Below are 72,089 nucleotides of genomic sequence, written 5' to 3' on the forward strand. Positions count from 1 at the left end.
TAACACGTGTCTTCTTTGGGTAGAAGTACATTAATTCTCGTTTTAGTTCAGAACTTTCCAACCAACATATGTTTCACTTGTTGCTTTAACATAATATCAGATTATACATATTTCCATTTCATAGTTAGATTTGTTTTTCTGCCATACGTGAAATACAGGTACATGTGTTCTTCTTGTATAGAGATACTACTGTTTAAAATAACTACAGTTCCAACGTTAAAGAATTTTACACGAATTCCTATATCACTTTAAATGCAGAGCAATTGATATGTGTTACTACATTAATAAACACTGTTAAAATATAACATGTATTACTGGATATCCACTTTCATTTGGAAAAAAGAAAGTAAAGTAAACAGAAAGTTGTTGGAGACAATTCATAATCGAATAATTTGTAAGTAGTTGTAATAAAATAACTGTTAGCAATGTGGAATAACAGTTTATGGGTTACCCAACACTCAAAATCAGTTTGATTCAGATCGAATGCGCTTAGTGAAGTCAGTGTTCGGTAGTGGGTAAGTATTTTATTTCAAACGAAAAATGCATAATCAATCTTAATTCGTATAAAAGTCGTCGAATTCAAAACGACATTAGTAAACAGAATGGTGTAGCACAAAACACGTGACAGCACATACTGTATTTGGAATTTTAACTAATTTGAGCAGTAGCGTCTCTATACACAAACTATTCGAACATCTGAATATCATACCAAGCAAAATAAACAAGTCCAACTATTAAATGGAAATATATATATATAACCTGTTATTATGTTAAAGCAACAGGTGGTGCACCGAATCATAGAACGTGTCTTCCTTGGAAAGTTCTGAATTAAATCGAGGATTAAAGTACTTCTATCCCAGGTAGCATGTGTTCTATACATCAAACTTTATATAGAAGTCTGGAACAGAACGCAAAACCAAGTCTGAATACTGTCATAAAATTATGTATCATACAGAAATGTTAAAATATTGCCGAAAATGTAAATCATTATCAAAAAGTCTTTCCTTACGACTCCATCAGATTCATTTTAATAACATCATAAATAATTTGGTTTCACTAGAGTACTGAATGACCATCCATAGATTAATTTTTGTATTTTATTTCAAACAAGAATACATATTCAATAAGAATTTGTATAAAACACTTAGAATTATAAATTATATAGATAAAATGAATGGTGAGAGCAATTCTGTGGTTGTAATTGTAAGTACTCGAGCCCATTCTTTTCATACCTGACAGAAATCGAAATATTTGTTATTAGTTGTTATTTTGAAACAATAAATGGCACATTGGCTCATGAAACATACATTTGGTCGGGAAGTTACGGATTTATAAAATGATTAAAGTTCTTCTAACCTAGGTACCCATGTGGGTTATACACCAAACTTTATACCAAAGGTGTAGAACAGAACACAAACATTACTACGTTGCAGGAACTATAAAGTATTATCGAAAACATTTGATCACGAAGCACATGTGTAGAGCATTTTTATCTACACATAATATATCCAATGGCATATTTAGAAAGCAACAGCATATTTGTATAAAATTACACTACACATCTATTTGTTATAAATTACTCAAAAAATTAAAGGAACAAGTACGTTTTCTTATATAATTTATCTCTGTGTTCCAACTAGGATAATGTTTTTATTTTTGGAGTAATTTTCTTCATTTCAGTTCCATCTGTATCTATTTTAAATGTGTGATGAACGATAAAGATGAAGTAAAATTTTTAAAAATGACCAACATCACCAAAACTAATATCCCATATTAAACAATACTTTAAACAGTTTACATGCGTTTATTCAAGAATTGTTAGAAATATTCAATATCCACTGTGATTTCCACGGACTGTAACACACTCCTGACAATAATTTGGCATACTTGGAATCAGTCTATCGATGTTATCTTGGGGTATGGCAGCCCACTCGTCTACACAGGGTAGAAGTACATTAATTCTCGTTTTAGTTCAGAACTTTCCAACCAACGCATACTTCACTTGTTGCTTTAACATAATATCAGGTTATACATATTTCCATTTCATAGTTAGATTTGTTTTTTCTGCCATACGTGAAATACAGGTACATGTGTTCTTCTTGTAGAGAGATACTATTGTGTGAGATAACTACAGTTCCAATGTCCTTCGTGCAGACGATTGCGAACTATTTTGGTCGACACATAGGTTCCAGTGGAATTCTTAAGGTCATTTCGCAGTGACCGAACCGTAGCTAACCTGTCCCTGAGAACGGTAGTCACGATGTAGCAGTTCTCTCTGGCTGTTGTGCAACGATGACAGCCTTGACTTTGTCTCCTGCCATAAGAGTTCATCTCCTGGTAACGTTGCCAAAGTCGATTGATGTCGCTTGGTGACACATCGACGCGCTGTGTTACCCTCCTTTGGGTCTAGCCATCCTCCACAATCTGGACCGCCCTGTCCACCCCGTTCTCTGTCAGTTGTAACTTGACTACTTGGGTACACAAGATGAAGGTACACACTGGAGAAACGATCCACAAAAGATCCATGTTGATGTTTGTTTCGACAATTAATGAGGAATGCATAGTTTCAAGTAACAACCTTATATAGGGTACTTGAGTTGTATTGTACTTGAGTTTCGTTTGAGTTGCTTCAAAAATCACTCGTAAGCTCAAAACATACACTTGTAGACGATCGGATAAGTTTTTCATACATAAATTTAGTTATGACAAAAATATATTGAAATATTTACTCGTTCCTTAATTTTTTGAGCAGTTTATTTCAGCATTGTTTCACCTCTCACAATTTCATTGATTTCTTCTTAGACGTCTGTTACTTTTATCAGTGTTAATATCAGGCCTATAAGCAATATATTATATTAATGATATAATTCAACTTTAAATCATTGCAGTTTATAAAACTTTTACCAAACTATTTATGGTTTTTATATGATAACCTACAGTTTGGTTGTGTAAGCACTTAGTTAAGGCACTAAGTATTTAGACATTAGTTAAACATTGTGGTCCAACCATTTAAAAATCAGTAGTTAAAATAATATTTATTCTGAACTAGGATGAACAATGAGAACATTGTAAGAAACTGGATAATGAAATAAGATTGTTAAATTACGTGTATTAGTAATTAATTTTTAAACTGGTACTCTACGGAGAAAACTCCGTCACACCAAACATGTTGGCCCTCTCCGCTGTTGGAGCGTTATTACGTGACAGTCAATCCCACCATTTATTGCTAAAAGAGTAACCCAAGAGTTGGCGGTGAGTAGTAATGACTAGCAGCCTTCTCATCTAGCTTTACACTGCCAAATTAGGGACAGCTAGTGCAGATATCCTTTGTGAAGCTTTGCATGAAATTCAAAAACCAACAAGAAAAACTTATAATAAATATACACAATCACAATTACTCGTCTGTGCTCTTGTTTAGATGTTATGTATTAAGCTACACAATGGGTTATCCACGCTCTGCCTACTAACGGTATTGAAACCAGATTTCTAGTTTTGTACGTTTGTAGTTATACTGCTGTGCCACTTGAAGGCACACCTCTGTGCTCGCTGCCATCCGCAAATAGTAAAACGAAGCACATGTGCATAATACTTCCAAGATCAAACGTTCAACTCAGTCAATTAGCGTCCGATTGCACGACAGACAAAAACAAATCCATGCCATCTTTTTGTCATTCTAGTAAGGATGAAGAATAAATGCAATATTATAATTTTAATTTGTTATTGTGAAATATACGAGTATTTCATACACACATATATGTATATGGTACAGGAGTAAGCACTTCTGAAAAGCCTTCAAAACAAAAATTTTATTGGATGATCAATATGGTTTCACTAAGAGACTGATCAGCCATAAAACTGAGATCCCTTTATTTGAATAACACTATTCAAGTTATTTATATCTAGATTATAATTATAATTCAAGTTATGATTACTTGTGTGGTTTATCTTACATCTCTTCTAATTAAAATCTACCTGTCATTTATTTGCTCAATTCAACAAATGATCTGAGTCCTTTATTAAAGCAACAACATCCTCTTCACAGCCAGCAACACCCAAGATTTTTATACCATTAACAAATTTAAGGAATTTATTGACAATTCCTTCATCTCTGTCATTAATGTAAATCAAAAAGAGCAAATGCACTAAGATACCCTGAGATACCCCACGTGTGGCATTAATCCAGTTTGACTAACTCTATTTATAAGCACCATCTGCTTTTTTTTTTCCATACTCTGTTCTCTCCCGTCTTTAGAGATACCTTTTACGTGCCTTTTATGTGGCACATTGTCAAATACCTCCTGAAAATCCAGACACATTAAAACTACACCTTTAACGTGAATTACACAAGTATTAACCTTTTCCCATATTTATGTTTTTATCATTATTTATGTTCTAGGTATTGTGAACACATTCTTAAACATAAAAATCAGAATATAATGAGAAAAGGTAGCTCTAAGTTATAAGGAATAGGTTTGTTCATATACAACCATATGTGTAGTATACACCTTGGTTTTACCTATAATATAGACCTAAAACCTAATATAATTACCCAGTTATCTCACCTATTTTCCTCTTAAAAGTCACAAATGCACTGTCAAGCCTAACCTTTGAAAGAAGTGAGGTTTGATAAGTTATATTTGTGTGTAGTTCTCTGTATTTAATTACCTGACTTATGTAATGGTTATAGTTAAGGGTAGAATAAATGGAGAGAATCTGCTTTGTTTTCTCGTCAAAGTGCTCAGCCTCGTTCTCCCAACGACCTTAAGACACCACTTAAATAAAACATTTCCTGAGAAAGCCAACAGCTAGCACAATGCTACCTTAGAAAAGTATACAAACAAGTAAAGAAGAACATTAAAATATTCTTAAGTAGGGGTAGGGATGAATGGAGCAAAAAGAACAGAATTCAGAAAAAGATGCTGATATTATACTGTGTGTAAGTCCTTCCCTCATCCTGGACATTCTCCACATTATGCTTACAGAAGGGTGTGTGTATGTTTTCTTATAGCAAAGCCATATCGGGCTGTCTATTGTTTCAGATTTAGAAGGAGAAAAATAACTCAAATAACTACTTTAATCAACTATGTATTTTCCATCATTTTTAATAAGAGTATGCCAACATCTCAAAAGATTTTCAAAACCATGCTTATAAAATTCAGGTGGTTTTGAGACAAAAAGGACGCACAGAAGTAAACAGTTTTTCATTCAGATGATGCTCCAAGCTTCTGAAAAAAAATGGTAATTTGAAGAAAGAATAAGATGAGAATAAGAGGAATGAGGAAGTTTCTTCCAGCTTTTCAATTTTTCTGGAAGTGATTCTAGCGATATGAAGTCGTGCATTGTCATGGTGGGAAAGAACTCCTCTCACGTTCACGAAAGCAAGTATCTTTTTTTTACTTAAGTGTTCAGTCGACCCAGTTACAGCGCAGCTAGCCCTTTAGTAGCTTTGCGCGAAATTCAAAACAAACAAACAAAGCAAACGATTCAGTTGCTGACAGTATCTCTTAACAGTGATTGTCTGGTTTGGTTGTAATAGCTGAAAGTGTATTAGACTACCTTTATTCCACCAGGTACTAAGCAAAAACGTAAGGCGCATATTCGCTTTTGGCTGTAGTGGTTCTGCACTGTCGACGGCGCTTAACATTTTGATAGAGTACACATTTCTCATCTCCAGTCACTAAGCGGTTCAAAACGAAGCTTGAAGTTAATGAGAGTAAAGAGATGTACAAATGTCTACTCGTTCTTACAGATTATCAGTGACATTTCATGTGTTATCCATTTTCCTAACTTTAAAACCATAACAAGTTGTTGCAAATGTCGATGGACAAAAGTAAATGAATTGAGTTTATGAGCTAATTATTCGATACTTACAGCACAGTCCTTCTCAAGAGCTGCTAGAAGCAGGTCATTATTAAACTCATCAGGACGCCTAGTGCGAGCACCATATGTCAAACAACAATCTCTAATTCTAAACTTATTGATCAATTTTTCACTCTTTCTCACATTCAGAATGTTATTGCGATACACCTCTTGAATTCTTGTCTTAGCTTCGGTAGCATTTTTCCCTTTTCTGAACTTGTAAAACATTACATGCTATATGTGGTCCTCTGAAACCTCAATGATAAATGTGGCTTCTAAAATAAATAAAACAGAAACTAATAAAGAAATGAACTGGTTTACACTTAAAGCTATCAAGTCATCCCATATAACTTATATGACATTTAGCCAAGAAATATGCATTTCAACTTATCCTATCTCAAAAAACATTACTTATGGGATGACTTGATATAAAGTTAAAAGCTGGGGTTCGATTCCACCCAGTAGGCACAACAGATAGCTCATTGTGGCTTTGCTGTAAAATAACTAAACTGACAATTTTACTAAATGTGGCCATCTAGTGTGTAATGTTTTCTCTTTCTCTTTGTTTTTGTTATTACTCTCTGGAAACCCTAAGATTTTAAAAACATTTTATTTGTTAAGTTTATATAGCGTAGAACTCGAAAGGTATACATAAGTTTATAATTATTTTGAAATATTTAGTGGAAAGAGAAACTTTAAGAATAAGCGTTTAAAGGTTTCTAGTTACTTTAGTCTTAAATAAAAGCCAATGTCATTGTTTAAACTGACATCATTAATATGGTTTTCAATAGGCATATATTAAAGTAGATTTCTATATTTTATTTTTAAACATCTTGAGCTTAGGTTGTGCATATTATATTACTATTAAATTGTCTTTCTCTACTTGAATCTGAGCATAATTTGTAAAGTAATAATTCTAGTTTTGTTGAGGTATGTTTAACCTGGATAACGTACAACTGAAGATTTTAATAAACATTTAAATAAACCTATAATTTTCAAATGTTCTTATTTTAACTTTTTATCATTTAAAATTAATGGCTGTTTTTTCATTGAAATGTTTTTTCTGGTTTGAAAATAACATAGGAGACTTTTTATTTAAAAAGAAAGAGTAGGTTTTCTTTATTTAAATAATAAAATGATAGAAACCACAACAGGTATTTAAATAAAAGATCTTTTTGATCCGCCACAACTTAACCATATTTAATAAACCACTACACGTACAATAGTTTTGTTGTTTCATGAATGCTTTATTTTCCAGATAAAGGTATTCGAGAGTTAACTAAATAAATACTTAAATGGAGCAAACCAGTACAGATTCAGATTATCATATTATAGGTAATATATAGGTGCTGATTCTCAAGTACTGTTAAGTGATCCGTTGAGTGTGTAAGTATCAATTTTATTGAATAATTAAATATTAATATAAATTCACTTAAATAGAGCAAATAACATTTCATTAAATACATCAGTCAAGTTAATTAATACCATAAGTCGTAGAAAATAACAATATTGACCAGTGTTATAAAATATGAATAATACTGTGCTATCATTCATTTCATAACTTTTAGCTGAATAATTATGAAGTTAGTCCGTTTTTTTGTATCAAGTAAAAGTTACATATATTTTAATATCTGTTTCATTATATTACTTTATTTCAGATTCTATACATGTTGTAGTAAATATTTCTTCAATGATGTCATATATCATTCACTGTACAATGTATTGTTATAAATACCGGTTGCCTTTGGTGTTCAACAAACGTATGTCGTTTATTGTCTTTCAACGTATCAATTAATACCAATACTTACAATTACGTTTTAATTGTGATGTCATTTTTTACTGAAACCGAAACTTGTGATACATAAATAGTTAGTACAGAGTTTAATCGTTATGCAACACGTGACGTTATTTAAAACTACAACCATCTCAAATATTATTACAAATTATGATGTTTATACACTTTGAAATTCACATGATGTTCATGTTCGGTTATAGTTGTTTAATTTATTGCTTATTAACTTACATCTTCGCACACAGTTGTTAATCAATTCACTGAGTGCAGAATCTGGATCCACTTTAACTTCTCACTGATACATTGCTGGACCCCTGCATACTCAGATAAATGAGGTTTTTAGGTTATGTAAGACATTACAAGATGGAAGTTTGTGAAAACATAAAACATATTTTATTGTTTTGTTTTAGTATATCACATATAAATGTGTCCTGTGTGACTATAAAGTTATTCCTTTCATACATTTCTCTATAACTCCCAAACCGTAAATTACGAGTTACTAAAATACACTTACAGAGTTTTAAAACTTTTCCTCCTGAGTTTTATATCTGTTTATATTTTCATAATTAAGTTGAATAAAATTTCTACTTCGTAAGCAAAAACTATTGAATTAAGTTTTCGTTACCAAATATTAAAAAGCAAACAAAATTTCCACCTCTGTGAAGCACCAAAACCTCATTTGTTTGAACTGTCAACTATTATACACAAACAACAGCTTATAAACTAAAAATAAGTAATATTCTTAAAATAAAGACAGAGTGCGAAAAACATGATAAAAACAAATAAAATATAATAAATACAGCATTGCAACAGATATGTTAATTATCTTTATATATAACAATATAATGAAATATGCACCAATACTTTGTTGTAATTACAGAACAAAACTTTATTGCTAAGTTCCTTCTCCTAGTTTAGAGTTTGTTAAATATCAGTTCGAAGTTGGGGATGTTTTGTTTTTGTGCGCTAGAAAGTTGCATAAATAATTTTCCTGATTGTAAAATACAGAAAAACGCTTAAGATATTCTTCTATCGTACGTGAATGTTGTCGTTTTAATGCACTTGTTGTTAGTGTTGATTGTTTCGTTTAGCCACATAATGTTATTATATTCTAGCCTTCTAAGTACACAACTTCAGGGCCTGGCGTAGCAAGGTGGTTAAGGCACTTAACTCATCATCTGATAGTCGTAGATTCAACTCCCAGTTACACCAAACATGCACACCCTTTTAGCTGTGGAGGCGTTACAATGCGACGGTCAATCCCTAAAAGTTGGCAGTGGGTGCTGATAACTAGCTTTAGTCCTACACTGCAATATTATTGACGGCTAGCGCAGATAGCTCTAATGAAGGTTTACGCGAAATTCAAACCAAACCATAACTTTACTCCTTTTCCAGCAGGGGACACTGATTTTTAGGATTATTTTTAATACGTCATATTAACCTTCAATATAAACTAAATATTATTTACAATTTGGGTATCTTTATTTACACACTTATTGTTAAAAACTGAGTATTAAACACTGTAACCTTTCTGATACAAAGAAAAAAACGGAAATTATAAGTAGCTAAAGTAAAATTAAATTAAAATAACATCGTTCTAGATCTATAATTTATCTCTATGTTAGCACATTCACGTTAGCAACACATTGTTTATCAAATTACAATGAATTATGGAAACACTATTAATCATAATACAACTAACACCAACCCAGTCTAACTTGTCTTTAAAAACTGAGTCCATGCATTCTTTCAGTTTGTTCACCTTTCGAGGCTTATCCACTTTCGACTCTACACAAGAGAAAAACATGTTTGATTTAACTAAAGACGATATGTTTAATATGATACGAACCAGCTTTTCCGGAAAAAGTTTATTAAATGGAAAGAACGAGTTACCACATTTTACCTTATAACAGATTATAAGTCATAGATGTGTACAGCTTCAGTTGTCAAATTATTTCCCAAGTTAATGATTACCCAGATGAATGATGACTGTTGAAGTTTTGAAAACTAACTCTTGATACTAATAATAAAACTACAGTTTTTGCTGTTTTTTAAGTACAGAAATGTAAGTGTATGAAAAATATATGATTGAATGATATTTTACTCTAGTTTTTATTGCGTTGTGTTTCTTCTACTGAAATACAGGTATCAAAATAGAATATTTATTCTAGTAATACAATTGTTTAATATTTTATACACCATTTAACATGAAAATGAACTTACGACACATCTTTTGTCAAGCTATGTTAATAACGTCTGCTTTCATCAACAACACACTCACGAGTACAACCAGAGCTATAAACAGAACTTTCATGTCGAGAATATTGCTGTCTTAATGAAGATTTCGGCCTAACAAGACTATTTTTATATCATTCACCGAACTGCTTTTAGCCAATAGTTTAACTTAAATTTTAATTGCTAAAACATTAACAGGGCTTTCCTAGAATATATACTAATCCTTGCGTTACTTGTTTTGGATTGGAGAAACTGTGTTTAGTTTCATTTAGTGAGGAATGATTACAGCTAGTGTTTACAGTAACCCTCTTCGATACAATAAGATCGCGTGACTCATATCCGTTCGTGTACAGTTTCATTTTTTGTGGAATTTTCACGCTATACACACTACAGCTTGGAATAGTTTTTGTAGATACATCAACTGGAGTAAAATATAGTACAGGTTAATAGTACGTATATTCCAAAAAATTTCGGAAGTGTATCTTCTGAGGTGTTTATAACAGTCTTTATGTGCTTTACTTTTGATATTTTTTGTGTATTCTCTTATTTTCATTAGTAAATATTCTTGAAAAGACTAATGTGTTTGATATTAGTTTCTATACATAAGTAATTTATGCCATATTGTAATATCATTTGTATCGTAGTTGGTTTAAAATTTTCGATCCAACACCAATATGTCTCAAATATTACTGCATCTTTGAGAAGTTGAGCAAGATGTCGCCCCAAGTGGGTAGTTTTCAAAAGGTGCAGATCTTAGCGTACAAGATTAAAACAGTCACACAGTTGAATATGGTCTTAACTTCCAGCTCTGGGAACATTATGGAAGTAAGAATCAATTCTTAGTCAGATGAAAATAGCAAGATAAAACCCGAAGCTGCCGAATGGCAGCAACACCTCTGGCTAGTAATTTAAAATTAATGTTAAGTAAAATTGAATATTATGGTTTTAAAACTTCGCTATTTAGCCTGTGTATTATGTAAGATACCTTTTAGGATATAAAGCTGCATATTCTCAGTGAACATTAGATGTTAGTTGTCCAAAAAAATTCAGTATAGAGAAGAAAGTTTGAAATGTCTTGTAGAAAATGTATTTCAACTAAATAAAATACATATTGTATACAAATATCAAACGTAATTTTTAATATCTTAAAATGTTATGATAACTTCCCTGTTTGTATCACTATAAAACACAAAGTGATTTTTAAACAATTTAACGAATTTAATTGTAGAAGAGAAACTTCCAATCTAAATGGCTGAAACTTTGAAAAGACACTCGTTATTCGCTTATATATACTGAAGTAAATCTCAGTACTGGTGTTGAGAGTATTAAATAGATACGAGCATACAGCTAATGTATATTTCTCTCACTTGACACTTATTACTTTTTACAGTGCTAGAGACAGCTCTATTATCCTATCTTGTCTGTATGACTCCCATACTCTGTGAATAACACAACGCAGATTATTGCATATATCTTATATTTAGATATTATACAAGAAAAGTAAATTATAAATAATAGTGGAACAGTCGTAATATTTCACTATTGCTTTATAGCGTTTATAATTTTAAAAAGAAAAATATGGACAATATTTTCCCAGTAAGCTATAGAATTAATCTAGACCAGGCCTCGACAAATCCCGGGCGTCAATTGCCATGGGTTTTTTAGATCTTGACGCCTTGTAAAATAATTTTCTCTCATATAGAACTGTGATAAATAGAACCCGAATCTAAAATTGTTCTGCACTTTTGGAAGACCGGAACTATTTCAGCATTCTTTGAGTCTTAAATCGAACTTTGTTTCCATGATTTTCATGGTGGATTCAGTATTTGTTCATAATTTTTAGAAACGAAGTACTGCGAATGAACGACGCGTTACTAATTTCGTGTGAGTTTGTTTCGATTCTTTTTCTCAATTGAGCCAATCAATGCGCGTGTTTAAACTCATAAGGGACCAGACAGTGGCGTATTTAGGTAGAAGCTAGAGGTGTCTTAGCCTCAGGGCTCGTAGCCTTAATGTGAACCCATTGATAATTTTATCCTGTGTAAAAACTTATTAATTCTTGGGCCCACACAACCTTAAATCCGCCACTGGTACCAGAGACAGTTATTTTAGACAATACTATGAAGTGGTTGTTGATATCATGGTCGTTAGCATGCACTCATTGCTGTAGAAATATATAAACCTACAAAAATCGTGGATAACATAAACAACGGATAATCGAGGCACTAGTGTATCTCACTAATTAGCCCATTGTTTATATAAATAATAATTTTCAATGTATTTAAGTTTCTTGTCTTAAATTATAATCAATCTTACTACAAGTTAATCACATTATCATTAAAAAATTATAAAAGACATTACAATCATAGTCGCCAAGTGTCTGTCGGTCAGTCAGTTGGTCGTGTTCGATTTCTCAGTATTTTGTGAGTTACACGAATTCAATTTCACTTTTTCTCCTATAATACTTCTTCTTCTGATAGCCTGATTCCGTTTTTGTTGCATTTAATTGATAAGAGAAGCGGAAAGAGCTCCTAAATTCTGAAACTTTTTTCTGTTGAAGATACAGAATTGCATTTGCACCCCATCAACGTCTGTGAAAAATATGCAAAAATGTTGTGCAAATCTATGCTTGGGAATTGTAACGACAAATGTCTTGTTAAAACAGACTGAGGATACCAGTTAACCGTAAGGAAGAGGACAATGTGTACCTGAGTGACACCCAACACAACCTAAACATGCATATGTTGTTAAATGACACCAGCCGTGAAGTATAGAATAACAGACTACAACTGAAGTTAAGTGAAATTGTTAAATGTGTATTTTGTGTTCACTGTTTTCAATAACTAATCAAATAAAGTTAACCAAATATTTTGTATTCGTGTCATTATAGATAATAACTTATGTCAAATTTGATTTTCAATGTACGGATATTAACGACTTTCATTAAGAAGGATTAAATAAATTAAAGATACGAACACTGTGTGTGTGTTTTTATAGCAAAGTCACATCAGCCTATCTGCTGGGTCCAGCGAGAGGAATTGAACATCTGATTTTAGCATTGTAAGTCCGTACACTTACCGCTGTAGTATTGGGGAGCAAAGATACGAACTATGCAGACTTTATATGTCAATTTTACAGAAGCCATTTCTGGAAGAGTAGTATGATTATGCCTACACATTGGTGATTCTGACCTTATCATTTGTCCCATGTGTAACTTGTGTTTCCCAAATTGGAAATGCAATATTTACATAAAAAACAACATATGCTGCCTTAATTTTCAGATTGTAGGAACATTAAAAATATTTTTTATTCCTACTTCAAATTAAAAACTTGAATTTGTGAAATTCACACTCATAAAACGTCTTTCAAAATATCAGTTGAATTCATGTCAGTATTGAAAAGTACTTAAAATTATCTTTTTTATTCATAAACTTATTTATTTACTATTTTCTTTCTGTATAATAGTTAACATACGACACTTCAGTGATACTGGTTTAAGGTGAAACATGTATTTTTTTGCCATAAATAAAAAAAAGGATTGTTATTTTGTCATCTTTAACGAAAAACGTTTGTAGTTGTTCAAGTAAAGTCGATAGTTGGAAAGAAAAACATAATGAACAAATACTTAGAATCAGTCAGTGACTGTACCTTATAAAGTCAATCATACGTGACAGCTATCGGAAGTTTTATACAATTACTAAGGTTTATAAATCAACTTTCGTTTTGCCATATTGTGCCCAATATTGAAAATGTGTTGCATTTTTATTTAATGTGTAAAATCTAATTTCTAAAATGTGTTAAATCCTTATCGAATAAGACATGGTTACACAAAACTTTTCTGTTAAACGATTTTTAATGTGGTTAATTCCTCCATCAAAGCTAATTCCAGTTTACTAAATAGATTGAAAGTAAATGACGTATTTTGAAGCATCATCTAAGTACATCTTATCAGATTGAAGTGTGGTGATCTACATGATAAGTCAATTTATTTGATATTCTATTCTTACAGGAAGATGTTACCCAGTGAAACATGATGTGGCAATGTATTATTTTCTATTGAAATAAAGTTCTAGCTAATTACACCCATATATTAGAATACTAATGGTTCTAAGATTACAACTCACCACTCACCACTTCAGTTCAGCTCTAGCTGTCTATGTGAAGACACGGACCAATCTGATTTTATCAAAAATGGCATCGAGAAGCTGCAAGCATCCTCCAGACGCATTCTGCTATGTATGTGGCCAATTTATCAAGACAAGAGCGAAAACGTACTCTGTGACAGCATCTGTCTTAATATATGATGAGTATGGTTGGGAGATTATCTTCAAAATGGTGGCATTTCTGATGGGTATCTAAGGAGGTTTTACCAAGTTTACCCGTTCTCTTTCCCTTTGGGACAGCAGGGACACCACAGAGCACTACAACAGGAACCACTGCACATAAAATTAGGTCTTATGAAACAATTTGTCACAGCTCTTGATAAGGAGTCTGCAGCCTTCAAGTACCTTCGAGACTTCTTCCCTAAGTTGTCTGGAGCAAATGTCAAAGCTGATGTCTTCGTTGGACCACAAATAAAGAAGATCCTGGAGTGCACAGAATTCTTCAAGAAGCTCGGTAAGAAGGGAAAAAAAGCTTAAGGCTACTTTGTAGCAATGGTTCTGGGCTTCTGGTACAATCACAAGGACGAAAATTATGTGGAACTAGTTGAGGCTCTGGTGAAGAAATATGGCAAAATGGGTTGCACGATGTCCCTGAAAGTTCAAGAAAAATTTTAATACCAAGTCAGAAGAATGTATACTATGTGTTTTTTTCATTCCATTTTTTACTCTTATTTTTAATCTAGACTAAAATGCAATTCACATCTAAATGGAGTAAAAATGAGTCTGGGCAATTATCCTCATTCAAGTTGTTTGAGTAAGTAACTGATTGGATGGTTAAGGTGCACGACTTGCAAACCTTCGTCACTGAATAATCAATCATGAAGTAAATATATAATGTGATGGTAATCCTTGGTAAAAGAGTAGCCCAAAAGTTGGGAGTAGGTGATGTTTACTAACTTCCTTCCCTCTAGTCTATCACTGATAAGTTAGGGACATCCCTCATATAGCTTTGTGTAAAATTCAAAACACACCAACTAATTATTTATTGATGCTAGGATGATGTGGGCTTGAGCATTGAATAATTAAAACATTACCTTAAATAATACATAATTATTAACATTATAAAATACAAAGAGTAGCTTACCTTATTCTAATTGATATTTGTGGTATTTTCAGGCAAAAAGTAATAAACACAATGATCTTGAAAAAATCTGAACTCAACATATAAACATGATGTGGTTATTCAGCCAAGAAAAACACCACATGACAATCAGTCTCACGGTATTGGCCAGGTTCATGCTTTCTCTGTACAAATTTCAACATTAAAAGATACAGTCCAGATGCCATGTTACCACAATATCCTATAAGTGAGAATGGACATTATCTGTTGTAGACAACTAAGGAAATGGAGCAACCCGAGAAAGGCAATCTATCGCATTCTTTTTTGGACAATGGGTTTTGTTAAAACTGCATAGAAACAAAAAAAAAACAAAGATGCTTAAAAATTCATTTATCAATAAAACACCCATGTTACTTAACACAAAAGCATTTTACTGACTGGTTACATCTTACAACACTTTTTTACAATATTTAGAAAAAATCTGCTTGTCTAGTTACATGTATAATTTAAATTATTAATGTACAATTGGCATGCTTAACTCACCAATTCATTGGCATTCTGAAGGAATTCTTCTTTAAATATACTTACACTATCAGCTGTGAAGACAATTATTTAGTATTGACGAGTCTATCATTTCAAACAAGTAATGTAGAAAGTGTGTGTACTTTTTCTGATAACAAAACCGCATCTGGCTATCTGCTGTGTCCATCAAGGGAAATCAAACCCCTGATTTTAGCATTGTAAATCCAAAGACTTACTATTGTCCCACTAGAGGACAATGCAGAAAGCACTCAATTGTTATGGCACAAAATTCAATAAACAAACAATTGTTGTTTAACATGAAAGATGAAGTATTATTTAATACAATAGTGAACAATAATACATTTTCTAGAAAGTTATAAGCTGCTTTTTTTCACATTCTGATTCAGAATCAGGTGCACATTACTTATTCTGAAAACGTGCAGGTTCTACATACTATATGTTTAAAAAAGCTATTAAGTTAATAGTTTTCAGCTTGTATTTGTTCCTCTTTCATTTTTAATGTTGGTAATACTTGCGACGCCTTGTGGAGAAAATTGCTTAAAATGACTTTCTATCAGTTGAAAGCAACGTTTTCAGTTATTGTATCGGTAATATCAGATAGATAACTGACCCACCTATCCATAACAAGAACAACTGGCCATATTGTGCTTATATCTTGATGGATAAATATAAAGTTTCTCTGAACCTAAATCTGATAGGTTACCTTCAACTAAAAGCATCTAAAAAAATAGCAGCCAATCATAAAGTAAGGAGGTGTATCCACATGCACTGTATTGCTTTATGTATCAATAAATAAAAATTTATATTATGCAAAGTGTCCAAGCTGTTTAATCCTTAGTCTAAACTTAATCATTATGTTTTAACAATGGTTTCCAAAACCATATTGTTACTGAATTCCCATTATAACAAACACATCTAAAACATATCCCAAGCATACTTACTCACCTAAGCCTAATAGATGTACAGGGTGGCCCGTAAGTTCCTACCCATCCATATATCTTATGTATCCAGTGTATCTGTGTGCTGTCCCTCATTCTCGCTGCATAATATTATGCGACGCCATGTTTGTGAGACATTTTCAAGTGTAAATGGGCCTAAATCGGCCATATTTCTCTGAAGAAAAAGAAAAAAATTATAATACACGCATAATTGAATATAACATGATAACATATGGATGGGTAGGCATATGGATCACAATCTCAAGGTTGTGATTTCGTATCCCCGTCACGCCAAACATGTCCACCCTTTCAGCCGTGGGGGCGTTATAACGTGACCATTAATCCCACTATTCGTTGGTAAAAGAGTAGCCCAAGAGTTGGCGGTGGGTGGTGATGATTAACTGCCTTCCCTACTAAATTAGGGACGGCTAGCACAGATAGCCCTCGAGTAGCTTTGTGCGAAATTCCAAAACAAACAATTACCAACGAATAGTGGGATTGACCGTCATATTATAACGCCCCCACGGCTGAAAGGGCAAGTATGTTTGGTGCGACTGGAATTCGAACCCATGACTCTCGGATTATGAGTCAAACGCCTAAACACACTTGGCCATGGCGGCCCCATAAGTATACAATCTTTTTCATTTTTTATGAGACAAAAATACGACTTTAACATTACCAATTCAATTGTGAATAAAGGAAGCGCTTCAAATCAACCGAATTTATTTAAAATCATATTTATTCATTTTAATAATGATGCTTAAATTCCATATTTTTACATGTTTTATTATTCGTATTTAAGGGTTTATCATAATAAAAGAAATACATGAGAATAATGACTTGTTGTGTTAGTTGTAATTTATACTTGTAACAGTTTTTGTTAAACATTTCCGATATCAATGTTGAATAACAGTGGAACAATTTTGAAAATACTTTGCTAGAGAATATGACTGGTAACATGTTCAGTTAAACCTTAGATAAAAAAAGTAATACTAATTCGACATATTTTAATAAGAATATAATAGATCAAGTGTAGGCATGAATCTAGAAAAAAAAAATGAAAACGTAGCCAATTATTTCACCTTCTTACAACAAATCTTGCTTCATTGAGAATTAAAGTTAAATAGATATAACCGTAAAAGTGGTTTTATCTGACAGAGTGGACTTGACGCGATTATTTTAGGACGTTCATTGTAAGTACCAAAAAATAAACATATGTTCAAATTATTTCAGAAATTTTGTTTCATTATCAGTAGATCTAGTAGGTTCTGTAAATGTGTAAAAACTGTACACTTTTTGCTATCTAGTGGGCAATATTGAAAAAATGTTTGTTTTTCATTAATTTATAAATAAATTGTACAAACTGTGGTTTGTTTACATGTCAAATAAGGTATAATTATGTTAAAATTTTGTGTCAGGTGAGCTTCAATAGAATAATTCAGACTACCAAGTAAAATAAGTTACTTGCCAACAAGAATGTAATTTATAAAATTTGATAACACTTGATTTAATCAGATGTTTATTTTAATAGATGTCAACCGTAAAAATTCTACCCAGAATTCTAAAAATCATTTATAATTAGTTCGAAGCTCATACAATTTCCCCTATATAAATTATTGTAAAAACAAATTTAGGTAATCTAAGAACCTTATTAAAAGCGTATGCCACACAAGATAAACGTAATTTCATTATTCTGTATCAAAAATGTTGTTCATTATTCTGCATCAACAACTTTTTTTTTACAAAACATCATTGATACTTTTACATAAATGAATCATCTGCGTTGAATTGAGGTAAAATTTTGTTATGCTTATCGTCTTGAGAACCACTGGACATACGTTTTTCTAGGCCAATCTTTACGTGAGAGCCTTACCGATTATTCTAGAACGCTTCAAAAACACACAAATAGTATATAAATGGTTCACAGGCTGCATGACATGTCAGTTGGTTAGTATTTGTTCAAGTGTGCACTTTTACGTTATTTTTATGTTTTCAATATCATTTATTCATCACTATGGCAACCGACTTTTTGTAAGTAACTCAAACGTATTCTGTTATATTTGTGTTCAAGTTGCTATAAAGTTGATTTACGTAGAATGTGTTTTTTTTTCACAATTTTTAAAAAGTTCTTATGTGATAGAAAATAAATATCAGTTTTAAAAAGTTGAATAGCATAATTATGAAAACTTCGCTGTCAAACTCAAAATAACTTTTATGAAGCTTAAACTTGCAGACCTTTATTATTGTTGTACTGTAGTGATTTAATTGCCTACTTACAGTTAATGTAAAGTGATGTGTAGTACTAGAACTATACATATAAATAAAATACACATCACAACCTTTATTAATATGCATCTAAACAATAATATGTAAACCACATTTACAAGATGTAAGAAATATCTGATACATGTTTGATGCTTGAATCCAACTGAATGAAGTATCTACATGTTGAAAGGTTAAACTTAATAACAGACAGATGTATGAAATTATATATTAAATATGGTTTAGACATACATTAAGTAAAATTTTATTGCTTCTGGAATGGGTAGGAATGAGTACCACCACTCCATAATACCAAATACAACCGAGGTCTATTCAGTTTACAGTGGAAACAGACATGTTGCATTCCACTATGACTGACTCTTTGTGTGGTCCACTCAATGGATATGTTGTCGACTGTCAAACTTATTGCTATTGTTTTAAACTAAATGCTTTAATCATGGCAGATCAGTATGCAGAATGTTTGAAATTGGGTTTTAATTTCTGAGAACAAAGGCCTGCACAATCAGCATGGAACCCATACTAATGCTATATGGGACTAGGGGTGTGCCCCCAAAAACTTAAAAACAAAAGCTCCTGTGAGGTTAAATATGGAAACAAGTTTGCACGAAATACAGCTTAAACAATTGTATGGCTGTGCCTCTATAATCCACAAGTTATTATTGAGAGTAAATAATTAAAGAGCATGCAGTAACAATTTTTTAAAGTGAAATTCTCACATACTTTACTATAGTAACTAGCACAAAAGAAGAATGTATCTTGTCATTTTTGTTCTGAGGTAACTGAACCGCCTGTGTGGGTTTTGATGAAAAAGGACAGTTATTTTAAGCTCTGGATACAACTGTGATAACCATCATTTGTATATGTTTCACTTGTTGTATTATTTGGAAACAAATGGACTATGTTGCTGTTTGTTTATTGTTCATATTTATCATCAATAACTCACAGACACCTGTTGTAAAGACTCTGGCCTACAAAACCTCACAACAGCAATACCACATTGGGCTTTCATTTACAAAGTGTCAACAGAAGCCATTGTATGCAACTATTTCAGGCCAAAAAATGCTAATGCTTTTTCAGAATAATGTACACATTGTAGAAGATGTGGAGGCCCTGCCATGTATGTGTTTGAATGGGATTAATATCATCAAACCATTCACAATGAAGACATGCATGTATGACTGAATATAAAGAATAACAAAAGTATCTTACTTAAGTTCTAAAATTAATTTTTCTACTATGGACATCTTTTAAATATATAATGATCTGTTATCAGCTTAACAAGAGTAATTCTTTCAACTTTCTTGTTACATTAACTTCATTTTAAGGAATTATAGTTAAGAGAAAAATAATATTTTTAACACTCCAAACATTAGGGTTTCACATTTTGATAAAAATTGTTTAAAAATAAATACATTTCATAAAAACATGAATATTCTTTCATTTTAAAATAACTTCAGTATTTCTATATATATGATATATATTCCCAGCTTTATATGCATCAAAAGTGTGTACTGACATTATCTTTTGTAACTATGTTAACATACAATGTCTTGGATTTAAAGAACATAGTTTTACTAATAGTATTGTTAAAATACTATTTAACTTGTTTTTACTAACATCTTTTACTTCACTATAATATGCTCCACCAGGTTTAAAAATTTTAAAATGTTTGTTAAACAGTTTCCAAGTCTTCATACATTCTACAGATACGAGAGACACCGTAGATTTAAGCATGCATTTACCAAAATTAATTATTCTAATTCCTTTTCATTCATTCATTTCCTTAATTCTCTGATATCCTCTCTTTTTCTTTTGCTTATGTTTTCTTTTATAAATTCAATCAAATTTCAAAATATGATTTAAGTGGGTTACTTTCTAATGTAAACATACCATCTATACTTTTTCTTGTCAAATGATATCAACTAAAATTTACCCTGTAACCTAAACTTCTTTTACCTAATGTTTTTTGCTGATTTCATTTTTTTTCTCATCGTTTTTCTTACGTTATTTTTAGTCTAGACTTACATCCATTTCACATCTACATGGACTAAGAATGAGTCTGGGTAATTATCCTTTTATAATGCATTTTAGTAAGTAATTAATTGGATGTTTAAGGTGCTCTACTCACAAACCCTCGTCACATTCAGTCATGAAGAAAGTATATAATATGGTGGTCAATCCTACTGTTTTTTTGGTAAAAAAGAAGCCCAAGAGTTAGCAATTTGCTATTTTCCTTCCCTCTGGTTTATCACTGTTGGGATCAGGACAACCCTCAAGTGGCTTTGTGCAAAATTTAAGAAAAACAACTCATCAATTGCAGATACTAGGATAATGTGAGCTTTGGTACGAGGTGTAATCCATACCATTATTCATACAAACATATTTATATTTGGATGAGTAATGTTTCAATTTTCCTTCATTAGGTTGAAAAAGTATATAGTATAAAACATTTAAGGACACAGTTTCAATTATTATAATAATTTGAAAGAACTGTAATAATCATAACCTTTTCTTTGTATCATAAAGTGTTGTTTTTAAGTATTTTATACATGATGCATTAAATAGTTTCACTTTTTAAACCATTTCTATCTGAAAACATCAGAAATTAAGAATTTCTTCTTGGTATACAGCAGGCATTGTGGTTATGATGTCAAAAAGACAGCATTTATGCAGGTATATTAATATTCAGACCAATGTTTTTATTAAATAATAGTAATTTTATAGAAAAATTAAAGTATTAATTTATATAACACATAACTATCAACATCATAAAACACAGAAAGTAATTTACCTTATTCTACATGTAATTGATAATTATGTGGTATTTTCAGGTAAAAACTGATATCTCATAACTACCTCCTAATAACAACAAATTTGTTCTCAAGAAATAAGGGCTGTAAGATTGAAACTAGCACAAATGCGAGGAGAAATGAAAACAATCTTAGTTGTTAAAGAAAAAAAAGAAAATGCTGTATATATACACAAAATGACAGTCACTTAAACAACACACAATGATTTTGAAGAAAGTCTGAATTCAACATGTAAACTTACTGTGTTTGTCCAGTCAACAAAAACATATCTCATGACCATCATTGTGTCACACTGCTGATTAGTTTTTATGCTTACTCTATGACAATTTGGCCACGTTACTTGAATACCGTTTCAAGTTGAATGGACATTACCTATTATAGACAATAATTAAGGAAATAGAGCAACTATAAAAACACAACCTGAACCACGTCTTTTTGGACCACGAGTTTATGTTAAAACTACATACAAATAAAATGAGCAAAGATGTTTAAACACTCCTTTATCAATGGAGCACGTAGTAAATATGATCATATGTACACATGTTACATTTACACAAAACCCTTTTACTAACTATTTACATCTTACATCAGTTCTTATTCTGTCTAACTACGTGTTTAATTAACAGTAACTGTGTGGATCTAGCATGTTCATATATACTTAAATAATTAATATATATTATTTCAGAAGACACTATAGTATATTTCGGAACATGCAAAGCTGTGAACTCAAAATATTATTCAACTTCGCTTTCAAGCGATGACCAAATACAGTTAAAAGTAAATCAACTGGTTGTGACTGCTGGTCGCATATGTTCAATTAAAGCCTTCTGTTTACAAATACCAATACCTAGGACCAGTATGTAATCCTTTTTTTTAGGTAAAAATACGAATTTAAAAATACCAATTTAATTGTAAAAGAAAGAAAAGGAAACACTTCAAATTGACTGAACTGATTTTAAAACATATTTCTTCATTTTAATAATGATATTTAAAATCGATATTTTCACATTTTTGTTACATATTTTGTAGACAGTGTCAACAAATGTACTTTGTTGAACAAAATATAGATGTATCCAACAGAAAGACGTTGGAAATATTACAATTACTTTTTATTTAATATTCACATTTTAGGGCTTTTCGTAATAAAAACAAATACATGAGAATAATGACTTGTCATGTTAGTTGTAATTTACAGTTATAGCAGTTATAGTCAAAATTTTCAAATATAAATATTAAGTCATAGCGAAACGATGTTGAAAATATTTTTCCAAAGCATAGGGCTGTTGAAATATTCAGTTAGAACCTTAGATAAAAAAGTGATGTCATTCAACATCTTTTAATAAAAATATCATAGTTCAAGTGAAGGTTAGAATTTGAAAAAAAAATATGTAAAAAACAAATAGCCTTCTTCTGGAAGAATGTTTGTTTGTTTCTAAATTTCGCACAAAGCTGCTCTAGGGCTATCTGTGCTAGCCGTCCTAATTTAGCAGTGTAAGACTAGAGGGAAGGCAGCTGGTCATCACCACCCACCGCAAACTCTTGGGCTACTCTTTTGCGAACAAATAGTGGGATTGACCATCATATTATAACGCCCCCACGGCTGAAAGGGCGAGCATGTTTGGCGCTACGGAGATGCGAACCCACGACCCTCAGATTACGAGTCGCATGCCTTAACGCGCTTGGGCATGCCGGGACGTGTGGATAAATGTACGTTAGCTTTTATGACACTTACTGTTTAGAGATATAAATCGTGACGAAATGTGCCACACAATGGATTTTATATAAAAAAATACTGACAGTTGTTTCGGTTTAGATTCTTCATTCCCTGAGGAAACAGAGATAACCGGGGGTGCTCAGAAAGATACTTTCTCTTCACCCTACACTTGATTTAAGAATGAGATTGAGCCACTGGAGAATGAAAAAAAGGGGAAAAAAGTATCATTATATGAAGTAAAACGAGATCATCCTGAGAGTTATGATATTAGAATCGAGATAGTGAACAGGCAAAAACAAAAACAAAACCGACACCGAGCACTCGCTATGCGTGGATATCGCAAAATCAACGACCGATATATAACTTAGGGTCCTTCAGGGCGGTTGGGATCTATAAATACGATACCACAATTTTGATGTGGAGGAAACGGAAGAACCCCGAGAAAACCCACCTTCACTGGCTGGTGCCAATTATCGAGCTGAGTAGTTCTTAATCTAGAGATCGTGACCCCTGGGGTCCTTGAAGTTTCTCGGGTGGTCATAGGAGTTTTGGGAATTATTGGAAAAATCACGGAGCAGTTTGCAGTTTTTGTCGCAAGTGCCTGTAACTGCCCACCAATGTGAAACACGCTGAAGTGCGGCAGTTGAACCGCGTCGAGATGCTTGTTTCTGAAACGAAATTTTATTTTCTTTGCAGTGTAATTGAACGGCTGTGGGGAATGTAGAGGCGACCTTCTTCGGTCATCGTCAGGTTCACAAAGAAAGAGAGGGTGACTGACCGGTAGATGACCACATGTTTGAAAACGGTTGTGTAATTGAATGTGGGAATGTAGAGGGCGTGCTTAGATGTTGGATATATTTATTAATATAGGTATAAAAGTACCTTCAATTATGTGGTCAGCTACTGGTCAGTAACCCTTTCTTTCTTTGTGAACTTTACGATGACAAAAGAAGGTCGAAACGTTCTTTACTAGTGTTTTCTCTATCCATATACCAGCCGTTTTGAGATATATAACTGAAATAATAGGCGTTTATCTGCTAAGACATTTATAAAATATTTAAGTGTTTTAGTTTTAATATTTTTGTGTATTCTCTTGTTTTTATCTGTGTTATGTATTCGTGGAAAGACTATCATGTTTTATATTATTTTCTATACATAATTATTTTGTATCATATTGTAATGTCATATATCTATTATATTAGCTTTAAACTTACTTTCAACACCAAAATGTTTCAAAAATTATTGTGTCTATAATTAGCCAGTTGTCGCTCAATGGCTACGATGTAAATATGCAGTTCGAGGAATCCAATATTAGAGCAGTCATACCATTATATACGTTTTGCACTTTCGTCTGTGGAAATATTAAGAAGTGAAAGTTAATTTCTCACTCCAGAGGGTCGGCAACCTACGGCGCACAGTCCCCTAACGAAATATCACATCCACCCTGCCCGCAATAGTCCTGAAAAAATAATTCAAATTTGTAATTCTATTTCATCATGATTTCGAGCGACAAACAGCATCAAGCCTCACAATAACCGGTAGTTGTGTCCTTTACGACACGAATAGTACTTAAATAAAGTAAACATTATTCATAGTTCACTATGTTTTATTATTATTACCTTCATTCATTAGCTATAGAGATTAATATGGCCCACCATCCGCTCACAGACATGGCCTCTGGCCCCTGTGCAGGAAAAGGTTTCCGACCCCTGTCCTACTCGGATCAAACAGCAAGATAAAGCCCGAAACTACTGAATAGCAGTTCCGTCTTTGGTTAGTAAATTAAAATTAATGTTAAATAAAGTTGAATATAGAGGTTTTAAAACTTTGCTGTTTGGCCTGTGTATCATATAAGATACCATTTAGGTTTAAAATGTCATATTCTTAGTGAACTGTTCACGTTAGTTGTTCCAACAAATGGATAAAAGTTGGATGTTTAAAGTGTCTAGAAAAAAAGGACGTATTTCAAGTAATTAAAATCAGTATTGTCTATAAATGTAAAACATATTTTTAATATCTTAAAATGTTGTAATAACTTCCTTCTTCTTATCACTTTAAAACATAAAATTATTCTTGGAACAATTTAACGAATTTAACAATAGAAAACGAAACATCCAATATAAATAGCTGAAACTTTGTAAAGATAATCGTTATTCACTTATAAATATAGAAGTAAATCTCTGTACTGGTGTTGTAAGTATTAAACAGATATGTGTATACAGGTAGTCTGTGTAATAGGTCATTATTATTCTCACTTAATACGTATTGGCAAACAACTTTAGAATTTAATGACTCACCAACTTGATAATATCTTGTGAATACAAGTGTTTCAAGGTGGCTAAGAAAGGTATGAAAACTTCTGGCAAAAACGTGTGTGTTTTCTTACTGCAAAGCCACATCGGGCTCTCTGTTGAGCCCACAGAGGGGAATCAAACCCCTGATTTTAGCGTTGTAAATCCATAGACTTACCGCTGTACTAGCGGGGGGCTGGCAAAAAAGATCTTGTTCGTGCTCAAAATGCACATATCTTACTTCTTGAAATTAATAATAAACAATATTTGCCCATTCTTAAATAAGACACGACATTGTTGCCAGATCTAATTTGCATTAAGAAAGTTTATTATATTGGTTTATAGTTTGAGTAAATCCATATTATTCTATGGTGGTACCCATAAAAGTTCCACATTAAACACAACTGACATGGAACAGCTGGAGCAGAGCATGTTGAAAAGTAAATCACAATGATATATTCTTAAAAATCCTTTAGCACTAAAACTAAGTAGAAAAATGTATGTTTGTATTCACACTTTTCCTCCCTTCTCTGTTTCAGGTTTGTCCTCAAGTCTACAATTAAATTTAACTTTAACACCAATTAACTTTAAACTTCTAACTGGATCAACAACGCATTAACTTAACACGCAGTATTTACAGTTTATATGAGCCATATGTATACAGTAAAATCAAGCTTGAATTTTGCGAAAGTTTGTGCTGATGATCCAACAAAAAATATCTTGAATATTGATGAATAAAACTTCGGTATTCATACTTTATGTGATTTTAATAAACGTCTAAAACGTAGCTTCATAATGTTTCCATTAAGGACACAAAGTGGAATGCATGGTTGTAAAGTGTACTTGAGTTCCGCTTCACAAGTTTGAACATTCCTTCATGTTTATGTATAACAGCCCCCCTCCTAGTGGCATACTGTACAGCTTTGTGCTTTTTCGCAAAGAAACAAAAATAATGTTTAATAAAAAACATCAGAATACAAAGTTAATTCGCTTTCTTTTCTGTATTTTCGACCTGTACACATAAAATGGCAATATAAAGGGAAGACAACAACTTGTCAGGGATTATGAGAATTGTGTATGTCATTTACATTTAGGCTACAGCTGAAGACAAATTTCACAACTGCGTAGCTAACTTACCCACTATTGGTATCTTGTGAGTAATAACTCACTGTGTAACTGAGAACCGAGCACATACTCAACAGGTTTTTTGGTGGTTACGTGAACGCAGGAAAAAGCAAAGTATAGTTTATTTCTGTTATTTCTGTAGTTCCATAGAAGTTCGAGATGTCATGAACTAGAAACACTTTATTTGTATGATATTTGAAAAGTGACAGTGAGAAGTATCGTTTAATTTTGTTTTATTCCTGATATAATCCAGACCATAGCGTAACACGTACCCTAACAAGTGTTCAGTTAGATAAACCAATGCTATTCCGCTTTGTTTGTGCCAGACACAATGTTAATGTCTTGAATGTTTCTTTATTTTTTTATTATAAACTTATATCTCCTTTTTTATAAAGGCAGACGTCACTTTCATCACAAATATGGAAAAAGCTTTCGATTAAAATAAGAAAAGTGAGATGACTTCGAAGTCAAAATTCCACTCAGGCTCTAAATGTTACCTTGATCCATAGAAATCATGATGAAAGATGTTCTAATTTCAATAACTCTTTCTTTTACTGGTTTGGGAGAATTATTATGAGTTTATTTCTGTAATTGTGTAGACGTTTCCTGAACCAGAATCACTTACCTAACTTCATTGATATTTAAAGTGTTTAAAAAAAGAGTGAAATGTTGTTTAGTTTTTCTCCAGTTGTACCTGGACTTTGGCACACTTCGCATTAGATAGGTGAATGCTTACCTGCACTTTTGTGCTAAATTTAATGTTAGGTAAAATGAGAAAACTGAAATTACATTGAAATTAAAATACTACCCAGGTTCAGAAGAGCTTCCTTATCCCCTGAAACCATGATGAGACATGTTAATGTTTCAGTAATCTCCTTCTGGGAGAATTATCTATGAAATAAGAATGAACCACTTGTACTTTATGCGAAGATATTGTCGTATTTATTCGTTGTTTTAATGGTTAAAAAGTAAAAATTCTCCGGTAACTGATGTCTGTCTATAAAGTGTTCTGATAGAACAAAGGTGTTTTGTACAATGAAATCTAACAAGTCTCTCTATTTCCTAAATATATTTCTCTTGATATATATTGCAAGATATAATATATTTGTCCAGTCATCACTGACAGTCACTCTTTCAACATTCTTTGATGGTTTATATGACTGATGAATTAAATCTTTCTTGGAAATTTGTCCTAGTTTCACTATTCTATACTCGTATGATATGCAGGATACCATATATTTCCCGCTATATTTTATTAATATAAAAAAAATGTTAAACTTTTATTTAGTTTCCTTTGTTTCTTTCTAAACCATGAAAACTGCTTCAGCTTTGTAAATTGAGGATAATAGGTTAATCATAGCAATGTCCTTCACTTTGGCCGAATAGATTATATCATGATTTTACAGTTTTTGTTTGTTATAAGAGAACAAGCAGTCAGGTGCTTGTTATTTATGAGCTTAACTAATGCTCCCTGTTTGCAAAAGAGCGACGGCTTTACACAGAATGCGAGTTATAGTCGGTTTAAGATATGAATCGATTAATATACTATCATCTCCAGGAATAATAATTGTTAATTAATTAAATGTTCCAGTTAGAAGGCGATTGTACAGTGAGCATGCAAGTACGTACATTTTTTTGCTTTGTATTTTAAATGTTAGTTCTAAATTTCATGAAACACATCCAGTATATTTTATTTTTATATTCCATTTAGTTATTGAGTTTGATTTAAATATATTTTGTAATTGTTCTGCTAGAATTTACAGTTATAAAGTGGGCATAGGTACGAATGCGCGAGTTTCGAGGCTGATCTTGGTCTCATACCAACACCTTCTTATATGTATCACCGTCAAATAATGTATAAGCTTCTTTGGTGTCTAAAATTCACGTGTCATGATATTCGTGTTAAACAACTCTCACTTCATTATCGTACTTTTGATAGAAAAGTTAGTTATGGTCTTATCGAATTGAGTGCGAGTTCAAGAGAACTATGTAAAAACTAGCATAATATACTCCATCACTAAGACTCGGTAGTTTTTGTTAGTGTCATCATTTCTAAATTAAAACATTCAAAAACGTTGCCAATAATGATTATACGTATCTCTGTAAGACATTTTCGGACTAACTGTACAACCATCTTTATGAATCTCAGGAACTCAATGCAAAACAAAAAGCAGGAAGACTTAATTTTGTGTTATTAAATACGTGTTGCAGTTTTTCATTCTCTAATTTTAGTAAAGATCTATACCTAAATCTATAATTTATGTTTTATTACTTAAAATTTCGTTATTTTTTAAATCTAGTCTGTGTTATTTTATTGTTTTCTTAGAACACAGCTACATGGACCTCAGTTTTGGAAATCTGTAAACTTACTGCTGACCTACTGGAGAAATTTTTATTTTAAGGTAACACTATTTACTTTATTAGGTTTTTATTTTGACTTCATTTTTATTTATACTTAATTTTTTGTCTTCTGAAATTGCGCATTACTATTAGCAAGTTTTAATCCTAGTTATGATCGTCAGAAGATGTTAAAGTGCCACATATTTGTTTTCTTATGCCGTTAATAGGTTCATTGTGCACCAGACTGTTTATTTAGACAATTGCTTTAGCAACTATTCAATGTTGAATAGATAATCCTCATATTTAAGGCTCTTTATTGAAATAGCAAATTTTAAAACAGAACTTGTAATTTAAAACATAAGTAGAAGATTTAAAAATGGATTTATCCAGATAAAGCATGTCGGTGATCGATAATGTTTAAATATTTTACTGACATTTCGATACAACATTTTCTAATATCATGGCTTAGCATAAGTGACATCGTTAGATTGCTGTGTTTGTTTGTTTTTAAATTTCGCGCAAAGCCACTCGAGGCCCCTCTGCTTTAGCTATCCCTCATTTAACTGTGGTGAACTAGTAGAAGGAAGGCAACTTGATAGTCAATACCACTCACTGTTAGTTCTTGGGCTATTTTTAACTCAACGACTAATGAGATCGATCGTAATATTATAATGCTCCCATGGCTAAAAGGGCGAGCATGCTCGATGAATAGGATTTGAACCCGTTAACCACAAATTGCGAGTCGAATACTCAGAATAAATAATAGCTATTGGAAGAAACTATTTACATTCCTTCAACCTGTTCTGTTTCTAATTTAGCGCAAAGCTACACGAAGGCTATCTCAGCTAGTCGTCCCTAATTTTGCAGTGTAAGACTAGAGGGAAAACAGTTAGTCATCACCACCTACCACCAACTTTTGGGCTATTTTACCAACAAATAGTGGGATTGATCGTCACATTATCATGTCCTCACGGCTGAAAGGGCAAGCATGTTTGGTGAAACGGAGATTTGGACTCGCGACCCTTAGATTACGAGTCGAACACCTTTACCCACCTGGCTTCTTCAGCTTAAGTCGCAGACACATTCCATACCAAGTCTATAGAACGGAATACGTTGTTAAATTTATATGCAAAAACGGCTCGTTTGGGTTGAGAAAATATTTTACATAGAAGAGCGAACAACGTTTCGACCTTCTTCGGTCATCGCATCACTGATGGAATACGTTCTTAATAACTCTTGAATGTTTTTGGCTAGATACTTATACAGTTAAAGTGTAGGTTAGAAAAGGTTAGCATGTAGAAGTGAAAAGGAAATTACAGTTTTTTATATAAATTACTGTGAATAAGTTATATTTGCATCAACTGTTTCTTTGTGAAATATTACACGAATTGTTACGATCGCTTTACTGGCCCGGTATGGACAGGCGTATTGAAGCGTTCGACTCCTAATCCGAGGGTCGCGGGTTCGAATTCCGGTCGCACCACACATGCTCGCCCTTTCATCCTTGGGGGCGTTATAATGTGACGGTCAATTTTTGTGGTGTATCAGTTTCAAGAAAAAAGTAGTATAATTAAATTTTAAAAACCTTATTTTAGTCTCCACGTTTCTACTATTATCTTATTGTTGTCTGAAATCTTTATAATAAATATTATTTAAGCTCCTGATTTTCAAGTGTTTGGACTAGGTTGATTTATACCACTCGAAGCTGTTACAACATGAAGTGTGGCAGTGTAATATTAGTAACCTATATTTAATTATGCTTTTAATATACTGCTTGCAGGAGTTGATGTTCACACACTTGTTAAACATAATGAGGTGAAACATTTTTGAAATGGAACAAAAATTGAGAAATATATAAGTTACTGGAGATATCGTGTTCAAATAACGAACAAATGTTCTACCCAGGTGTTTCATAACAAAATGATTTCGATAATACTTATCATTTTTAATGTATTAATTTTTCTACCACGATACAAAATTTCGGTTTATATTCAGACGAAGTTTTGCATTCTTTTTAAGAGTTTCCGTGTAATGTGTGATATATCAAACACAAATCTACCTAAAGTAGACGTTCTTTAATTTTCTCTTTAGATTCAGTGTTGTAAGATTCAGTGTACTACTTATTGCTTCAACATAACAGCAAGTAAAAGAAGAACAGATACTCGTGTTCTTCGTGTATAGAAATACTACTGTTTAAAATAACTACAATTCCAATGCCAAAGAAGTTTACGTGAATTCCTATATCACTTTAAATGCAGAGCATTTTATGTACATTGCTACATTAATAAACACTGTTAAAAATATAACATTTGTTACTGGATATATTTTCATTTGAAAAAATACAAAGTAAACTAAACGGAAAGTTTCTGGAGCCCATTCATAATCAAAAAATTTATAAACAGTTACGATAAAATAACTGTTAGCTGAATGGAACAACAGTTCATGGCTTACCCAGTACTGAAAATCAGTTTGGTCCAGATTGGGTGTGTTTAATGAAGTCAAACCTTGGTAGTGGGTATACATTTTGTTTCAAACGAAATATGCATATTGAATGTTAATTCGTGTAAAAGTCGTCGAATTAAAAACGACATTGGTAAAGACAATGGTGTAAGTACAAAACATGTGACTGCACATTCTGTCTTTGGAATTTTAGCTAATTTGAGCAATAGCGTATATATACACGAAGTACTCCACCACCTGCATTCTATACCTAGCAAAATAAACAAATCCAACTATAAAATAGAAACATCTGTAAGCTGTTATTATGTTAAAGCAACAAATGGTACACTGTATCATGGAACGTTTGTTCTTTGGAAAGTTCTTGATTAAAATGAGGATTAAAGTACTTCTATCCAAGGTAGGCACGTGTTCAAAACATTAGGCCTGGCATGGCTAGGTATTTAAGGCAATCGATTCGTAATCCGAGATTCGCGGGTTCGAATCCCCGTCACACCAAACAGGCTCTCCCTTTAAGCCGTGGAGCATTATAATGTGACGGTCAATCCCACTATTCGTTGGTAAAGAGTAGCCCAAGATCTGACGGTGGGTGGTGATGACTAGCTGCCTTCTCTCTAGTTTCACACTGCTAAATTAGAAAAGGCTGGTGATTACAGCCTTCGTGTAGCTTTGCGCGAAGTTCAGAAAACAATCTATACATTCAGAAACTCTGTAACAGAACACAAAACTTAGTGTGATTAGTAACCTGAAATTATGTATCGTAACAGAAAAGTTAAAATGTTGCCAAAAGTGTAAAGCATTAGAGAAATGTCATTCCATTCTACAACTAGTTTTATTTTAATAACACTATAAATTATTTGGTTTTACTGGATTATTGAATCACCCCTTATAGACTACCTTTTGTATTTTATTTCAAACAAGAATGCATATTCAAAAGAGTGTGTTTAGAATTCATAATGATATATATAAAAGAATGGTGATAGAATTATGTGGTTTGGAAATATAACTAATTTAAATACTACTGTTTCTTTACTCGAATTACTCTAGCACATTCTTTCCATACCTGGCAAAATAAACCCACCGAGCGATGAAATTGAAATATTTGTTATTAGTTATTATTTTAAAACAACAAATGGTACAGTGACTTGTTGGTTGGAATGTTATGGATTTATAAAAGGATTGAAGTACTCATAACCTAGGTAGACACATGATTTATACACCAAAATTAATACCGAAGCTGTAGAAGAGAACACGAATATTAAAACGTTGAAGGAAATGTAAAGTATTATCGAAAAAATTTGATCACGAAGCACGTGTGTAGAGCACTTGTTATTTGTACAGATTATATGCAATAGCATACTTGAAGAAAGCAAAAGTGTATTTGATACAAAACAATATTACGCAACTTTCCGTTACATTTCAATAATGTTTCGCATTACACATTTCCATCGATTTCTTGGTAACTTTTTTATCATTTATAACCAGTGTAAATATCAAATTCCACAAGCATTAGATTAAATAATAACAATATAATACAATATAAGATTAAATACACCTCATTACTTTAATACTTTTCACTCTTTATGTTTGTAACTGTTCAAGTGACGTAATGATACTTGCAAACCTGATATGAACGTTTCTATAACTATAGAAGCAAGTGCATCTCTGGAAATCGTTGCAGTTTATAAAACATATCACCAAAATACTTGTGGTTTGTATATAATAACATGCAGTTTGGTTGTGTAAGCATTTAGCTAAAGACATTAAAAAGTAATTACATTTCTCCGTAAAAGTAGATCTCGGTAAGACGGTATTTACTAATTATTTAAACAGTGTGGTCCAACCGTTTACAAATCAGGAGCCCAAATAATATTTATGTTGAAAATGTGGGATGAACAATAAGATGATCGTAGAAAGTGAAGACTGAAATAAGATTGTTAAATTTACGTGTACTATAAATTTGTTTTTAAACTGGTACACTACAAAGAAAACTTATAACAAAGTTACACAATTAATACTACACCTCTATGCTCCTGTTTTGGAACTTAAACTTTAAGCTACACAGTGAGGTATCCATGCTCTGCCCATTAACAGTATTGAAACCCAATATATTGCTTCGTATGTCCACAGCCATACCGCTGTGCCACTGGAGGGCACATCTCTGTGCTCGCTACCGAGTGTAAATAGTAAAGCCAAGCACGTGCGCAACACTACTGAGATCAATCGTTTAACTCAACTGATTATTATTGCGATTGCACGACAGGCAGAAACAAATCCAAAATGTTTTTTGTCTCGTTCCACTGAGGTTGATGAATAAACGCCATATGAACATTTTTATTTTTTATTCTTTAATTTGTTACAAGAGTAAGCACTTTTAGTCAGTCTTCATAAAAAAATATTAGATAGTCAACAAGGTTTCACTAAAAGAGTGGTAAACCATAAACCAAGATTCCTTTCTTTTCATAACTGTTAAGGTTATTTATATCCAGATTATACCTATAATTCAAGTTATGATTACCCATATGATTTATCTTACATTTATTATAATTAAAATCAACCTGCCATTTATTTGTTCAACTAAATAAATGATTAAGTCTTTTTGTAAATCAGCAGCATCCTCTTCACATCCAGCAAAAACCAAGACCTCAATGTCCTCAGCAAATTTCAGGAATTTATTGACTATTCCTTCATCCATGTCACTCATGTAAATAAAACAGAGCAAAGGTACTGAGACTGAACTGTGAGATACCTCACTTTAGACGCCCCCCGCTAGTACAGCGGTAAATCTACGGATTTACAACGCTACAATCAGGAGTTTGATTCCCATCGGTGGGCTTAGCAGATAGCTCGATGTGACTTTGCTATAAGAAAAACACACACACCCACTTAAGACATTAATCACGTTTGGCTAAACTTCATTTATAAGGACCATCTGTTTTTTTTTGGCAATCATCCACTCTCCTATCCAATTCGCTAACTTGTCTCCCCCACCGTCAGAGATACTTTTTACGTGCCTTTTATGTGATACATTGTCAAATACTTTCTGAAAATCCAGATACACCAAAGCTTCACCTTTACCGCCAACTACGTTAATAATAACCTTTACCAATATTTGTGTTTTATCTTGGTTTAAGTCCTAGGTATTGTAAATACATTCTCAAACATAAACATCAGAATATAACTAGAAAAAGCAGCTCTAAGTTATATGGAATAGGTTTGTTCGTATACAACCAGATGTAAAGTACAGAGCTGACTGTTAACTATAAGATAGGTCTAAAAAGCTTCCATTATCACCCCCCCCCCCACCAGTAGCAGAACGGTATGTCTGTGGACTCATACCGCTATAAACCGGGTTTCTACACAGGCGGTGGGCAGATAACAGATAGCCCATTGTGTATCTTTGTGCTTAATTCTAAATTAACAAACAAACTATTGTTATCCAGTTATCTCATTTATCTTTCTTTTAAAAGCGACACACATTTATTATTAAGCCTTACGTTTGAAAGAAGTGAGGTTTGATAAGTTACACTTGTGTGTGGTTATCTGTATTTAACTACTTGATGACTCATGTAATGACTGTAGTTAAAGGTATGAATGAAGAGAAGCTGCTTTGTTTACTAACTAAAATTCTCAGCCTCGTTCTCGCAACGACTTTGACACACGATACAAAGAAAAATTGTGTTCTTGTGCGTTACTGAAACAGCCAATAGTTAGAACAACGCTACGTATGAAAAATACACAAAGAAAAAGAGAACTTTAAAATATTCTCAACTAGGTGGAAGGATGACTGGAGCATAAATAACAGAAAAGAGTAAGAGATTCTGATATCATTCTGCCTGTAAATCCCTACCTCACCCCAGACTTTCCCTACATTGTATTTTCACAAGGAAGGAGTGGAGTGAAGCAGAAATTAACACAGAGTTGAAAATTAACATCTTTCTCGTTCTATTTGTGATTGTTTTATTCATTTGCTCGACTGTGTAATTATTGATTTCCTATACATATTTGTGTGTGCGTGTGTGTGCTTTTATTACACATACAAAAGCGAAATCAATTAATTTATTATTTATAAAAGGCGAAGGGCAAGGATGTTTTATGAATTTCGCGCAAAGCTACACGAGGGCTATCTGTACTAGCCGTCCCTAATTTAGCAGTGTAAGAGTAGAAGGAAGGCAACTAGTCATCATCACCTACAGCCAACTCTTGGACTACTCTTTTACCAACGAATAGTGGGATTGACCGTCACATTATAACGCCCCACGACTGAAAGGACGAACATGTTTGGTGCGAGAGAGATTCGAATCCGCGACCCTCAGTTTACGAATCGAACGCCTCAACCCATGTGGCCATGCCGGGCCGAAGGGCAAGAAAACGGGTAAACATTAAATTTATGATATATAGTTATACAAAGGGTTTCAAAACATACATCTATGGATTTATAATATTAAAATACAGCATTCGATCCCCCTCGGTGGACACAGTAGATAGACCAGTATAGCTTTCCTCAAAAATAAAGTAGTAATTTGCTAAATATCTAATGTGCAATGTGCTCTCAGTCCATGTTTTTTTACAATCTTTTAATTATTATTAAGTATATTTAGCGTGGAACTACAAAAATATATTATTATTTATCAATTAAGTTGCAATAGTCAAAAAGTAATGAAAATTTAATAATAAACGTTTAAATATTTATATTTCTATATTTTGTAATGAAAAAAAATTACCAAACAACATATACAAAGTGAGTTACTTTAGCCTTGAGTAAAAGACAATATCACTTTAAACCAACATCATCAATATTTCAATGGTCTTTATTACAGTGTGACGTAATGTGCGTGTATTAAAGTAGATTTCTATATATTACATTTAAACGTCTTGTGACTGGATGTAGTCGTCTATTTCACGTGCAGCAAGATGAAGGTTTCAAATTACCTGAAAAAACAATATGTGTTGCCTTCAAGGTTTTTGTCTTTCTATCACATATTAAATAAAAACAGGAATTTGTAATTTTTCACACTCATTATTAACGTTTATTAAAGGCACAATTTGAATTGTTTTATTTCTTTGTTAGTTTGGGAAAGTACTTAAAATTTTGTTTTATTTATAAATGAGTATATTTATTTACTATATTTCTCTATACAAGTAAAAAATAAGATTAATTTATTATACTTCAACGATACCAGTCGTGATTTGAATCACATGTAGTTTGTGGTTATAAACAAAAATAGGAGTTAAGTAATTTCGTCATCTTGAAACACATGGAGTTTGTTGTTGTTCCGGTTTTTGTGAGGATTTTAAAAAATATAGATAGATATTAAAAAGATATAATTATGGACGTAGTTAATTATTGTCCCTCATAAAGTCGATAATATGTTTATGTTGTAGGAGTTTTGATACAATTACTAAAGATTGAAAATTAATATAATTACTTTAGACCCCAACTGAGAGAACGAATTATTTCTTCTCATCTCTGTTATCACGATGCAGTCAGTGATAAGTTTATTTACGTTTCTCTGTGGATTACTACAGTAGTGACTAGAGCTTTAAATAATTCCATTTACGTTAAAATACTGGTTCAGTTACTTTAGACCTCAGTTTACAATAATAACTAAAAACCTTTTACTTCAGAAGTTATCTGTTTAGTCTAAACAAGCAACCACACAGTCTAACTTCATTTTTTTTTTACTTTCACTAACTTTAATTGAAGTTAAGTTTCTTATCTGCTTTCAGTATCTTCACGTATTTATAAAATGACAGAAAACTTTACAAATATCTAGCCCTCTAACAGCAACAATATTAAACATAACGAGAAAAATTGAAAGGTTCAAGTAAGCAGAAGGTTAATAATGTTCCAATATTATAGTACAACAGTTAAACTGCATGTAGGGTTTTGTAACGAAACATGCTATAATTATTGTTGAAATAACTAGATAAAATAAGTAATAACTCTCGAACTGAATAGTCTTGTACACCCAAAAACAGCAGTTTGTTAGATATAATGTTTTAAATGTTAAACATTCTGACGGCGAGTGTTATATCAAAGTTATTGTAATTATTAAAGATTTTGATATGTCGTACTTTCAAAAGTAGAGGGAACGTAGTTTTCTAATTTATTGTTTTGATAAGTAACTTCGTTGCACCCAGTAAAAGGAATAATTAAGTTGCAAATATATGTTCCCCACTACTTGAACAATAAAATTATGATTTGTTATTTCTGTTTGTATCGATATAAAGTATGATCTTGACCTCAGAGAGCCAAATTTTTTTGTTATAATATTCAGTTCTTAAAAAATACGGTTCTAATAACGAGTAATCTTCATTATAGTTTTCGTCAAATTTTAATCATGTGGAATGGATGCTAGTGTTGAGTTGTAAATATATATATATATAAAATAAACATCAGTAAAAAATATGTTACATTATTTACTGGAAAGAGATTCTTTAAACATAAATGTTTAAAAATTTCCAGTGTTATATTTTGTACTGCACATAATTTTATTAAAGAACAAGTGCAATATAAGTTTGTTTAGTCTTAAGTAGAGATGTAGAGATTTGGAGATGACTTGAGTGGGTAATGAAAGAAACTATAATACGAATGTGCAATATTTTGATAAGTTAATACACCTGATGATGATAAAACATTGTTAAAACATTGTACATTTGTCGATTTAAAGCTTACCTTTAAACATGATTTAAGACAAAAAATATTCACACAACAAGGGAAGCCTTAAGATTATTCATTGTTGATTGCTTGTTCGTTTATTTATGAACGATCACTCAATGAACCAGCTTTACAACAAAACAACTCCTTCAGGTGCAGAGTCGGTGAGACACGTTAACTAGATAAAACTAAGCGCCATCTTGAAGTTCTAGGTAATGAAGGTATGGCAATATTGATCAAAATAGGAAGAAAAGTCGACTATATATTGGTAATGTGCAGTACTTCAATATAGTGAATATACAAAACGTTGTATCCGCATGTGAAACTTTGGAATACTTACTACTGGTAAGTTTGAGATTGAATTTCCGATAAAAGAAACCTTGCTAAGCTAACAAACATCATTCCTTCACTCAACTCAAAAATCTCGTTCGTCTTAAAACTGTCCTAATTTTATTCTGTTATTTATATTTATCAGAACGTACAAAACAGTGAAATAGTTAAATATTTCCTGACAATCTATAAAAACTTATTATTCAACAATTTCAAACAATAACAAGTACAGTACAGTACATACAAATTTAAAATTCAAGTGATTGTTTCAGTCCTACAAAATCGCAAGTCATACAAGCAACAAAAATGTTTCAGATGATAACCAATACACACATACATAAAAAAAAACAACGAAATGTTGAGAATTTATGAACAAAACGTTCCAAGTCTCCTGTCATTTCGACTGGTGAAGTCAGATTGTCTGCATAGAAAAAGATCAAATGAAAATTGTTGTCACTATAAGTTTGGGTATGAGGGAGGAAACTCACCAATTTAAATATTGGGACAGACGTCTGTGTTTTTCTTTGTACTACATGTATAATACTGTAATTATATTGGTTTTCCGTTGTGGTAGATTACTGATGGTGGGATCCTTGCTATGCATAAACACTAATAAACATTCCTTTTATTATTAGGATTGTGCTTTGTTTAGTGACATATTTTACAAAAAATAAATTAATTTTATGCGACTTCAAATCCATAAACAGCGTAATATTATTGTTAAATAAATAAATATATATTTAATATCCATGAAAAGGTGTATAGAACTTTGACGTCTTGCAACAATAAGGCAAAAAGAAGATTCAGTTAAATATACATGATCACTATTTAAATAAAATCAAGCGTTAATAAATTCTCGGCATTTGTGTGTTTTTGGTAAGACATAAAATACACATGTAACTGAGATAAAGTACATTAAATAATCTACTTCCTCTCTGAACATTTTTTTCACAATTGTATCTCAAGTGCATTGGTTTGTTTTGAATATCATGGGGACTATTTGCGCTAGCATTCCCTAATTTACCAGTGTAAGATTAGAGGGAAGGCAGCTAGTCATCACCACCCACCGCCAACTCTTGGGCTACTCTTACCAACGAATAATGGGATTTACCGTCACATCATAACGCCCCAACGGTCGAAAGGGCGAGCATGTTTGGTGTGATGGGAATCCGAACCCACGACCCTTAGATGACGAGTCGAGTGCCTTAACCACCTGGCGATGCGTATCTAAAGTGACAATGATATATTACAAGAAACTTTCGTTTTCTAATTGCTATTTTGGTCTTGTGATAATTGACAAAAACATTTATTATTTAAGTTATTTCATAATAAAAAAAGGTATAAAGAATTTAAATTTCATAACTATTTAGCTGTGTTATTTCCATTTTATTTTTTATGGTTATTAAATGATACAACTATATTTATTTTGTTTATAATATCATGCTATTTACGAATTGGAAGTAACATAAAAGGCACTTATATCTTTGTAAACATATTCTTAATACGATGTATTTATTGTTTTAACATTTTTATTTTCCTGATGAGTAATATGTATTGTAATTAATTAGGTTGGTTAAAGAGTAATGTGAGATGTGAAAGCGCTTCCAACCAAGTACAAATATTAAAAATACAGTATGTTGAAATTATAAAAATATTAAAAATACAGTATTTCGAAATTAGTGAATCTTTTAATACTTTAATATATATCTAAATGAGTTACTAATTTCAATGAACTATATTCAACTAGTGGTCAATACCCTACACAAAAGAAATTTTATAATATTTTAGATTAATTACATAGTTTAACTAGAAAAATATCCTCTCTTTTAAAACTATAAACGCTATAATGCGATATTAAAGTATCACGTTTATTATACTATTACTTACAGTTGGCTTTTTTATATTATATATCTAAATAACGTGTATCCAATAATGCGTCATCACAGAGTAGGAGACTCGTAGAGAGAACTTGTTTGTTTGTTTGTTTTGGAATTTCGCACAAAGCTACTCGAGGGCAATCTGTGCTAGCCGTCCCTAATTTAGCAGTGTAAGACTAGAGAGAAGGCAGCTGGTCATCACCACCCACCGCAAACTCTTGGGCTACTTTTTTACCAACGAATTGACCGTAACATTATAACGCCCCCACGGCTGGGAGGGCGAGCATGTTTGGCGCGACGCGGATGCGAACCCGCGACCCTCAGATTACGAGTCGCACGCCTCAACGCGCTTGGCCATGCCGGGCCTTAAAGAGAACTAATGGCGTAAAGCGTGTCTGTGGGACATATAGGGAAATCCATAAGGTTCTCAACTGACAAAAAATGTTTCATAGTATTTGATAGAACTATGGACAAGATAAATCACAGTCTCAGCAATGATTTAATAAACGTAAAACATGTTTGATTTATAATTATAATAAATTATATTATAAATGTTTAACATTTTATTTTTTTTACAGTTTATTCTTTAACCTAACCAAATGCATCCTGATATTCAGTTCACAGTTGAAAGGTGAGATCTTTAAGCCACTTTTTTTTTAACCGGTTATTGTTGAAAGAAAATATAATAATAATCCAGCTGAAGGTTTTAAATATTTTATAGTTATGCCATACCGCTAAGCTGTAAGAAAAGTTACAAAAATATGGTTAAAATTGGTAAAGGATTAGAAATAAATTAAAAATCCAGTTAAGCACTCCTTTTTAAACATTTTTTGACAAACATACATATAGATCTACGTTTCAAATTCACTATGATAATTCAACAAAATATTTATCATGGAACATATAACTGAGTGTTTTGTACACATCTTTAAGTGACAGTACTGGCCTCTCAAAGGTTAATATTATTAACGGAAAAATAGCAACGAGCAAAAAAATAAAATTCATTTTGTTAAAATAAAAGAAACCACTCATTTATAGGTGTACCTATTGCATCCGATCTCTTGTCTTTAATTTCTGTTCATAATGTAATCTGCTGGACTTAGAGTAACAAATTACAATTTATGATAACTCAATAAGAACCTTCGTATACTAATTAAACCTTTTCGTTGGTGAAGTATCTAGACTTTTTTTGAACGAGAAACTTTCATGTGACTCAGCGGGAAGTATTTGTACTATGTACACACAAACACACACTGCTGGCCAAAATCTTAAGGCCAATGAACATAAAAGAAAAAAATATGCATTTTGCGTTGTTCGACTCAACTTACTATTTTAGTAGATCTTCGAAAGAAAATTTAGAAAAGAGAAAATAAAAATAAAAACCTTTTTCAGCATTTAATAGGGAAAATATGAACACTATGTAATTAGCCTAAATACTAGCTGGTCAAAAGTTTAAGACCATACTAAAATGAAGTCCTAAACAGGGTAGGAAATGCCCAAAAAGAGGTCTCAGTAGTGAGTTGCATGGCCTTCATTGCAAATAACTTCAAACATTCGCTTTGTCATGGTCGATATAAGCGTTTGAAGAAGGCTGGTTAGAATGTTATTCCAAGTGGTGAAGATGGCTTCATTAAGATGCACTGTTTGGAATTGACGTCCATTTCTACAGACTTCCCTTGCCATCCACCTCCAAACATTTTCAAAAGAATCACATTGTTCGCCATAAAAAATTCCTTTGTCCTGCGGGCATTGTGGATTGCAGCGTTGTCCTGCTGAAAGATCCAGTCATTTCCACACAAGCAAGGGCCTTCAGTCAATAAGGATGATTTACCCAACATGCCAATGTAGCAAGCTGCTGTATAACCTGAAGCTTCATTGTTTCATGGAAAGAGAAAGCACCCCAGATCATGATGGAACCTCCTCCACTGTGTCGTGTAGAAAATGTCTTCGGTAGGATATCCTTATAGTGCCAGTCACGTTGGAAGCCATCTGGACCATCCAGGTTAAATTTTTGTCTCATCAGAGAACAAACCTTCGTCCAATTTTCTACGTCCCATGTTTGATGCTTCTCAGCAAAGTATAACCGAGCTGTTTCGTGGTGTGGAAGGAGGCATGGTCTTTGAAGACGTTTACGGTTTTTAAAGCCTTTCTCTCATAGATGCCGTCTTATGTTCTCAAGCTAAATTATGCGTCCGTAAGGGCCTTAATCTGGCTCGATGATCGGCTGGTGTCTTGCCGGATAACCCGTCGAATCCTCCTGCTCAACGCCGGCGAAATTTTCTTGGGCCGACCACTTGAAATACTCGTTCTGTATTCCTCAGGGTCTTTTAAGAGATTTGCAACAGCAGTTTTATCACACCAAATCTCAACAGTGATGGCACGTTAAGAGAGACTTTGCTTTTGTAGCTCGACAATTCTGCCACTTTCAAACTCTGTCAGCTTTTTTAGCCTTTGCCATGTTTTTATCTTATGTAAAAGGAGATGTCAGTGGAAGATGATGACAACGTTAATGCTTGAATATAAATGACTAAATTTTGTTACGTGTTTACCAATTAACGCCTCGTTTGAGTATGGTCTTAAAATTTTGACCACATAGTATGTAGGCTAACTTTTATAGTGTTTACATTTTCTCTATTAAATGCTTAAAATGTTTATTTTCATCTCTCGAAGCTCTACTCAAATAAATGGTTGCGTATCAACGCAAAATGCATATTTTTTTCTTTATGTTCATTGGCCTTAAGATTTTGGCCAGCAGTGTAAGTATATCTGTTTAATACTCCCAACACCAGTATTGAGAATTAATTCTGTATATGTAAACAAATGACGAGTATCAAACATTTGGATAGGATGTTTTATCTTCTGCAGTTAACTTTGTAAATTTATAATATTAAAAATCGCATCAGTGGAAGAAATGTTTCACTTTATATCTGTACTTCAGTAACACACACGATTAGAGTTCTGTTCTTTAAAAAAATGAAATTTTCTTATTAATGTCGAGGGTTAGTTTTGAAAACTTCAACAGACATCTTTCAGCTGGGTCCTATATTAACTTGTGGAGTAATTTGACTATTGAAGCGATACATTGTTATACACATCTATGATTTATAATCTGTTATAAGGTAAAATATGGCAACTGGTTCCTTCTATAAAATAAAGTGTAACATGAAAAACACACCCTCTTTAGGTAAATCAAACGTTTTTCTTTCGTGTAGAGTCGAAAACAGATAAGCCTGAAACAGAGAACGAACTGAAAGAATGCACAGACTCAGATTCTAAAGACAAGTCAGACTGGGTTGTGTTACTTGTATTATGATTAAAAGTGTTTCGGTAATTCATTGTAATTTGGGAAACAATGTGTTGCTAACATCAATCTGTTAACGTTAGACATAAATTACAGATATGGAATGATGTAGCATTAATTTTCCTTTAGTTAGTTATAATTTCCTTTTTCTAATTTTGTATTAAGAATATTACATACCTTTAGTTTTTAAGCAATAGATATGCAAGTTGTTATTAAAAATTTTTTTACACTGAGGGATAATTTGACGCATTAAAGAAGAATCCTAAGATTCGAAGCACCCTGGTGGCGCAATGGTAAAATTGTAGACTTAAGGCTACAATGTGTGGTTCGATTCTGCATACTAGGCAGAGCAAAGATAACATTGTGTGGCTTTAAATTAAAGAAACAAACAATATTAAAAACAACTGTGTTAAAACGACACCATTCAAGTACGAAAAAACTATTTTAACAATGTTTCTTAATTTTAAATTGAGAAAAAGTATTATACAACGTTCAAAAAATGAAGTTCTAACATCTGCAGTTTGTAACAAATACTTAACAAACTTTAAAATAGAAGTTATGTCCCAAACAGTAGGTATTTTGGTTTGTAAACTACAGAACATATTGTTATCTACAGACATAACTAATAAATCTAGAAATGTACGATACTACATTCATTTGATTTTACTTGTTTAAAGTATATTTTCAATTCTCTTCCCCCTTGCTTAAAGAATATTACTTACTTTCAGTTTATTAGCAGCTATTTGTAGCTAAATAAACATATTGAGATGATTTGAAGAAAGAAAAAATAAGAATATTTGAAACTTGTTGTAATGTAGTTTAAAACAATTATATTGTTCTTGACTCGTTAATTTAAGTATACAATCAAATGTTATGAAAGAAAAGCAGAACTAATTTAAAGTTGATCTGTCAGAAAGCATTTTTCATCAGAAGCTCCCAGACGCAGTTGAGATTGTGAAAAGGCACAATTTCCTAACTAGAATTCTGAAGACAATATAAATGAATTGTGCAAACAAGAAATTTACGCTGATGAAAAGTATGAAATACATTTTATACTTGTATAAATTAAAATATCGTAGTATATCTTACATAACGTTAGGACTTATTTATGTATACTTGCAGGAAGTTCAGAAATATATCATTGAGAAGTTTGCAGAGCCTAAAGTTGATGCAGAATCTGCACGCACTGAAATGATTAACAATTGTTTGTGAAGACAAAAGTTAATAAGGTCAAGTATATCAATATGTTAACAATAAACTAAAGAAATATCTCTTGACTTCAACATCATATGTGGTGAAAAATGTATAAATGTCATTATTTACAATAATATCATATATGTTCTTAAAGTATAATGATTGATAACTGTTCATGTATCATAACTTAATTTAATTACAAAATACCACCACAGTTAAATAATGTAAATATTGTTATTTATCAAAATGTTTAATTTTGTTTTCATAGAATACTGGCTCGTTTATCTTCCAAATTATATATCTTTATTGAGATGTACTTCACATTTTAATTTAACATGTGTTAAGACAAGGCTAAAAAACACGATAAAAATTAACATACAGAATGATAAACCACCCTTCATTTAAAAGATATGTCTAAACAATCAACATCATATAATAATTTTGTTGTTCATTTCCTTTATCTTTACATGTACAGAATTTTTATCTTTTACCAATATATTTTAATTTCATTTCTATCATTATGTATTTTCACAAATATGTCTATAATGCACTTATACAAAAAAAAAAAAAAAAAAGAGGAGAAATTCAGCTAGCACCTCACATTTGAAAAGTCCTCTAGGCTTTTCGTGGCCTGGCATGGCCGAGCGCGATAAGGCATGCGCTCGTAATCTGAGAGGCGCGGGTTTGCATCCGACTCGCGCTAAACATGCTCGCTCTCCCAACCGTGGGGGCTTGTCATGGGACGGTCAATCCCACTTTTCGTTGGTAAAAGAGTAGCCCAAGAGTTGGCGGTGGGTAGTGATGACTAGCTGCCTTCCCTCTAGTCTTACACTACTAAATTAGGGACGGCTAGCACAGATAGCCCTCGAGTAGCTTTGTGCGAATTTCAAAAACAAACAAACAAGGTTTTTCGCCTCGTTTTACTGATTTTACATAATGTCTTTAGCTGTTATGTGCTTCATTTGTATTACACTTTTATTCCTAAAATTTTTTTTTAAATTTATAGATTGAAATATTATATGTATCCTAAATTAATTCACAAATTCTTACAACCATTTAGTTTATTTATATAAAACAAGAAAAAATATTAAATATTATTCAGAAAGTGATTTCTAAGTTTATATACCACAATACAGAAGATTCACTATGCATTTTATATGTGAATGTTTGGAGAGTTTTATGCGTAAATTAAATAACATCACTGTTTGAACATTTACCTCATTTGCACTTCACAATTTAACATTTTGGTGTGTAAGAAGATATTCGATAGACACAAAACGTTATTACATGAAACTAATACTCATTTTCTTCGATCTATCAATTTATGATTTATACTGTATGGTTTATCTTTTATATTTTATTTCTGATAGTAATTCATAATCAATATTTTTTTTTCAAAGTGAATACTATTAAAGTCAGTGTCTATTAATATAATAATTCACAGTAAATATTTTGAAATTAAAACTATAGAGGTAAAAAGAAAAAGGGCGACTTTTCTTCCTTATGCTGGAGTCGTATTTAATTTAAACAATGCTTTTGGTATATATTAAGCACCTGACAACCTGTGTACCACATTTTACAGAATAAACAATATTTTGAAAGCAGCTGGGAACTACTGTTATGATAAACAAACTGATGGAACACTAACTTATGTTTTGAAACGTGTCGATTTTTAAAGTACTTAATACAAAATACAAAACTGAATTTTAATAAATCTAAAATGCTGCACTGTGTATGTGTTTTTCTGAGCAAAGCCACATCGGGCTATCTGCTGATCCCACCGAGGGGAATCAAACCCCCTGATTTTAGCGTTATAAATCCACAGACATACCGCTGTACTAGTGGGCTACAATAATGTACTGTGCCAGAAAAATTAAAATGTTGCAGGAAACGTAAAATATTATTGAAAACAAACATTAAAATTTTCTTCGATTTTCTTTGTGGCTTAGCAGTAAATCCAAGAGCTTTTAACGCTAAAAATTGATGTTAGATAGTCAAGATAGGTAGCTATTGCAGCCTGTTCAACAACAAACAAAAATACAAAAGTTCATCGATATTCTCGTAAACGTAATTATTTTAAACAGTATGTTAACAACAAATCATAGAAACAACAGAAAGAAAATAAAATTGAATACAGGTTATTAATATGACGCCCGACATGGCCAGGTGGGTTAAGGCGTTCGACTCGTACTCTGAGGGTCGCGGGTTCGAATTTTTGCCATAAAAACAATTCTCTCCCTTTCAGCCGTGAAGGCGTTATAATATGACGGTCAATCCTACTGAAAGAGTTGCCCAAAACTTGGCGATGTGTGTTGATGACCAGCTGCTTTCCCTCTAGTCTTACACTGCTAAATTAAGAACGCCTGGCGCAGAGAGATCTTGAGTAGCTTTGCGCAAAATTCAAAACAAGCAAACAATTAATGATAGTTTTCATGCTTCCTATTTGTAATATTATCGAATGATGAAATCATACTCGTGGATCAGTCATGAGAGTTTCTACAACCGCTTGTAACTTGAAGCAAATACCACTTATTCCTTGCAACTTACACAAATGTTTTTAAACTGTTTGCCATTTGTAAGTGTTCCTCGAATTGATGTCATGTCTGTTTCAGAACAAACCCATAGTGAGCTATATCCTATAACAACCGCGAGGATTGAAATCCCGAACGTGAACTTAGTAAGTCCGTAGATTTACCGCTGTTGCACTAGAGGACTGCACTGGCACGTGTCATCATGAATTGGCGAAGGTTTCATTAAGACTTTTGGAACAATTAATTATAAATAATGATGTTGTCAAATAGTTTGAATTTTATCGTATAAAAATCTATTTAGTTATAAAATGTATAGTGCTAGTGTTGAAAATAGTCCATTACTACCAAAGAGAGTGGACTTTTTAATCACATAAAGAGAGAGTCTTTACTGATCATCCTAAAATATGGTGAGACCTTGACCTTATCTGTTACCAAGTGGGAAGTCTACAGTTTTCTTGGGTTTGCACTTTATTACTAATGTTTTATAACAAACTTATCTTAGTAATACCATTATACACTTTAGAAACGTGAAGATGATATTTGGATAGAGTGAGACATCTGAGTGAACTGTCAAGTTTAAGTGAATACTGCAGTGATACCGTATCCATTAGACTGCAAATTTCAGTTGGTCACCATTTCTGTGCACACAGTTGGTGAAGTGGAATACTTTATTAACCAATACTATTTTCGAGGTACATAAAGGTTACCTTTTAGCATTCGCTTAGACTAATAATTTTTTTATAAGGTTCTCCATAGAACAAAGCTCTAAAGTATCTGATGGAACAATAGACGAGATATATAAGCTGTATATATGTTACAACATTAAAAACTTCAGTTATTTATGTTAGGGGATAACCACTCTCAAGCAACATCCAATACATCTATTTTATAGATACGAACTACTGCTGTAGAGTTTACACAGGAATATATGTTGATAGTTAGATGTTGGTTTCTTCAAACTATATGATGTGTTTTGTTCTATTAAATGGCTGGTGTTTTTGTTTCTTGCTAATTAAAGGTGGCAGCACAATCACAACGTCATACTCCTATTCAAACTAATGTACAGGAGGTTATTCTGTGATGTACGGATGTAGCTTATTCATACACTCCTCGTGCTTTCTGGCGTCTTACATCTACTGTAACCAATGCATCAAAGGATCACTCTGCTAATGTTAGGGACGGAAGAGTTCAGTCGGAACATGACATAACAAGTGTTCATTCCATGCAGGATCAACAAACGTGGCCAACATATACTGAAGAAAACAAATCGATGTCCTAGTGAAACATTACTATGTTCCTCAAAATAAAACCATTTCATGGCCGAGCGCGTAAGGCGTGCGACTCGTAATCCGAGGGTCGCGGGTTCGCGCCCGCGTCGCGCTAAACATGCTCGCTCTCCCAGCCGTGGGGGTGTATAATGTGACGGTCAATCCCACTATTCGTTGGTGAAAGAGTAGCCCAAGAGTTGGCGGTGGGTGGTGATGACTAGCTGCCTTCCCTCTAGTCTTACACTGCTAAATTAGGGAACGGCTAGCACAGATAGCCCTCGAGTAGCTTTGTGCGAAATTCCAAAAAAACAAAAACAAACCTAATTCTTATATATCCCTTTTTTGTGAATTTAGTATTGGCAGACATATATATGGTGGTCCATACTGTTTCTTTTGTTAAATTACTTGATAGTGTTGTCTTGCAAGTCCGCATGAAAAAGCCAATACGAGGATGATGCTTAATTTGTTGGATGAGTATCATCACTGCACAACAAAGTTTTTGCTTCTTGAACACTGTTGTGTGTTCTTTATAGAGTTTTGGCTGATGATCACGAAAATCACATCCAAATTCGTGGATCACATACTGTTTCATTGAAATCTTCAGTTTTGTCATGTTTTTTCTTTTATTTATGTCCAAAAATTTTAGTTTCTGTAAGAGACCTATGAACAATGTTTTGTGCAGTCTGGGCATGGCCAGGCATGAAACCAGGCCAGGTTGGAAGTTGTTCTGTGGAAGTATGCAGCCCGGACATGCCTGGGCAGGCCGGAGCCAGATTGACACTGTCTCAGCAGACTATAAAAATGGCTTTCATACACAGATGCTGTTCATTGGATTAATATAGACCTTATAGTGTGTACGTATTGTTTTAGAATAAAGCAATGCCTCAGTAGCAATGTAACAAGTAAGTTAGAAGTTATAGATGTGTTTACAGGACGATTGGTGTCGGTTAATATGTCTCGTCAATGTCGTAACAGCCGCGATACATTCAGCTATATTTGTGGCGAGTATACGTTTGTTCATCAGACTGGCTCTCGTTTAACACTTCACTTGATTCCTATCTACCCCACTCAATTGAACATGCTAACAACAAAACAGAATTAGAAAACTATGTTAATCAAGTAACAGAAGCCATACATAAAGCCATTAAAAACACAATCCCCAAAACAAAGAAAAAGCACACATAATTATTAGACTCTATCACCGGAAATTCATGCACTAATAATCAAACGCAGGCAAGTAAGACGAACACACTTCATAACATGTGATCCGACTATCAAAACACAGATTAACAGAACAAATGGAAAAATTAAACAACAAGTTAAAATAGCAACAGAAATTAATTGGCAAAACTTTTGTAAAACCTTGGAAAAAACCAAAAACAATCCAAACGAATTTTGGAATAAATTCAAGAGTATTTCTTCCAACAAAAACACAAATTACTTGCTTCGACACATCATACACAACAACAAAATCGCAAGGACGGATTGGGAGAAAGCCGACCTATTAGGCGACTACTACGAATCCTCCTTCAGCGACTTAAATTCAGTCGACTTTAACACACAACACCAACAACTTCATAAACACAAAACAATCTTCATTCACACCAAAATTTCCTAGCGAGACATTGGAAAGATACTCAAATTCAACCAACAGGAAAATTACCATCACTGAACTCAAAATTAACATTATAAACTTGAAAAACACTTCCCCGGACACGACCAAATACCAAACACTATTCTCAAAAAAGGCTCTACTCTCCTATTACAACACTTCACAAACATATTGAACATTTCATTAACGACTGGTTACTACCACGACACATGGAAAAAAAGCCATTATCACCACTATTCCAAAGAAACAAACAGGACAAATCCGGATAATTTCCGTCCCATCAGTCTGTTAAGTTGCCTTGGCAAACCGATGGAGAAAATCATCTCAAATCGTCTTCTTCACTCCTGTGAAATAAATAATATCTTTCCGGGAAAAACAGACAAACAATAGATCACCCCACACGACTCAGCGAATCAGTCTAAAAAGCTTTTAATAACAACCAGGTAACCATAGGTGTATTTTTGGATGTTAAAAAAGCATTTGACAGCGTATGGCACAACGCCATTAAGTACAAATTAACACATCTGAAAATAAATCCCACTATTATAAAATGGATATCAAACTTCCTAACAGATAGAAGAGCACAAGTAAAAGTCAATAAAACTATATCCAAATCCAAGGATCAGTCCTTTCTCTACTACTGTATATTATTTTTGTCAGCAATATACCTTCCCCCAGTTTAACATACACTCATAATTCGCAATACGCATACGACATTGCTATCTGGAATACCTCCAGAAACCTAGTAATGGCCGTGTTTCGCGTTCAAGAATCACTAAACAATGTGTCAAACTGGAGTAACAAGTGGAGAGTGGTTTTAAATCCAACCAAAACACAAGCAATCACCTTTTACAGGAAACTAAAAAGACAAAGAAAAACTCTATAAAAGTAAAATTCTCACTCTGAAATACGCCCATTAACATGAGCAAACACATCACATTCCTTGGCATCACTTTCGACACAAGACTAACATGGAAAAAACATGTTAACAACATACACTCAATCAGAAAACGCATTTCATATTTGATGACTTTAACTAATAAACACTCAAACTGCTCACCAAATACCATTAAACAAGGCTTACATCCATCCGTTAATAGAGTATGGACGTTAAGTCACATATAATATGTCAAATAACACACTTCAGAAAATCCAAGTACAACAAAACAAAATACTAAGAGCAGTATACAGACTACCACCATACACTCCCGTAAATTATATACACCAAATCAGTAACTTACCAACTCTTAGAAACAGACTAACAGAAATGTCTTACAAATATTATTTAAAAGCAGAACACAGAAACAAACTAACTGCATCACTGTGTAAATTAGCCAGTGCAACAACGAAATATATTTCACCAAATAACATATTTCAGCAATTACAAATCACAACAAAGTACATAAAGGATAAACCTTACGTATATGTACTTCGCTTTCGGATCTCGGGCATAGGACAGGTAAATCTTTCGGCGCCTATCCTGTGAAAGTGGGTTTTCTCGGGGCACTCCCGTTTCCCCCCACAGCCAAATCTTAGGCATTGGATCTTTAGATCCCAGCCAAGGTAACATTACTGCCATGCCCTGAATCGGGTCGTCTCTCGTTTATGTTCATGTTTATATTAACTTTGACATCTGCTTTTTGGGTTCTGGCCTGGCTGGTCTCTCCGGTGCTACCTTTGTATCGCTCATCAGTATTATGACCAACCTCACTCCTTCACCTGAAAAGATTCAAAATAAAAGGCATAAACCCCATGCAAATTTCAATAATCTTTCACGAGAGGGAACCACAACGTTCCTGATCACCCCAGTTGGAGAGAGAATTCTTCAGATTTCTCTCTTTTTGAACTAAACCCCTGCCACGTTAGTTTACGTTTGTTCATCAGAGACGCTCAATGACTGCTCTTGTGAAGAAAGCATATCTGTACTTCGGCTGTAAAATTGGTGAACAAGACCAGGAATGGGCGCCTCACATTTGTTGTGCGACATGTGCTGTCTGTCTGAAAGCTCAGCTCAGAGGCACTCGAAAAACAATGCCGTTTGTTAAATTTATATGCAAAAACGGCTCGTTTGGGTTGAGAAAGTATTTTACATAGAAGAGCGAACAACGTTTCGACCTTCTTCGGTCATCGTCAGGTTCACAAAGAAAGAGGTAACTGACCGGAAGCTGACCACATGTTTGAAAGGGGTTGTGCAACTCAGTGTCGGAACGTAGAGGGCGGTGTTAGATGTTTGAATATATAATTTATTTATTTTATTATATTAATATAGATATAAAGGCGTTCCCTTATATTGGTTTATTTTGGGTTTAAGTTGTTGTATAAGTAAGGCTTCTTTAATTTTGCGTTTGTTTATGTTTGTTTCTTTTTATTTAGTATTTGAGTGTTTTCTATGGTTATGTTGTGTTTATTTGACTTGCAGTGTTCGAAAACGTGTGAAGGTGACTTTTTATGTTCTTTGAATCTAGTTTCCATTTTTCTACTTGTTTCTCCAATATAGAAGTCGTGGCAGTTATCACATTGTATTTTATAAATAATGTTGGTGTGGTCTTTGTCAGTGTAGTTTATATATAGTATAGACCTCAGTTTTGTGCCTGGTTTTTGAATAAATTTGGTATTAACTGGAATGTCATATTTTGTTACTAGTTTTTGCCAAATGTTGGTTATTTGTCTGCTGATGTCAGGAATATATGGTATACAGCAGTATATGGTTTCGTGATTTTTTGATTCGTGAGATATATTTACTTTTGTTGGTTGATTTCTGTCTAGGTGTGTGCGTATAATGTTTTCTACGGTTTGTGGAGGAAACTTATTGATGTTGATGAAGTATTGTTTTATTTTGTCTAATCCATCGTTAATTTTATCTGGTGAGTATAGTTTTATGGCTGTGTTTATTTGGTTTCTTAGTATGTCGAGTTCTTGTTTTGTTTCATGTGCTGAGTCAGTCCCAAGGAATGTATAGTCCAGTATGGGTGGTTTTTTGGTGAATTTCTGTTTTAAATTGTGTATTGGTTCTTGTAATTTTGAGGTTAAGAAATGATATTTGATTGCTTTCTTCTTGTTCACATGTCAAATTGATGTTGGGATGTATAGTGTTGATGTGATTGAAAAAATTAAGTGTGTGTTCTGTAGATGTGAATCCCGCAACTGTGTCATCTACGTATCTGTTCCAGTATAGTGGTGGATGTAATGTTGTGTTAATTGCTTGTGTTTCAACCTGTGTCATAAAAATATTGGCTAGAACTGGTGATACTGGGTTGCCCATGTTTAGGCCATTTGTTTGTATATACTTGTGGTTGTTGAACATGAAGTTTGTCTTTATCGTGGTGAATTCTATGAGGGTTGCTACTTGGTTGCTGGGTTATAGTCTATAGTTGGGTTAGGGTCTCGGATACAGAGTTCTAAGGCTATCTTGCAGGCTTCAGTGGTTGGAACTTCTGTAAAGAGGGATATAACATAGAAACTGGCCATTAAGGCTTTATGATTAAGTTTATTTAGATTATATTTGAAATTAAAAGAGTCTTTGATGAATGAGCTGGTTGATGTTACATATTTGGAGAATGCCCATGCTACGTATTTACCAAGATTGTAATTGAACGATTCATATGTGGACATTATTGGTCGTAATGGACAATCTGGTTTATGAGATTTGGGGGTGCCATATATTTGTGGTGTGCGTGAGTCGGTTTTACGTAGGTAGGAACAAAGTGTTTGTGAAATTGTGTTAGTTTTTTTCATTTTTAGTAGTAATTTGTTTAGTTGCGTCTCGTGTGTCTTTGTTGGATTTGTGTGTATTGGTTTAAATTTGTTTGTGTCTGATAGGATGTTCTTCATTTTTTGGATGTATTCATTCGTGTTCATTATGACTATAGCGTTACCTTTATCTGCTTTTAGAATTTTTATGTTTTTTGTCTTGTTTTAAGTTTTTAATGGAATTAATGTCTCTTTTGTAAGATTGTTTTTAGTTTTCTGTTTTGTGAAATTATGTTGGTTTTGTGAGAAAATTCTTTGAAAAAATCGTTTAAGATGTTGTTTTTAGGTGTTTCTGGAAAATATAAATTTTTAATTTTACCTGGGAAGTTTGGCGGTTGGATGTCAATAAAATTATCTAAGTTGTCTTCTTTCTGTTGGTTGTTTCCTTGTTTTTGTTTTCGGTAGAAAGTATCACAAGTCTCCTGGCTAGATCTTCTAAACATGTTTTGATTTCTATGGTTGGAATGTACCTAGGTGCTATTGCGAATTTGAGTCCTTTGTTAAGTAGATGTATCTCGTCTGTGTTTAATTGTCGGTCGGATCTGTTAATTATGAGGCTAGTCAACGGTTTGTCATGTTGATGTCTTTTCTGTTGTTTGCATCTTAGTTTTTGTAGTTTTTTGTTGTGGTAGATCTTTTTGTCTCTGTCGTTCTTAGTATTGATTTGGTTTATGTTTCGTTGCATAAGTCCGTAAATCTCTGGTTTAATGCAGCATGCCAATTGATGGCCTAGGTTCCTTTTTTTGTTTTTGTAAGTCATGTAGTTCTTTGTATTTCGTGTTCAACATGGCTTTAAGTAGTTTTTTCTGTAAATTTTGAATAATGTTTGTGTATTTATTAAAATTTTTTGAAAGTTTTACATTTACAAAATTAGGTGTTAGTTGTTCCTTTCTACATTGTTGAATAAAATAGATGTCATTTCTTCTATTGATAATTCGTTGGTTTAAATTTCTTAGTTTCTTAACGATCGTGTGAGCGTGTACTGTTAATAGTGGTATACGGTATGCCAGCTCAGACATAATGGTAACAGGTAAGTAGAAATACACTGAGAAAAACACAAAGACTTACACTTTTCGTAGAATCGCCGTGATGAAATAATAATCAGTGATGTCGAGAAAACTCACTTGTAGAGAAATACATATGCAAAAACGGCTCGTTTGGGTTGAGAAAGTATTTTACATAGAAGAGCGAAGAAAGCGCTCCCAAGAATAAGTGAGGCCAAGATCAGAGGGCATTTTTGTTGGCCCTCAGATCAAACATGTTATGAGTGACAAGTGGTTCGAAGGTCTGTTAGTTGGGCTGAAAAAGATTGCCTGAAAAGCCTTCAAAGACGTTGTTGACAATTTTCTTGACTATTAGAGCCCCACATTACATTCAGCTGGTGAACAAACTTCTCAAAGCATACAAAACAATGAAGTGCAACATGTCACTCAAGATTTATTTCCTCCACTCACACTTGCACTTCTTCCCCGCAAATCTCGGTGCTGACAGTGACGAACACGGTGAAAGGTTTTACCAGGACATTGCTACAATGGACAAACGATATCAGAGCAACTGGAATTCGTCAATGCTTGCTGACTACTGTTGGACACTGCAACATGATGCACCGGACATTATTAGACACATAAACGTAACTAAATACGTTATTGCCGGTAAACAGTTAACTGTCTGTTTCTGAGTTCCTACGTGATGAAGCAAAACCAAAACTATATTTATGCACACCCAGTAGGTACCTGTCACAATCAGCAAAAACTTTTCAGGAAGCAAAACTTTTCAAAAACAATTGTGCAGTGTACTTCGTCAGATGCAACACAAATGTACATTTATTCACTGTAAACTGATGTGTGTTAGCTATTATAATGATATCAATTGTTTCCGAAGGATTCTCCAACTAATGAAAACTGAAGAACTATGATACTTCTATCCTTGAAAAGAACATACAAAAATTAAAACATCTCTAAACATATTTTCGGGCGTTACAAAATGTAAATTAAACCCAAAAAAGTGAATAAATTAGAAATGTGTTTGGCTGCCATCTTTATTCCATTATAACGTTGTTCTATCGTAGATGCGGGATGTTATCAAGCGATTTTTATAATATGTTGTTCAATGATATAAACACACAAGTCACTTGTTTGTATTCTAAAGGACCACACAGTATCTTCACTCATATCAATAGGTTCGTACAGATTTGATACAAACGTAACCTTTCAAATTCTTTGCTTAAGACTTTTGTATAACCTACATTCCACATACTAATTCTTCATATAGAATTTATTTTCTACAGAAGATCCTAAATCAGAATTGTCACTCAAAATTCGCAAAAAAAAAGACATTTATCCAATCATTTGGATTAATTTCATAAAGTACATGCTTAAAGAAGATTTAACCAACATTACCAAGTCGATCTGAAGGTTACTTTTGAACCTGCTCTTAAACTAAAAGTTTTCATAACATGGGTCATCTTATAATTATCCAGTGTTAATGGGTCGTTTTTTTACATGTAGTCGGTCCTTCAGTTGCCCAGTGGCAAGCTTACCGACTTGCAACCTTAAAATCTTGGTTTTGATTTCAATTAGTATAAGAGTGCAGATAATCTACTATCTAGCTTTGCGCCATCTTGAAATTACAGATAATGAACTTTAGAGAATACCAATAAAAACGGTAGGAAGAATCAAGAATGAACTTTAGAATACTTACTACTGAAATTCAGATTCTGATAAAGGAAATATTGCTAGCTTAACAAACGTCCTCTTTTCTCAATAACAAACAACCTTCACATGATTTGAAATTCTTTTAATTTGGGATTATTATTTGAATTTATTGTTGTAATAATCTTTGTTCCATCAGTGTAGATCAGTGACGGTGAAATTCTTGTTTATACAAAATGTTTACTAAACTTGCTTTCACCATTATATTCGTGCTTTTGATGAGAAAACCAAAGTTTAATAACAAAGCCGAAGACGGCCGATAAAACATTTTAATTACAAGATTTCTTCTTCAGCGCAATCTTAGAATCGTGTTAAAAGATTATTATTACTAAATTTATCATATAATAACGCCATTGTCAATTTAATTAAAGCGGTAAATGGACAGATAGAACAATGACGAAAAATATATGTCTATCATAACACAAAAGATGAGTTTAGTGTAAAAATAGGATAATTTTAAATCTAGAGTTTTGTCAGTCGTTTAGGGTCAGGCAGTCTTGTTTTGGCTGTTTTTTTTTTATTTTGCACCTAGCTACTCGAATTATACTTCATAATTAAAGAGAAGTTATAGTGTATTATACTGAGCCAGTTTTTCCAGTTTGTTTGGACAACAAGCATTTACAATTCACTAAAATTTGCAATGTTAAACCTGGAGGGTACCATATGTGATATATATAAACTAAACAGCAAGGTTTTAAAAGCATGGATTTCAATCATTCAAACATAGATAATATTAATCATGAATTTTTTAACCAGATTGATAGCAGCCAGTAAGTGCCACCAGATTTTCTTTGTTCTGCTGTTTAAACCAAGGAACCGACTGTCACTTTGATAAAGTTCTCGAAGCTAAAAGCGCGTAACCTATTCCACTGCCGGACGTTGATGGACACAGATTCCGTAAATTGAAAGGAGTAATGAGTTAATTTCCAAACTTTATTAATATATAAAAGATTAGGTGAATCGTTTACTGAAATGTGTTCTATTTTAACATATCTACCTACTGAATATATAAATGTAGAATAAGAAATTATTAAAGCAAATCTTCATAATATACACAATTACATTACTATGCTTCACAAAAAATATTGATATTGTCCCATCAGTACAATCTAAATTTCAATGGTTCTAAGGAGTTCAGTTAGTTTTAATCATTTTTTTTTACGTAAGCTGGTTCGTAAGATCAGTAAAATATCTTCCTTATATAAATCAAACATGCTTGTCTTTCGTGCAGACAAGAGAAATGCAAAATCTGGAATGAGATAAGAGTACACCGGAAGTATTTTTGTTGGAAAGGCAGAAAGGGTAGGTGTTTGTAATAGTGATTAATTCTTTTTCGTTGATTAATTAATCATAATTTTGAAAACAAAGTTTTTGCTAACGTGAATCTCTTAACGCTAACCGATATTTTCTTCAGAAAAGAACCTATTGTTCAATTCAATTGTTACTTGTAAATTTTAAATGTCTTATTTAGGGATAGCTTGACCCAATAAAAGAGTATTTTAATTGTTTCTTTCTTCGTTATTTCTTAATCGGGAAAACTAATATTTATTCTAATAATTGTATGTTTCTTTATTTGTTCAATTGCACACAGTGATATTTAAAGTCCATCTCCTGAAAGAGAACAGTGAATTATACAAATACACTCATAGTTTGGGTCTTGTCTTAAAAATATTACACTAGCCATCTATAATTGCGAAGTTTTAGACAAGTCAACACGCCAATTCTTGGCTTTCTTTTTATTAATGAATAGTGAGATTAGCCTAAACATAATAATGTCCCTACAGCTGAAAGAGCAAGCACATTTAGCAACAGATTTCAATCCTACAACCCACAGACCAATAGTTGAAAATCCTAACCACCAGGTCATGCTGATCTCTTTATTATTATGTAAGCTATATATTTCACGGATGATAGGCAAAATCAGTTATCGGATTCGGAAACAATGTTTTCATATAAGAAGCAAATCTGTTATTACTGGTGAATAGTTATCCCATGCCATTCAGGATATCAGATATTAACTCACAGCACCACATAAATAAGAATTATTATGTGAATTATTCTTTATATCTTAATATACTGATTAATTAGTTAAGTAAATGTTTTACTTAGTCAATAAAATTACTATTATTTAATATAAAATATAATTATGAATATTATAACTCATTTTTCTTAACATCATAACAATTATGTCTCTCATATTAGAGCAGCCTGATGAGGCGTGGTAGGGAAAAAAAGGTATTTGGGGCACTGCATGTGGTATAGTGTGGTTGACGTATTATTACATATTCCTCTGTTTTTACACATTTCTATCATAAATACTTCCACTGACTAATATTTTCAGACATAAAAAGGTAAAAAATGAATTTGTAGTTAATACCTCATGTTTGAAATACTAAAATATAAACATTTAGAAGCAGTACTTTATGATACATAATAAAGATTACGTTTGTTAGAAGCACTTGATAATTAAAATTATGCTCGATATGTTTCATGCTATATACTTACTCTGCACAATACACGACGAAGTACGATTAAAACATTAGCTGATACAAGTAATATTATAAAATTTGTTTCATAAAAAGTGACATAATGATACCTGGTGCTAAATTTTACAGCATCCTACCATCTACAAAATGTTCAAAATACATTAAATAAAAGTAGTTCTGGAATGAAGGTAAACAAGAAGTAAATATATTAGCACAAGAGATATTATACAGATAATATTTATATTAAAAGGACCTGAACTGAAAAATAAAGGAATACAGAGGAATAAGTGACTATAGCACTGATGAACAACATTTATAATGGATTAGAGTGAATGTTTAAACCTATGGTATAGTGTATGTACAAAAGTTCTTATAATATATTTTCTTTTGCCCAAACCTTTATTATTATATTTTACTCATGAATAAAAGCCTTAGATCACAGTTCGCATTATTAAAATTTATTGCAGTGAAGATAAGTCATTTCCTATATAAAACTAATTCAATAAATATGAAAGGATTAAAGGCATATTCAGAAATGTTTTATGTACCTACTTTATTCACATAGCTTCAACCAGTAAACAATATTTAAATTAAGTGTCTGTCTGTATGTGTCTGTCTGTGTGGTTCTTTTAATGTAATGTTCAATAAACTTTCATCAATTTATACTGATGTAGCTTGTTAAGAGGTACCAGCAAACGAAACATGCTACCACAATAAGCACTTGTTCCAAACTTTTTACTTTGATCAATTTATTTCTTACTTTAAAAATTCAATTTACATGTGTATGATATGTTTACAAATTCTGTCTCTTTTTCACGCTTTTGACCTGGACAGTATCACATCTTGTCACACCTACACAACATAAGTTATGACAGAATAATGTATCCTGTAAACCACATATCTGACAACAGTCTTGTAACTTAACATTTTATACCATCAGCTGATTTTAAGGTATCATAAATGGTCAGATCTTATTTTATGATTTTATATTTTCCATCGAAATAGCACTATTACAAACATCAGAGACAGTAGTATCATGTACATAACATCTTTAATTAGAGGTGTTTCAGAAGTATTTCAAATTTCATTATCAACATTAAAAGTTTAAAAGCTATTTTACAATATTCTAATAACGATAAAAGCATCAGCTATTAAACATGTTTCTGATACATCAAATATTCACTCTATTGCTATGTTTAAATTTTTCTCTACCTGCCCATACAAAACTCAAATCCTTTTATAGTTAAGAAAAATAACACACTAACATAGGCTGCCTCGCACTATAATTTCAAACTCCCAAAAAACCCTTTTCATATTTCACGAGTTTTTGAATTAAAACATCTTGCTAATAACAAGATTACCATTGTTATCTGGTCCAATAAAAGTGCATATGATTAAAAAGATTTATGTTTCAAAAATGGAAAATAATTTGAATGACAGAAAATTTTGAACACTTTGATGATGAATAACTTAATCTTATTGTCAAGCAGTGGACTTCACAATATTTAAAAAAATTCTAAAATCATCTCTGATACCACTTCTACAAAACTTTATTCATCAGGTTTCTGATCCAGCCTTATGCACGAATTAAACAAAAACATCACAAAAATGGCTTATTATCTAACCTATTCTACCCACTCTATTTTCATGTCTATAATTTTAATATTTTGTATCTCACGGAGCTTAGTAATTGAGAATAACTAAGTGTTAAAGACTACTTTTTCCTTCGGTTAAGAGCTCTCTAGATTGAATAAAGCTGGAGATAACGCAAAGCAATTCATTATTTCCAGCTTTGATATTCAATCCATATTCATTAACAATACACCTTAAGACACAATTCAAAATACCTATTAAACAATTATTCTCAGTCAAATATGTCCTGCTCTCTAACTTGACTTGAAGTACAACAATCAATTTTTAATGATAAAGTTTATCATCAGATAGATAAGTTAGTAACTGGACAACTGCTAAGTTACTACAGTCTTCAGAACATTTTTCTCTGTTATTAAAACATCAGAAAATAGATAGATGCCCTTTTGGTAGTGGATATTAGTTATAATGAAGATAAATTGATAATACTTCTTGTTTTTTACAAATTGATCATGTCAGCATGTTTCCAGGCTAACTAAATTTGCAATACACCTGCATAAAGTTGTGTAAGAGATGGAAGAACGTAATTTAGCTTTTTCTAAATGTCAGAGTAAACAAATTATATAATTTCTTTATATATACAACATAATGTTTGATAACTTACACACTCACTTTCCATAGTTTCATACAAGACTCCTTCAATCTTGTTCATAATCTTCTACACATCTGTTGTGACTACTACCTTCCCTCTGACATTTCTAAAAGTGATTAAGTATGAATAAAAAGTTATTTCCTTACTTTTCTCACTTGAAAACAAATATTTTAACAAATGAAATAGTTCTTACCAAGAAGCCACACACACAGACACATACATTATCTTAGTGTCCACTAGTCCTTCTCTTCTTTCATTGGCAATTAGTTTTAAACTCAATTCTCAGGCTGAAAAAACTAAGTAAATTTATTACTTAAGTCAACATACAGAATTCTGAAAGAAGACCGACATCAGTGATTAGGAAGATGATAAGAAGCAAGACCACTGTGTTCCTAAAAGGTATGTCACAGTAGACACTTTTTAGCAAGATCATTTTGTGCCCAATATTTAAAAATCGAATGCCACAGTTGATATCTGAAAATCCAAGAGTGCTGGGACATTTGTTGTGGGGTGAAATAAAAGATCACCAAAACCCCACTTTCACAAGAGATGTTAGCTTTCATTTAAAGTTTTAATATTTTTTAGGGAAAATTTTTGATAATTTCTATTCACCCATTTACAATCAATTCGATGCGTTTATTCAAACATAAGATACGACTTACAAACTGAAAGTAATATTATTTAAACAAAAGATAGATAATGAAAAACAAAACTAAATTAAAGAAAATGAAATTACTATCATATAAAACATCTTCCACCTTAAAGTGTGTTAGATATCAACTACAGATGTAAAATGGTTGATTTATTTACGTAATAAATTCAAGTTTACAACTTCGCACGAATTAACCGTCACATTATAACGCCCCCACTGTTGAAGGGGCGAGCATGTTTGGTGCGAGTTTCGAGTCGAACGCCTTAACCCACATGGCCATGCCGAGGAAGGGGAGAAGAACAGAGTGAGAGCAAGTATGTTATTTGTATTCTATTTTCGTGTGTTGAATTGCTTGCAATAAATTGTGTTGATACTACTCTATGTGTGTTCCTATAGATGTACATGCATCATGAATCACTATCGTTGTTGATAATAAGGATCGTAAGGAATTGTTCCGTACCCTAACAGAACGTTCTGGCAAAAAGCACCTTAAAAATAAAATTATGTTCAAACAATACTTCAAAAGTCACTGTTTGTTGATAATTCTGTACACATAAAAATGCACAAAAACACGCGTATTATTGAAACTAAAATACTCAAAACGCATTTGCCAGCCTACAACAGAAACGGTTTGGTATATTGTATCTAAACCATATGTCAAGTATTGAATAATTTACTGTGAACGTCGTAAGAGTATTCAAAAGTCGATTTGTTTCTATATAAGCTAAAACAAACAAATTCAGTTTTCATCATCAGTTAAAGTTCGTTGTTTTACATATATGTTTTTTATTTAATTTAAAGTACAAGGTGAAACAATAAGTACCAACCAGTAATAAATGAAAAATGTAACATTCTGGAACTCAATGCTTTTTGTACACTATACAATCACTGTCTTTAGAAAGAAACCCCCTATACTATAAACGAAGGGAAAGAATACAAAAGTAAATGCACATAGTATTAACTATTATTAACAAACATTCGTAGGTTTTGTTTAAAGTGATGTTTTATATGTATGTTTTATTTGAAAAGTCTGCTTTTCTACTGATAAAATTTAATATTCACTGTTGCGGGTTGTGTTCTAGTCTAGTCATATATTTCCCTATTGCTAATCATGATATATAAAGAATTTAGTTAGAAGAAAGCTATAAATTCTCAGCATATTCTCAGACAAATCTTCATGACAATCTCCAGTTGCAACTTAACATTTTACTTCTTGAAATAATGCGATCAGCTAGTCAATTGCTACAATAAATCGTCACGAACCTTGTTATATGAATCACTGTCAAATAAGAAATAAGCTTATCTGGTGGCAAGATTCACGTGTTATGAAACACATCTTAAAGAAATCTTACTTCATTGTAATTTTGATAGACTAGCTAATTACGGTCTTATCTAACTCTGAGTACAATTGAATCTAAACGTACAAACTTGCATAATATACTCCATTATTAAAATCCAGTTGTTTTTGTTAATACATTCATTTCTAAATTAAAAAGTCCAAAAACCTCGCTGGTTCACAATTATATGTATTATTTTAATATAAAACACTTTCGGACTAATCGGACTTTATGAATCTCAAGAACTCAACTCATAACAAGAAACAATTTTGTTTTATGATAAACAAGAAACAATTTTGTTTTATGATATTCATTTTTGTCAGAAGAAATACATTGTGTTAATTTTGGTAAATATCTGTTTTTACAATCTGTCAAGTCAAGTTAGAGAGCAGGGCATATTTGACTGGGAATAATTGTTTAATAGGTATTTTGAATTGTGTCTTAAGGTGTATTGTTAATGAATATGGATTGAATATCAAAGCTGGAAATAATGAATTGCTTTGCATTATCTCCAGCTTTATTCAATCTAGAGAGCTCTTAATCGAAGGAAAAAGTAGTCTTTAACACTTAGTTATTCTCAATTACTAAGCTCCGTGAGATACAAAATATTAAAATTATAGACATGAAAATAGAGTGGATAGAATAGGTTAGATAATAAGCCATTTTTGTGATTTTTTTGTTTAATTCGTGCATAAGGCTGGATCAGAAACCTGATGAATAAAGTTTTGTAGAAGTGGTATCAGAGATGATTTTAGAATTTTTTTAAATATTGTGAGTCCACTGCTTGACAATAAGATTAAGTTATTCATCATCAAAGTGTTCAAAATTTTCTGTCATTCAAATTATTTTCCATTTTTGAAACATAAATCTTTTTAATCATATGCACTTTTATTGGACCAGATAACAATGGTAATCTTGTTATTAGCAAAATGTTTTAATTCAAAAACTCGTGAAATATGAAAAGGGTTTTTTGGGAGTTTGAAATTATAGTGCGAGGCAGCCTATGTTAGTGTGTTATTTTTCTTAACTATAAAAGGATTTGAGTTTTGTATGGGCAGGTAGAGAAAAATTTAAACATAGCAATAGAGTGAATATTTGATGTATCAGAAACATGTTTAATAGCTGATGCTTTTATCGTTATTAGAATATTGTAAAATAGCTTTTAAACTTTTAATGTTGATAATGAAATTTGAAATACTTCTGAAACACTTCTAATTAAAGATGTTATGTACATGATACTACTGTCTCTGATGTTTGTAATAGTGCTATTTCGATGGAAAATATAAAATCATAAAATAAGATCTGACCATTTATGATACCTTAAAATCAGCTGATGGTATAAAATGTTAAGTTACAAGACTGTTGTCAGATATGTGGTTTACAGGATACATTATTCTGTCATAACTTATGTTGTGTAGGTGTGACAAGATGTGATACTGTCCAGGTCAAAAGCGTGAAAAAGAGACAGAATTTGTAAACATATCATACACATGTAAACTGAATTTTTAAAGTAAGAAATAAATTGATCAAAGTAAAAAGTTTGGAACAAGTGCTTATTGTGGTAGCATGTTTCGTTTGCTGGTACCTCTTAACAAGCTACATCAGTATAAATTGATGAAAGTTTATTGAACATTACATTAAAAGAACCACACAGACAGACACATACAGACAGACACTTAATTTAAATATTGTTTACTGGTTGAAGCTATGTGAATAAAGTAGGTACATAAAACATTTCTGAATATGCCTTTAATCCTTTCATATTTATTGAATTAGTTTTATATAGGAAATGACTTATCTTCACTGCAATAAATTTTAATAATGCGAACTGTGATCTAAGGCTTTTATTCATGAGTAAAATATAATAATAAAGGTTTGGGCAAAAGAAAATATATTATAAGAACTTTTGTACATACACTATACCATAGGTTTAAACATTCACTCTAATCCATTATAAATGTTGTTCATCAGTGCTATAGTCACTTATTCCTCTGTATTCCTTTATTTTTCAGTTCAGGTCTTTTTTAATATAAATATTATCTGTGTAATATCTCTTGTGCTAATATATTTACTTCTTGTTTACCTTCATTCCAGAACTACTTTTATTTAATGTATTTTGAACATTTTGTAGATGGTAGGATGCTGTAAAATTTAGCACCAGGTATCATTATGTCATTTTTTATGAAACAAATTTTATAATATTACTTGTATCAGCTAATGTTTTAATCGTACTTCGTCGTGTATTGTGCAGAGTAAGTATATAGCATGAAACATATCGAGCATAATTTTAATTATCAAGTGCTTCTAACAAACGTAATCTTTATTATGTATCATAAAGTACTGCTTCTAAATGTTTATATTTTAGTATTTCAAACATGAGGTATTAACTACAAATTCATTTTTTACCTTTTTTATGTCTGAAAATATTAGTCAGTGGAAGTATTTATGATAGAAATGTGTAAAAACAGAGGAATATGTAATAATACGTCAACCACACTATACCACATGCAGTGCCCCAAATACCTTTTTTTCCCTACCACGCCTCATCAGGCTGCTCTAATATGATAGACATAATTGTTATGATGTTAAGAAAAATGAGTTATAATATTCATAATTATATTTTATATTAAATAATAGTAATTTTATTGACTAAGTAAAACATTTACTTAACTAATTAATCAGTATATTAAGATATAAAGAATAATTCACATAATAATTCTTATTTATGTGGTGCTGTGAGTTAATATCTGATATCCTGAATGGCATGGGATAACTATTCACCAGTAATAACAGATTTGCTTCTTATATGAAAACATTGTTTCCGAATCCGATAACTGATTTTTCCTATCATCCGTGAAATATATAGCTTACATAATAATAAAGAGATCAGCATGACCTGGTGGTTAGGATTTTCAACTCTTGGTCTGTGGGTTGTAGGATTGAAATCTGTTGCTAAATGTGCTTGCTCTTTCAGCTGTAGGGACATTATTATGTTAGGCTAATCTCACTATTCATTAATAAAAAGAAAGCCAAGAATTGGCGTGTTGACTTGTCTAAAACTTCGCAATTATAGATGGCTAGTGTAATATTTTTAAGACAAGACCCAAACTATGAGTGTATTTGTATAATTCACTGTTCTCTTTCAGGAGATGGACTTTAAATATCACTGTGTGCGATTGAACAAATAAAGAAACATACAATTATTAGAATAAATATTAGTTTTCCCGATTAAGAAATAACGAAGAAAGAAACAATTAAAATACTCTTTTATTGGGTCAAGCTATCCCTAAATAAGACATTTAAAATTTACAAGTAACAATTGAATTGAACAATAGGTTCTTTTCTGAAGAAAATATCGGTTAGCGTTAAGAGATTCACGTTAGCAAAAACTTTGTTTTCAAAATTATGATTAATTAATCAACGAAAAAGAATTAATCACTATTACAAACACCTACCCTTTCTGCCTTTCCAACAAAAATACTTCCGGTGTACTCTTATCTCATTCCAGATTTTGCATTTCTCTTGTCTGCACGAAAGACAAGCATGTTTGATTTATATAAGGAAGATATTTTACTGATCTTACGAACCAGCTTACGTAAAAAAAAAATGATTAAAACTAACTGAACTCCTTAGAACCATTGAAATTTAGATTGTACTGATGGGACAATATCAATATTTTTGTGAAGCATAGTAATGTAATTGTGTATATTATGAAGATTTGCTTTAATAATTTCTTATTCTACATTTATATATTCAGTAGGTAGATATGTTAAAATAGAACACATTTCAGTAAACGATTCACCTAATCTTTTATATATTAATAAAGTTTGGAAATTAACTCATTACTCCTTTCAATTTACGGAATCTGTGTCCATCAACGTCCGGCAGTGGAATAGGTTACGCGCTTTTAGCTTCGAGAACTTTATCAAAGTGACAGTCGGTTCCTTGGTTTAAACAGCAGAACAAAGAAAATCTGGTGGCACTTACTGGCTGCTATCAATCTGGTTAAAAAATTCATGATTAATATTATCTATGTTTGAATGATTGAAATCCATGCTTTTAAAACCTTGCTGTTTAGTTTATATATATCACATATGGTACCCTCCAGGTTTAACATTGCAAATTTTAGTGAATTGTAAATGCTTGTTGTCCAAACAAACTGGAAAACTGGCTCAGTATAATACACTATAACTTCTCTTTAATTATGAAGTATAATTCGAGTAGCTAGGTGCAAAATAAAAAAAAACAGCCAAAACAAGACTGCCTGACCCTAAACGACTGACAAAACTCTAGATTTAAAATTATCCTATTTTTACACTAAACTCATCTTTTGTGTTATGATAGACATATATTTTTCGTCATTGTTCTATCTGTCCATTTACCGCTTTAATTAAATTGACAATGGCGTTATTATATGATAAATTTAGTAATAATAATCTTTTAACACGATTCTAAGATTGCGCTGAAGAAGAAATCTTGTAATTAAAATGTTTTATCGGCCGTCTTCGGCTTTGTTATTAAACTTTGGTTTTCTCATCAAAAGCACGAATATAATGGTGAAAGCAAGTTTAGTAAACATTTTGTATAAACAAGAATTTCACCGTCACTGATCTACACTGATGGAACAAAGATTATTACAACAATAAATTCAAATAATAATCCCAAATTAAAAGAATTTCAAATCATGTGAAGGTTGTTTGTTATTGAGAAAAGAGGACGTTTGTTAAGCTAGCAATATTTCCTTTATCAGAATCTGAATTTCAGTAGTAAGTATTCTAAAGTTCATTCTTGATTCTTCCTACCGTTTTTATTGGTATTCTCTAAAGTTCATTATCTGTAATTTCAAGATGGCGCAAAGCTAGATAGTAGATTATCTGCACTCTTATACTAATTGAAATCAAAACCAAGATTTTAAGGTTGCAAGTCGGTAAGCTTGCCACTGGGCAACTGAAGGACCGACTACATGTAAAAAAACGACCCATTAACACTGGATAATTATAAGATGACCCATGTTATGAAAACTTTTAGTTTAAGAGCAGGTTCAAAAGTAACCTTCAGATCGACTTGGTAATGTTGGTTAAATCTTCTTTAAGCATGTACTTTATGAAATTAATCCAAATGATTGGATAAATGTCTTTTTTTTGCGAATTTTGAGTGACAATTCTGATTTAGGATCTTCTGTAGAAAATAAATTCTATATGAAGAATTAGTATGTGGAATGTAGGTTATACAAAAGTCTTAAGCAAAGAATTTGAAAGGTTACGTTTGTATCAAATCTGTACGAACCTATTGATATGAGTGAAGATACTGTGTGGTCCTTTAGAATACAAACAAGTGACTTGTGTGTTTATATCATTGAACAACATATTATAAAAATCGCTTGATAACATCCCGCATCTACGATAGAACAACGTTATAATGGAATAAAGATGGCAGCCAAACACATTTCTAATTTATTCACTTTTTTGGGTTTAATTTACATTTTGTAACGCCCGAAAATATGTTTAGAGATGTTTTAATTTTTGTATGTTCTTTTCAAGGATAGAAGTATCATAGTTCTTCAGTTTTCATTAGTTGGAGAATCCTTCGGAAACAATTGATATCATTATAATAGCTAACACACATCAGTTTACAGTGAATAAATGTACATTTGTGTTGCATCTGACGAAGTACACTGCACAATTGTTTTGAAAAGTTTTGCTTCCTGAAAAGTTTTTGCTGATTGTGACAGGTACCTACTGGGTGTGCATAAATATAGTTTTGGTTTTGCTTCATCACGTAGGAACTCAGAAACAGACAGTTAACTGTTTACCGGCAATAACGTATTTAGTTACGTTTATGTGTCTAATAATGTCCGGTGCATCATGTTGCAGTGTCCAACAGTAGTCAGCAAGCATTGACGAATTCCAGTTGCTCTGATATCGTTTGTCCATTGTAGCAATGTCCTGGTAAAACCTTTCACCGTGTTCGTCACTGTCAGCACCGAGATTTGCGGGGAAGAAGTGCAAGTGTGAGTGGAGGAAATAAATCTTGAGTGACATGTTGCACTTCATTGTTTTGTATGCTTTGAGAAGTTTGTTCACCAGCTGAATGTAATGTGGGCTCTAATAGTCAAGAAAATTGTCAACAACGTCTTTGAAGGCTTTTCAGGCAATCTTTTTCAGCCCAACTAACAGACCTTCGAACCACTTGTCACTCATAACATGTTTGATCTGAGGGCCAACAAAAATGCCCTCTGATCTTGGCCTCACTTATTCTTGGGAGCGCTTTCTTCGCTCTTCTATGTAAAATACTTTCTCAACCCAAACGAGCTGTTTTGCATATGTATTTCTCTACAAGTGAGTTTTCTCGACATCACTGATTATTATTTCATCACGGCGATTCTACGAAAAGTGTAAGTCTTTGTGTTTTTCTCAGTGTATTTCTACTTACCTGTTACCATTATGTCTGAGCTGGCATACCGTATACCACTATTAACAGTACACGCTCACACGATCGTTAAGAAACTAAGAAATTTAAACCAACGAATTATCAATAGAAGAAATGACATCTATTTTATTCAACAATGTAGAAAGGAACAACTAACACCTAATTTTGCAAATGTAAAACTTTCAAAAAATTTTAATAAATACACAAACATTATTCAAAATTTACAGAAAAAACTACTTAAAGCCATGTTGAACACGAAATACAAAGAACTACATGACTTACAAAAACAAAAAAAGGAACCTAGGCCATCAATTGGCATGCTGCATTAAACCAGAGATTTACGGACTTATGCAACGAAACATAAACCAAATCAATACTAAGAACGACAGAGACAAAAAGATCTACCACAACAAAAAACTACAAAAACTAAGATGCAAACAACAGAAAAGACATCAACATGACAAACCGTTGACTAGCCTCATAATTAACAGATCCGACCGACAATTAAACACAGACGAGATACATCTACTTAACAAAGGACTCAAATTCGCAATAGCACCTAGGTACATTCCAACCATAGAAATCAAAACATGTTTAGAAGATCTAGCCAGGAGACTTGTGATACTTTCTACCGAAAACAAAAACAAGGAAACAACCAACAGAAAGAAGACAACTTAGATAATTTTATTGACATCCAACCGCCAAACTTCCCAGGTAAAATTAAAAATTTATATTTTCCAGAAACACCTAAAAACAACATCTTAAACGATTTTTTTCAAAGAATTTTCTCACAAAACCAACATAATTTCACAAAACAGAAAACTAAAAAACAATCTTACAAAAAGAGACATTAATTCCATTAAAAACTTAAAACAAGACAAAAACATAAAAATTCTAAAAGCAGATAAAGGTAACGCTATAGTCATAATGAACACGAATGAATACATCCAAAAAATGAAGAACATCCTATCAGACACAAACAAATTTAAACCAATACACACAAATCCAACAAAGACACACGAGACGCAACTAAACAAATTACTACTAAAAATGAAAAAAACTAACACAATTTCACAAACACTTTGTTCCTACCTACGTAAAACCGACTCACGCACACCACAAATATATGGCACCCCCAAATCTCATAAACCAGATTGTCCATTACAACCAATAATGTCCACATATGAATCGTTCAATTACAATCTTGGTAAATACGTAGCATGGGCATTCTCCAAATATGTAACATCAGCCAGCTCATTCATCAAAGACTCTTTTAATTTCAAATATAATCTAAATAAACTTAATCATAAAGCCTTAATGGCCAGTTTCTATGTTATATCCCTCTTTACAGAAGTTCCAACCACTGAAGCCTGCAAGATAGCCTTAGAACTCTGTATCCGAGACCCTAACCCAACTATAGACTATAACCCAGCAACCAAGTAGCAACCCTCATAGAATTCACCACGATAAAGACAAACTTCATGTTCAACAACCACAAGTATATACAAACAAATGGCCTAAACATGGGCAACCCCGTATCACCAGTTCTAGCCAATATTTTTATGACACAGGTTGAAACACAAGCAATTAACACAACATTACATCCACCACTATACTGGAACAGATACGTAGATGACACAGTTGGGATTCACATCTACAGAACACACACTTAATTTTTTCAATCACATCAACACTATACATCCCAACATCAATTTGACATGTGAACAAGAAGAAAGCAATCAAATATCATTTCTTAACCTCAAAATTACAAGAACCAATACACAATTTAAAACAGAAATTCACCAAAAAACCACCCATACTGGACTATACATTCCTTGGGACTGACTCAGCACATGAAACAAAACAAGAACTCGACATACTAAGAAACCAAATAAACACAGCCATAAAACTATACTCACCAGATAAAATTAACGATGAATTAGACAAAATAAAACAATACTTCATCAACATCAATAAGTTTCCTCCACAAACCGTAGAAAACATTATACGCACACACCTAGACAGAAATCAACCAACAAAAGTAAATATATCTCACGAATCAAAAAATCACGAAACCATATACTGCTGTATACCATAT

The 72,089-nt window shown here is 32.4% G+C and overlaps 1 long non-coding RNA gene across 1 annotated transcript; it reads left to right on the forward strand.

The window, feature by feature from the left end:
- The first annotated feature begins 28,045 nt into the window (after positions 1-28,045).
- Positions 28,046-45,096, forward strand: LOC143227116 (uncharacterized). The gene is made up of 4 exons (XR_013014890.1): positions 28,046-28,434; positions 29,140-29,215; positions 41,057-41,109; positions 44,902-45,096. It is a non-coding gene; the product is annotated as an uncharacterized LOC143227116 (long non-coding RNA).
- The last annotated feature ends 26,993 nt before the right edge of the window (positions 45,097-72,089 follow it).

The sequence above is a fragment of the Tachypleus tridentatus genome, chromosome 9 (genome assembly GCF_004210375.1).
Source record: "Tachypleus tridentatus isolate NWPU-2018 chromosome 9, ASM421037v1, whole genome shotgun sequence".
Taxonomy (NCBI): Eukaryota; Metazoa; Arthropoda; class Merostomata; order Xiphosura; family Limulidae; genus Tachypleus; species Tachypleus tridentatus.